Source organism: Coptis chinensis, chromosome 2 (assembly GCF_015680905.1).
Source record: "Coptis chinensis isolate HL-2020 chromosome 2, ASM1568090v1, whole genome shotgun sequence".
In the NCBI taxonomy this organism is placed as follows: domain Eukaryota; kingdom Viridiplantae; phylum Streptophyta; class Magnoliopsida; order Ranunculales; family Ranunculaceae; genus Coptis; species Coptis chinensis.
The window spans coordinates 91,988,702-92,060,790 of NC_141457.1; the positions used below are offsets into that span (position 1 = coordinate 91,988,702).

Consider the following 72,089-nt stretch of genomic DNA (forward strand, 5'->3'; position numbering starts at 1 on the left):
AATCCATCGAGTTTGTTGATTCACAAATGAATCTCACTCATTGATGATTTAAAGCAATGTACAATACACGTAAGTATCCGTTATTATATCCAGATTAAGATGACAAACATCTATAATAACAGAGGTGTTTGTTATCTTATATAGTCAGTATAAAGAAAAACAACCTCACTTGGCCCTGTTCAATACACACAAAGTGTACTAGTGTAATCTTGTAGTCAAGATAGACTATAATACCAGATTATACTACAACCGTACCAATGGTTTGTCCAAATCCATCTAGGTTGTGAACGTTTAGTTATACTTTATAAGGTACTGATTATATGATTTTCTGTGTGTCACCACACACCATATCATCTACAACATAAAATATTAGATGCATACATATAACTAATAACATATATAATATGCATAATATTTGCCCATATGATTCTCATTCAAAATATAAAGAATTGGAGTTAATACAAAAGTAATGCTTTTACTATATAACCCTATCAGTAACTTCCACAAATAATGGTCACGGGCATTGTAGGGGATTTTTTGAGTTTTCTCTGATCTTCCTCTGTGTCGTGTGATCTTGGAACCTTTAAATGAATGGAGAATGGATAAGATGATTGTGAGTTCAGGGTTGAACTGTCTGAAGGCTGCCTGCGTATCTCCTTGTTTATTATCGAGAATCAAACCCTATTTTACGTAGTTCTAAGAGCGAATCCCTTTGGTTTATATAGGAAGAGCTACGAGAGTCCTAAGGTTTAGGGTTGTATTCACCGCTTGTGAGTTCCCTTCCATCTTTGGACTCTACCTTCCTATTAGGATTCCTCTTCTTATGGAAGTCTGAATCTAGACCATATCTTACAAGAGCTAAGTTTCCTTGTTGATAATAATATCCCATCATATATGGGAAGCTTATATCTCAAAAGGAAACTCCTAAGATATGTCATATATGGGTAACTGTTAACGTGATGACATATCTTAGGAGTTACCCAATCATATATGGGAAGCTTATATCTCCTAAGGAAACTCCTAATTCCACTACTAAGGCAACGACGTTGTGTTTTAGTTTGGTCCAAGTGCAAGAATGACAACCTTGCACCTGCGGAAAATTCCAGACCTTGCCTCACGTTTGGTACATGTGTTGTTACACTTGAATAGCTAAGGTCATTAAGGACCATTGTTGCCCCTTTGCTTTAGTTTTTTCAATGACAACAATGGGGATGAGACTTACACTTTCTTACACTGATTTTAAATTGGGGGCGTCTGCATTGCCCCATTATATCGCCATCATATTTTTCTATCAATATTACTAATCAACATGCAGTGAACAACACAAGATCAAAAACAAGAAGTGATATTGCATTTCCATTAAAGGTTGGTATTATTTTTCCTATTTTTATTACACAATCAACATTCTAGTACTTTTCCTCTGGAAAAGGCACATATTTCGAACAACTTTTAACAGTATCCATATACAAACTTTCGCTAATTATTTTTGTCAATATTGTCCACCAATAATTTTCGCTAATTATTTCCACCAATTATTTCCACCAATAATTTTTGCTAATTATTTTCGCCAATAATTTTCACCAATAAACTTCCGCCAATTATTTATACCAATAATTTTCACCAATTATTTTCATCTCCTGTCGCCAATATTCCCGTCTCCTTTCGCCAATAACTTCTGCTAATTATTTCCGCCAATTATTTCTGCTAATTATTTCCACCAATATTTTTCACCAATAATTTCCACTAATTATTTTCACCAATATTTTTCACCAATAATTTTCGCTAATTATTTCCGCCAATAATTTTTGCCTCTTTTCGCCAATAACTTCCGCCAATAATTTTCGCTAATTATTTATGCCAATTATTTTCACCTCCTTATGCCAATTATTTTCACCTCCTTTTGCCAATAACTTCTGTCAATAATTTTTCGCAAATATTTTCCGCCTTCTTTCACCAATAATTTTCGCTAATTTTTTTCAATGTTCTTCCATTCTTTTTTCTATATTCATTTTTTTGCCACATGGGTTTTGCCCATCCACCAAAGAGGGGGCGATATATAGACCCCTACTTTGTGGCTCATTAAGCCCACGAATTCAGCCCAATACTAGGCCTAGTCCAGCAGTTAATCCCACGTGTTTAACCCTAGCCCATCCAATTACTGGTCTATTTATGAATATGTGATAAAAGTAAAAAGAAAACATTTTACCTAATCTTAACTAATTATGCTAGGAATAAGTAAAAGCATGAATTAATACTTATTGTTATCAAAGTTCTACTCTCAATTATCATGCAATAATAGGAGTCAAAATTCATTCAACTCCTAGTTGCTTAGACGTAATAATTTCTCTAACTTAAACAATCCTACAATATCAATGAGAGCAATAATTTAATTATACTAATATGGTGATCAATTAACTAATTTAGATATTCTAAATTATACTATGGAAATTTAATGAGAAGATGTGAATAAAAAGAAGATATTAGAGGGATTTGATTCTACCTTGATTAATTCTTAATATGCTAGCATAGATTTGTTGTAATCCTAATCTTTATGTTTTCACATAAATGTTAGGTCTTTTTAATCCCTAATTATTCATGACAATCTCTACCAACTAATAATTAGCATGTGAGGCAATTGAAACTCATTCTTATGGTGAATTAACTACCTTCTAGAGTGGAATAGATTACTACAAGTATTCTATACTAACACATCAAGTTTTCATCAAAGCTTTAATCAAACCCCTCTAATGGAAGTTTAGCTAAGATTCATTAGACTATCATAATTAAAATAATAAGAATAAGACATAATGAAGAACTACTTTATTAAAGATAACTTGAATTGAATTAATGGTGGCTAGGCTAATAAAACAATAACTAGGGTTTTAAAACTAAAGAAAACTAATGATATAAAGCTTAATTAACTAAGGGTTATATTCTAAGTAATAGGGGGGGAGTTAGAGTTTTGCCTTAGTCCTCTTTATATAAGAGAGGGCTAGGTTTACAATTTCGTGCATGGGCTTTGGAGCTATGTTTTGGGCCACTAAATCAAGCCCAAAACCTAATTACTTAAGTCCAAAAAGAGTTTCTCTACTATAAATTATTGCAATAGCCTTTTTGTCTAATTTTACTCCCCTGATTGCATCAAGGCCTAGACCATTAGAAAAAGCTTTCTGAGCCGGTCATTTTGATATATAGTAAGCCCAATTTTGAGGTCTGAGTCTAAAGATATGGCCTGTGGAAGTTTTATTGACTTTTATGCTCTATTTCTGCCCGCGTTGACTTTGAGTTTTTAGCTTTGACTGTGCTTTAAAAAGGCTTTTTCTCCTTGAAACTTGGGCTTTAATCATAGAATTTCTAAGAAACCAACCTTTGTTCCTTTCTCTTGCAAAAGTAACATATTTATTCACATATTTGACTCTAATACCTGAAAACAAATACAGTCCTATTAGGACTCAATCTCTACCAATTCATAAAAAACATTCTCTCTCACAACAAGGAACTAGGTTGAAACTTGATCCCTAGAGAGTAGATCTTGGGTACATAGGCACTCATTATCTTGGTTCAGTTTCATCTCCCCCAACATCAATTTCCTCTATTTCTTAGTGCATTATTTATCATTTGATCTCGTTGTGTTAGACCTGACCTTAGATTGTATGCACGGCCTGCTTGTAGTCTGGACTCGTGGTTTGCCACGAGTGGTTGAGAGTGGAGGGTACTAACACTAGGCAACAATCCGAGCAATATGTAGGAGTCCTGAAAACTGCATAGAAGGTTAGTTCCTCAGTGATGTCCTTTCTTCAAATGAAGCAATGTAAATAGTTTGATTCATCTTATTCCCTGGTAAATGTCTTTTAGATCCCACTTCATAAATGCCTAACTATTGTTAAGTATCATACACTAAGACCGTCTTGTCCTCATCCCTGGTAATCTCGGTTTTACATTTTCTTACACACCTATCAGATTGTGCAAATGCTACTAGGGGATCCTCTGAACAAAGTTCACCATCTCACCAAATGAAAACAACAATAGGAACAACAAAAATAAATAAAAAACAATAAAAATTAAAAATATACAAACAAACACACAACCATAAAAACAAAGCTCAATATGTCTTTTACTAAAAGGAGTAAGTCAGTAAGTTCACTATCTTAGTAAATCAAGCATTTGGGTAGGGGTGACATTTTTGTACATGACCCGCTAACCCAACATGAAATTAGCGGATTCGGGTTGGGAAAAAAAATGCTTTTGGGTCATTTAAGGGCTGACCCACCAAACTTGTCAAATAAATGGGTTAGGTTAGGCCTTAGGGTCACATATGTTAACCTGAGTAGCCCGTTCGTAACCCGATTTGTTCTCAGGTCTAATAGGTCGGGTGATCAACCCGTAACCAGTATAACATGTTTTAAGAAAAGTTTTCTTATTTTTTAAGATCTTATCATCTGAACTACTTAAAATAAACTACTAAAAGAAGAAAAATTAGCCGTCATATTGATTCATTTGATAAATATATGTTTCATTATTCAATTTTCATTGATATGTAATTGAATTATGAATGGTTTTTTAGAATTAATACATATTAATATTTTTTTTATATATAAATAAAATCATGAAATACTAAATATTTTGTATACAAATTATCTATGAATCCAATCCGAAATTGACCCGCTGGCTTAGCGGATCACCTGTTGGGTAACCTGTTATATAGGCGGGTTGGGTTTAGGTTTTACAAACTCGACACGATTAGTAATTGGGTCGAGTTTGAGTTTGCTCTCCTAACACGTGATTTGAATATGACACGATACAAACCCGACCCAACACAACCCACTGCCACCCCTGACTTTGGGGTCTTTACTTTTCATAAGTGGCTCAAATGCCTCAGAATGCTCCTACCGGCTAGAGCTGAATGATCATACAAAGAAGAAAAGGAGTTCTGATTTGGTTGCTTCAAACATGAAACAACATGTCCAACTTTCGTATAACTATCTTGAATGCTTACAGCCAAAGCTTCTATGATGTTCTACTAAAGCAATAGAACTTTGGCTATTTCTATAAGCGGAATCAAAATAAGGACAGTTGTTAATAACTATAAACTCCTCTACCTTAAGCATTTTTCATAATATGTAACTGGAAAATTTGAACATGCAACAATTTTTTGCAGAAAAAGCCCAGGAAAATATAGAAATCTCCAAGTTATGACTTGAAAGTAGATACATTTACTAGTAGAAGCTTCCATATTTCGATTTTAACATTGTTCAACCAAAAAGATGACGTTCGAGACATGACCTGGTCACCTGCATTTGAAACCGGATGATGATAAAAAGTCAAAGTTGAAGATCTATATAAAACTATGATGCCTACTCCAGTAGTAACTACTCTTTAAAACCTAACAAGCATTAGTGGGTGTTTGGGTTTCATTTTTTCAAAAAATTATTTTTTCTTGAAAAGCATTTTTATGAAAAAATATTTATTCTAAAAACAATTTTTAAATAAACATATTTGGTTGTGATTTTTCTTAAAAACTATTTAGTAAATCAGATTTCACACTATATTTCTCAATATATTTCGGCATATCACAGCATAAAGTAATAAAGTCTAAAACATCCGGACAATTCATTTGCCTTGAGCGCCTAAAGTGTTTCCCTCAAAGAAAAATAGTTTTTTAACTTGAAAAACAAGTTTTACCTAATTATCATAAAATGTTAGAATTAAACCGACTTGGAGAGAACACCACACTAACTTAACATGTATTTAATCATTGAGAGAATGAGATAGAGAGAATTCTTATTCATTGAGGTAAATCTGAATGGGAGGAGGTTACCTTTATATACAACTAGGTAACCTCATTTCTAAGATAAAAGATTAATAGGATAAACAGTAAGATAGAGGATGATCAGGACAAACACTAAGATAAAGGATTATCAGGATAAATACCAAGATAAAGGATTATCGGGATAACACATATCAATGGTGGGCATCCATATAAGCCCACGGATTTCATAACACTCCCCCTTGGATATCCACCATTCTTGTAAAAATTATGGTGGATGCATCTTTTGTAGCATTCTTCTGGATGCTCTATAACTATCCAATAGCAGTAGCCTCATTAAAACCTTGCTAAGGAAAATCCAGTGGGAAAAAACCAAAGCGAAGGAAAAAGAGTACAACATTACTCAGAATCATTGTGACTTGCTTAATACTGCCTCATTAAAACATTTACTAGGAAAACCCAGTAGGATAAAACCTATATAAGGAAAAAGAACACAGTGCATATGTCCTGGGACACATTATTTAGGATGCTACCCCTGTTCTATTACTCCCCCTGATAAAGACAAGTGAGACAAGTATTTATATGGCTTGGTGGTGAACTTTGCGCATGCCAATCCCATATACAAGCTTTTGAAATGTATGTTTCGGTAGTGATTTAGTGAAGAGATCAGCAAGGCTGTCACTAGAACGAACTTGCTCGACCTTAATCTGCTTCTTCTTCTAAAGCTGATGAGTGTAAAAGACTTTTGGCGCAATATGTTTTGTTCTATTTCCTTTTATAAATCCTTCTTGAATCTGGGCTATACAAGCTGCATTATCCTCATAAATAATGCTGGGAACACCTGTTATAGAAGGTAATTGACAAGAACTACGAATATGCACAATTAATAACCTTAGCCATATACATTCACGACTAGCTTCATGAAGAGCTAAAATTTCAGAGTGGTTAGAGCATAGTTCGGAATTTCAAAAATTTTGAAATTCCGACAAATTCAAAAATCGAAATTCATTAAATTTCGACCCTTATTATACTCGGAATTCCATTTTTTTTTTTTTGAAAAACCGAAATTCCGGGCGGAATTCCGGAGTTACGTTCGGAATCACGAACTATGGGTTAGAGGAAGTTGCCACTAAAGTTTGTTTAGTGGAACGCCAACAAATGTCAGCATTACCACTAAGAAATACATAACATGTTTGAGAGTGACCCTTCTTAGGGTCAGATGGATAACCAAAGACTGCATAGCCAACTAGATCATAGTCATTAGTGGAACCATAATAATAAAATAGTTTCATACCAGTTATTCCATAAAAATATCTCAATATGTGTTTGACATTATTCCAGTGTCTAAGTGTATGTGCACAATTATATATTGATAAGAAACTAATAGAAAATGCAATGTATGATCTTGTGCACGTATTGTGCTAGATACATAAATGGTTCAATATCACTCAAGTAGAGTATTTTCAAGACCAAGAACTTCCTCATGTTCTTCCTTTAGTCGAAATGGATCCTCATCCAAATCCAAGTTCCGCACAACCATGTGCTTTGTCCATTTCATTTCAAAAAATCTATAATCAGCAATTTTCTCTAATTCCTTAAGAGTCCCAATCAAGTTTATACCAACCAAACTTGCTACTACTATATTGAATCCAACCTCAGATTTTACTATAGGTCCACACCATGTTTTTCAAAGAGTTTAATTATGCTTGAATAGCAAATTCCAGATTGGCCAATCTTTCCTTTGTCGACAAAACACGTGGTTCATTTATTTTTCATCATTGTCCTTTGATGTTCCAATAGCTATACCATAGCTAAATATGTCATCCATGACAAGTGCTTTCCTATCCCACAATTCACCTGAACATGTATGGAATATTGAGATCGATCTCTTCATTTTCAGGTACTTGTGCCTCTCCATGGGCAGCCATATATAGGCATTTCAGTGAATTTGGATATTTGCACATTTTCATTATTTGTTTATGGAGCTCCAGCCATTACCTGGCTATTATTTGGACAAGATGGTTCCTTAGTTCTCCTCTCCTTGGAGCACTCTCTTTGGATCCTATAGGTCTACCACGCTTTTAGCGTATAGTCGATTCATTTGCCGCCATGTTTGGAACCCGTCCAAATGGAACATCATATTCTGGCTGGCACATTCATGGTTACTTTTACCATATCATTAAATGCTTAGGCATTTTCTTTGCAACCGCTTGCAAGTGTATCATTCTCCTTATCTCATATAGTCACATTCCTTGTTTGGATCCTTAACGAGACAGATAACGTGATCCAATTTGCTTCACGTCGTTCCTTAGAGCAACCATATATTGCTTTTCTCCCCTTAACGACGGGAATACTGTCTCATTAAATTGACAATTATGTAATACAAATTGTCTAAGTGAGCGTCTTGCTCCCAACGTTAGATACGATACAATGTCTTTCTCATTTATGGGTATAGTCTATCGGACATATATCCATAATACTTTTCTCCATTTATATATCCATACAATGAACGTCTTAGTTTAATTGAGTACGTACTCCTTGATTTTTCTTCAGGCAAACCAAATCCTTCAGGGATTTTCATGTAAATATCTTTGTCTATGTCCCCATACAAGTAGGCAGTCACTACATCCATGAGTCTCATATCTAAGCTTTCGAAAACTGCTAAACTTATTAGATATCTGAAAGTTGTAGTGTCCATAACAGGAGAGTATGTTTCTTCATAATCAATCCCAGGTTTCTGCAGAAAACCTTGTGCCACAAGACGTGACTTATATCGAGAAACACCTATTTGTAACCTACAGGGTTAACACCTTCTGGGGTTTGTACTATAGGTCCAAATACACCACATTTATTGAGAGACGCTAATTCTGCCTTGATGGCAACTTCCTATTTTCTGTCCCACACTTCTCCCGAATACACATGGAATATTGAGATCTCATCATTTTCTGGTACCAGTTCCTCTTCAGGGGTTTCCATAGTTAATTCGTTCATAACCTCTTATGGGTATTTCGTGCATAACCTCTTATGGAGTGTTTTGCACAACTTCTTCTAGAGTATTATTGGGGCATAATTTTTCAGTGGACCTCCTCTTCCGAGGAGCCAAGTCTTTGGAGCCTATAGGTCTGCCACGCTTCTGGCGTGCAACATATTCATTTTCAGATTCTGAAGCAATTCGATCAAGCAATACATCAGGGTGCTATTGAAACTCAAATATTTCATAATTACTAGAGTCCAAAGGGTCACGTGTCCCTTGTTTTCAGCTCTGTAATTAACTTATAGATGATGTTTCACTGAATGGCGAGTTGAGCCTACCAACTGCGCTAATGAAAAAAAACTACTTGACAGTAAACACTACCCTTTGTCTTATCATATGTTGCTTAATTTTGTAGCAGAAGATATATTCTATCACAATAGGCGACAATCAATCCAAGTCTAAAAAGTCAGAGAAAAGGGAGAGAATTCTTATTCTTCCTCCAATTGCTCATTCAAAAGTTATCAATTTCATAATTTTAGAACTGTTACGAGACGAAGAAATTGTATTTAATAAGTTCTAACTATAACCCTTTGTAAAAAAATTAACATATATGAACACAAACCACAGAAAATTACATGACCATAAAATCTATAGCGTGGAGTTGGGCCGGTAGGGAAAGTAAAGCAAATGCAATTTTCATAACTATTTATACAAATGGAGCATGAAAGCTCAACAAAAAAACACCTGTCGAAACTAAAAATGAGATATCGAAAAATTAAATACTTCTCCATTTTATTTATTTTCATTAAAGCATGGTTTTACGACTCTACCAGTTCAAGTTTTAACCAGCCAGTTTAACCCGGAGTCGGAGCTTGCCGAGTCAATTTCTTTATGTTGAACTGGTTCAGCACAGAACCAATTTTACCACCGGTATGAACCGTTAGGAACCGATGAACTCCGTGGTTCAACTGTAACTCAGTTAGAAAACGGGGTCTTTACTCAACTTGACCAAGTTGACTCAATTTAACCATTAGATATTTTATTTTATTAACCTTAAATGCATTGTAATTACAATGACTTTTCTCAACAAAGAACCAGACGAGTTTAACCGGTGATTTGACTGGAACCAGTCTGGTCCAATTTGGTTTACAAAACCAGATCATAAAACCATGCATTAAAGCCATAATATCCTAGATATATAATTTATGTACATCGCCATAGCAGACGGGATGGGCAAGCATCAATGTGCATCGTAACTACGACATCCTTCTTCCTTACTATCCAACTCATTCTGTGCATCACACCTCTTGCCCCATTAGTTCGGCACTAAAACAAGTGACACACCCAGAGAGAGCCCACATAACAAATGTTACATCACAAAGTTATAATGCAAAGTCTTCCCAATCATAGAAATTCAAACAAGTTTAGCTGTTTTGCTAAAGTTCCAACTTGTCTTAAAAACTTATGCATGGACATGCTAATATAAATTTACCAGGAAAGAAGAAAAATACTGTGAATAAAAACAAAGCAGTAAAAGCCAACTTTTCATAATATAAGAAACTATTCGATAGAATTTTGTATTAGAAAAGAAAATGAATTTTCTAATCCATACCTTTAATCCAAAGCTAGAGACTATCGTGCTGATAACGTGTTAGAATTAAACTGACTTGGAGAGAACACCACACTAACTTAATATGTATTGAATCATTAAGAGAATGAGATAGAGAGAATTCTTATTCATTGAGGTAAATCTGAATGGGAGGAGGTTACCTTTATATACAACTAGTTAACCTCTTTTCTAAGATAAAGGATTAACAGGATAAACAATAAGATAGAGGATGATCAGGATAAATACCAAGATAGAAGATTATCAGGATAAATACCAAGATAGAGGATTATCAGGATAACACATATCAATGGTGGGCATCCATATAAGCCCACGGATTTCATAACATAAAACTAGTTTTTGGGACCAAAAAGTGTTTTTTGGATGAAAAACTATTTTTTTTTAAATAGAGACCAAACACATTTATTTTTTCAAAAAATATTTTTTCACTAATAAACACTTTTTAATAATAAATAAATAGGATCCAAACACCCCCTGTATAAGCCAAAAAATCATATTATAAAACAGCTTTGGTAGTAACAGATGTTAAACAGAATGTTCTTTCGTCAAATCAAATTTAATACAGCTATGTACAAACTATTAAAAAGGAAAAAAGTAACTCTCATTGTGATCTCTGTAATAGGAATTCGGAAGAAGCATGCAAGCCCAACAACTAAAACTGACCAATTAAAGCACTACTTGTTGAAGTCTAGTGTCTCGATATCTATGTATTAGATGCCTTGACTATTTGTTGCACTTCAAACTCAAGCATTCGTCCCTTCTTTGCTACACAAATACAAAATCAGGTAAATACAAATTGATTGGTCTCCGGATATCGATTAATGCAGTGTTAACACAGACAAATTCTTTGTGCAAACACTTCTATTCTAATTTTGTATCTTTTGGTTTATAAAAGTATAAAGAACAATGGAGGTGGTTAATTAGGCAATGGTTTCAAGGAAAAAAAAAAATCGTCGCATACTTCCATCTTCCTACATTAAATTGGAAGAGACAAAAATACACGTAAAGAAAGGCATTTATATTTACAAAAAAAAAGAGCGAATTTGGTCCAAACACTTTGTGGCTAGATAAACAGTTTTTTCAAGCAGGTAAATAGTTTTTCTAGACAGCCTCTCCACCATCAGTACATGAGGTCTTGTGGACAACAAATAGTACGTTGTATGTCCACAAAATTATTCTCACAAAAAAACTGTCATATTCCTATCTTCTGGTACCCCGATTATAAATGATGACTTTAAATCCTTTTTCACCTAGTATGATGCCTATAAATTGGTTGCACTTATGCATATGCCTATGCTCTCTTCTCAGGTCTCAAGTGTTACCACAGAGACAAATTTGATTGTCGACACTTCTATTCTAATGTTGTCTGTTTTCGTCCTATAAAGAGCAAATGGATGTGGCTAACTTAGGCATCATCTTAATGCAATGGTTAAGTCGTCAATTTGTCATATTCATATCCTCTAATTAGGGCCGAAAATATTGGCTGATATATCGGCAACATATCTAAAAAATCAGGGTACTCAATATGGATATTTTTTATATTTCAGGTTCGAATATTAAACAGTATTTCTTTTTTCTTTTTTTTTTCGGTAGAAACATGTCATATTATAGCATATCAAAGGTATAGTACTACATTGCAACATATGTTCAGGCAGCATGCTCTCATCTAGATTGTTTGATGCCCACTTCACCAAGTCGTGAGCTTCAACATTGGAGCCTCTGCTAATCCAGTTAAACTTACAAAAGGTGAAAGGCTGACATAAGCCCATTATCATACATCAAATAGAGTCTAATTTCCAGTTGAGAGCGTCTATGTTACAGGAGTTCTGTAGGCTCTGTACAACTTGCCTACAGTCTCCTTAAAAAAAGAACAAGGTTTTGCCTGTGGTCCTTGCTAGTTTTGTTGCCACTTCCAAAGCCACCATCTCAGCCTCCTCAGCACTACCAGCCTCAAATCTACATGTAGCTGCCTCCACCAGCTTGCCTTCTCCATCCCAAGCCAAAGCCCCTGCAGCAGCCTTTCGCGTAGACCTGCAGTATACAACATAAAATCTAATTACCAATATGTTTTCTTTTATTTGTGGGAAATTAGCAATATATTCCTCATAATGATATAATTCATAAGAGTTAAAAGGATGTGTGTTCACTCCCTAATCATCTGTAAACGCGTTGCTGTATCTACTCCTCTTAGCATGGGCCATTCGCAGCAGACCATCTCTATTGGGTGTTTTACCTTCAAACTTTGCTTTATTTCTCATCTCCCATATTTCTTGTAGGAGAATACAAGCAAGCAGACCCTTTTCAGCCACCCCAAGGTCTTTGTTCTTAGTCCCCACTCGAGAAACTCATCTATCCAATCTCTTGTGTTTAGATCAGCCCTCTCATCCACTCTTGCTCCCAAATCAGAGGCAAACCAAACCACTTTTATCCATTCACATTGGAAAAACAGATGATTTGGGTCCTCTTGAAAGTCCAGCAGAGAGGACATACATAGTCTCCCTTTAGGTTATGCCTGGTCAATACATCCCCTGTTGGGAGAATGTCCATATACAACTTCCATAAGAACAACTGAGTACTAGCTAGCAGTTTTGTTTTCCAGAGAGTCTTGATGCTCTTAGTGTTAAAAAAGGATGTGCCTCCTTGCCATCCAGGGTTGGTTAAGAAGTAATATGCAGACTTCACTGATAGTCTACCATTTCTGGTTCCCCCCATTTGGTTGAGTCACTTGCCAAAGTAGAGGGTCTTATCACCACTTGGTTGATTAGAGTAGCTATCTCAGATGGGAACAAACTGTCAATCTTAAGGTTGTCCCACCTAGAGTTATCCCTAAGCATCAAATCCCTCACCTTTAGGCCTTCAAGGTCTGGTCTGGCAGGTAACATCTCTACCAATTTGATGGGTTTCTCATTGAGCTGGATCCAAGGTTGTTTCATGACATTGACCTTGTCCCCTTTGCCAATGCTCCAAACCACCCCTGGTAAGATATCCCTAGCAGTCCTATGGACTCCCTTCCAGAACCAAGAGGCCCAAGGTGGGCGTTCAGCTTTAACATCAAACCAAGATTTCCCATAGGCAGTTAGGAAGGTTTGTGCCCATATAGATGTGTTATCAATAAGAGCTTTCCAGGCTAGCTTTGCAAGCATAACCCTATTCATGTCCCCTACTTTTCTCAGCCCTAGGCCTCCCAAAGCCTTAGGTTTGCATATACTATCCCACCCTATGGTGTGGATACTTTTGTTGTCTTCCTACCCATGCCACCAGAAATTCCTACAAATTTTGTCAATCTTTTGACAAGTAGATCGAGGTAGTTTGTAGGTGGTCATAGCAAAAAAAGGTATAGCCTGTGTTACAACTTGTATGAGGGTTGTCCTCCCAGCTTGGGAGCGGACTTTTGCCCTTCAATCTTTAATCTTATTGTGTACTTTGTCAACCAGGAAGTCAAAGTCTTCTTTTTTCTTTTAGGAGAGGGCTATAGGAACCCCCAAATATTTGTCTTTTCTATCAAAGAACTTCATCTTCCAAAATCTTTTTAGCATCTTAGAGTGCATTCTGTGCACATTTTTACTGCAGAAGATGCTAAACTTATCAAAGTTAATTTTCTGTCTAGAAGCTTTGCAGTAGTCCTCATGGATGTTCTTAAGCTTTCCACTCTCAGCTATATTAGGTTTAGTGAAAATGATAAGATCATCAGTATACAGCAGATGAGTAATAGGAGGAGCATTCCTTCTAATTTTAATACCATGTATATCTCCATTACTCTCTGCCTTTGCTATCATTCTTGAGAGAGCTTCTGACACTAGGATAAATAGATATGGGGAGAGAGGATCTCCCTGTCTCAAACCTCTATCTGGAGTAAACTGCTCAAGGGGAGACCCATTCAATAGTACCCTATAGGAAACAGTTGTGATGTATTGGGAGATGAGGAGTCTCCACTTATCACTGAATCCCAACCTTTGAAAGATAATGTCAATGAAGGACCATTCTACTCTGTCATATGCTTTAGCCATATCTATCTTAAGGGCCAAAAACCCTTTTTTGGTTTTCATATGATTCATATTATGAAAGATCTCACTGGCTAAGCCAATATTGTCTCCAATACTTCTACCTTTAATAAAGGCTCCTTGAAAAGGTGAGATAATCTTATTGATATATGTTTTGAGCCTATTAGCCATAATCTTTGTTATAATCTTATAGCAGAAGTTACAGATGCTAATAGGTCTGAATTTTTCCATATGATCCGGATTAGATATCTTTGGAATCAGAGCAATAAAAGTCTCATTGAAGCTAGGGTTCAAGTTCCCTTGGATAAAAAAAATCTTAACACAATCAATAATAGATGGTCCAATCACATCCCAGCACTGCTGATAGAAGCACCCCTGGAACCCATCAGGTCCAGGTGCTTTAAGAGCCCCCATCTTCTTCACCACATTCCAAATGTCATCCCCAGTCGGACAGGCTATGAGAATTTCATTCTCTTTGTCCGTTATGCATGGGGAAAACAGGGTTAGAATATCTTCATTGGCATTAGACTCATCAGAGGTATAAATACCACCAAAGTATTCTTTTACTGCATATCCCACTTCCTGCCTACCTTCCCTCCACCTTCCCTCATTGCCTTTAATCTTATCAATGTGGTTTTTCCTCCTTCTATACACAATAGATAGGTGGAAGAACTTGGTGTTCCTACCACCTTCTTTGATCCAGTGCTGACTTGACTTCTGTTTCCAGAAGTCTTCCTCCCTTTCATACCACTCAAAAAGACTAGCTTTCAACTGTTTTGCTTTCTCATGGTTGGTAGGGTTGAAGGCCTTTTGAAGAACTCTATCCAAATCCTTTTGGATTCTCTTAACATTGTAAAAGATATTACCAAAGACTTTTTTATTCCACTGGGACAACCTAGTTTCAGTATTTTTTAGCCTGTGTATAACCCTCCAATCTGGCATATCATGAGTTACCTCATGCCATGCCTTGTCAATAACCGGTTTACAAGTGGCATCTTTTAACCACATATCAAAGAACCTGAAAGGCCTCTCTGCCTTCTCCACTGTTGGCTTGAGATGGATCATAAGAGCAAGGTGATCTGATATAGCACTAGCCACATTCCTGACCACCATACCAGGGAACAGATCCATCCAGTCAGCAGTGGCAAAAGCACGATCTAGCCTTTCCAGAATGTTGTCTTTCACTTTTCTATTATTATTCCAAGTAAACTTGGGGCCTTTATAGCCCAGGTCAATCAAACTCAAATCATTTATAAGATAATTAAACTCAAGCATACAATTGGTAAAAACATCTCTGCCCCCTACCTTCTCATCCAGAGATTTTATGGCATTAAAATCTCCAAAAATTATCCAAGGACCAGGTATGGTGGGGGCAATATCTCTAAGCTTAGACCAGAATCTATGTCTCAAATGAGCAATAGGTTCCCCATAAATAAAACTAAAAAACCAAGAAGCAGAACTGTAAAAATTTGAAAGTTTACCTATTATCTGATATGTCGTAGCTCCAAGGACCTCCAAATTCACACCTTCTTTCCATAACATAGCCAGACCACCTCTCATCCCTCTAGTTGGAACACAAAAGTAATTACCATACTTAATCTCTCTACTTAACTGACTGATCATATTCTCTCCTACTTTGGTTTCAGACAAGCAAATAATCTCAGGTTGGTGCTGCCTCACAAGATCCTTTAGATTTTGAATTGCCGTGGAGGAACCCATTCCCCGGCAATTCCAGGCTTGTATCATTTTTTGCGAGGCAGCTGTTTGGGGACACTTGCCGCGAACCCTGAGGGAGGACCACACAGACCCCCACTGTTGCTGGACTCACTACTATTTCCTCTTACTCTTGCAATCCCACCATAGCCGCTACATCCACCCCTTTACTTCTTTATTCTTTTGCTCTTCCATCTCTCTCTGAACTTGGCGTTGAGACGTTTCCCCACCGTTGAATCATCAAAAGCAAGAGGCTGAGGTTGTGTGATACTTTCCTCAGACTCATACACCAAATCACGAGGAGCGTTTCCAGTTGATAACTCCTCTTGATAATTCTCATTATATACCACCATACCTCGCTCCTCTTCATCTTCACTTGTTGAGTAATTTTCTTCCTCCTCTGTAAAAGCATTTGAAGGAATGTCTTCCTCTGGAATGTCCCCTCCTTCATCCACTGAGGGCTCACTAGAGTCCAGTGTCCCTTCTGATGGTACACTAGACTCCATCGACCCACTCGAAACTGGGTAGACTGGGGCATTCTCTGGTATCAGCAAGTTCCCCATACCCCTAGACCTCAGGTCATCAGCTTCAAGTTTTGCCCTCTTTGACTTCTGTACTGCCAACCTCCAACTGATCCTACGCCACCCATTATCACACATCTCTTCTGATTCTAAACCTTTCTCTGATAGGTTAAACACTTTCCTTTTTTTTCCCACACCAGACTCTGAAGAGTCCTTTCTAACACATCTGAAATAGTCTATTTTCTATTTTCCCTTACGAGCCACCACCGCTTTCCCCACTTTGCCTCATGTTGGTTGCCCAATGAAACAAAATCTTGGTGTATCAGCACCAAGCTGGATGAAGGCACGCTTAGTCCCATCTGAGTCATGATAATCAAGGTGGGGAATAATTGCCTTGGTAAGGTGAGAAACACTGTTTTCGGCGAGGTATAATCACTCCCTATTGCTTTTCCAGTTCCCAAACTAGAACCCTCCAAGCCTAGGTATCATATTCCCACCGTGACACATACCAAATCTTGGTTAGTTCTGTACTTCCAGAAGCTGGGTCATACCCTGGATCCTTCTCCAAGTCCATCGCTCCATTTTCCTTACCCTTTTCCTCATCCAGGTCCATATCCAATCCTATACTGACTGGGCTCCATACCACCAAAGCCCCTTGATAACTACCCGACAGATCTGGCAGGCCCATGTGTCCTACCCGTACCTCTTGGGCCAGTCTTTGTGTTCCTAACCCACTTTCAGTTTCATCAAGATTTGGGCCCACTATCCCAGATCCAGCAACGGCTACTGACAAGGCCCTATCAAAAAGAGTCATTCTGCTATCTGCCAAACCTCATACTCTCTCATAAAATGTCACTGGTCTGTTGTCAGAGGGATGTTCGACGTGCGTTCTTCTTCTTGGTGGTGTCGCCAGAATCCCTGATCCAGACCAGTTCCGTTTCACCGATGAGCCTCTGTTCCTTCCTAGAATCTGGTCATACCTCAGTTTTTGTGGAGTTCCAGAGAACATGACTGACATTGGGCTTGATCTTGCTGCCCCATTATAGAACACATTTGCGCGTAGCATGAATGAGAAATTGTTCTTGATATCCCTAGGTGATCCCCCATATTTCCTCATCTCCATACTATATTTTTTACGCTGGTAACAATACTGTAGATCATGCCCAATACAACCACAAAAGTAACAGAAAATATCCAACTTTTCATACTTGAAAGAGACTGGGAAGACTTCTCCCAATTTTGTTCGGAGATCTATGCCTTTTAATAGCCTTTCCTTGATATTCATCCTCACTCTGACTCTAGCTACCGGTTTATTGAACTCCGGTGAGCACAGCAGGTCCACCGCCTTGACTTTGCCCAAGCTTTGCCCCACCTTGTTTACATTTTCCTCGCTCATTGATCCGGTTACTTGGTAGCCCATATATCTTAACCCAGAAATCCACCAAATCAAACTTCCAGTTCTCGTCTACAAGTTCAGATGCCTTCCATTTTTGAAACGAGAGGACGAACCCTTGAACCATCCAAGGCCCATTCTTTCTTACATGTTCATATTCCCCAGGGTTCTCGAACTCCAATTTAAACAAGCCTTTTGCCACCAATTGTATCTTCGTGTTACCCCTCGTCCTCCAACATCTATGAAGTTCTTCCGCCAGATCTTGAAGGGGTATATTCTTACCTCCAAACAGCTTCCCCAACAGGGTGTACTGCCCCCCTTCACTGGGCTCCACATTCTTGCAACCAATATCAATAACTCGTTTTTCCTTGTTGCAAAACAGATTTTGCATCTCAGCTTGTAGTATTTCCACTTTATCTTTAGATGATTCACCTGGCTCCATTCTTGTTGGTGGCTCCCCTGTAGGGGAGTCCATGATATTTGCAGATCTAGCCAAGGCGATATAACAGTAACCAACCCAGTAAAGAAAAGTTTAAAGGAACCCAAGAATAAACTAAAAAACGAAAAGAAGATGAGAAAAACGAGAAGGATAAAAGAAACCCAAGACAATCTATGATAAAGAAAGAGCAAAAAAGATGTTATTTAGGAAAGGAATAGAGCCTATGGCCAACAGAAAAAGAAAAGGAATTTGAATTTGACTTAGTAGATTAGAGTTCAAGAAGAGATAGAGGGAAGCTGCTTTCAGCCGCAGTAGAGCTCTAGGGTAAAGTTGAACAACCAGGGCACTGTCCTTGAATCATGTTAGAGTCGTGCATTTCACTCTTACGAAAACAAATATCCAATATTAAACAGTATTTAAACTAATATATATCACAATTTTCGATATATATCTTAATATTGACGATATTTTTTGATATATTCAACATATCCGATATAAATTTGTTGACTTTTAACTGTTTGACCAATTTGTTTGACTGATATATATCGTATGGGCGATATTTCCAACATTTTCCAATATAAACTGATATTTTGACTGATTTACCAATAAAAGAAATATCTCCTATATATCGGTGTGTACCGACATATATATCGGTTTGTAGGGGTCCAAGATTTCGCCGGACATGGAAATATTGGGCCTTGCCTCTAACATCAAATCCAGGAAACGTAAGGCATTTCTATTCGCTTAAAAGCTGACATATTCTGATACTGCCAATTATAAAAGATGCCTAAAAATGGCTGGTATAATGCCTATAAGTTAATTGAACTGATACCAATGCCTATGGCTGTATGGCGTACGCCTTTACTAAAAGAAGAGTACATCATGTGGAGGCTATGAGAAAAAAAGGAATGTTAGTTGAGGTTCGAAACTTGGAAAAGAAAGCCCAAGTTTGAGGAGATAGGATAAATGCCCAAATGAACGCCAAAAAGTGTTGAAAAAAAAAACATTCTCATCACTGGATCTTCAGATAAACAACTACGACATCCTTGCTTCAATGTCATTTCAGTTAAGAGATGCAGACTTCTTATTTAATATCCTAATCTTCCTTGTGCAACCAAAGAGGTCAAATGACCACATAATGAGTGATCATTATGTAAGAGTTTATGACTATTTAGTACTACGAATTTTCATTTTTTTTTTCTAAATAGTACTTGAATTTTATTTACCGTATTAGATGCTACGAAGTTTCAATTTGTTTGATTTAAGACATCGCTTAGTTTTCTCGATCCATCCATTTTATCCATTTCACGTTACTATTTACATTAATACTATTTACATTAATACTATTCACACATCACTATTCATATAAACAGTATTTTTCACTATTCATATAAACTATAAACAGTATTTTTTAAAAATCAAATTTTGAAAAGACAAATGATAAGGAGAGATAGATCTTTTCTCCAATTAGAACGCACTTCTCAAGAGCCGTAAGATAGAGTGCACGAATCTCAATGCCAAATGAGTCAAATAAAATTTCACTAGTCTTCTTTCCTTTAGTCACGTTGTTTTTCCTCTATGTATAAAACTCAAATCATCAATCAATGACTACAATGTTTCGTTAATTTACGTGATCCTAGCTTTAATAATCTTTATTGCTATACTAAAAGCTTTTGGAAGTGCAAGATAAAATTCATGTGTGGTAGAAAATATGAACTTGTGCAAGTCTCCCACTTCGTTCATCTTGAAATGGGATAGTAGCAAAAATACATATAGAAATATAGAAATGGGGTGTTTACTAATAAAAGTTTAGCAGAGATGAGATTGTAATAACAAGAATAAAAGTTGAGGCGAAAAAGAAGAGGGCAAAAGTGTTATTTTGTTTTTATTTTTGTCCTTAAATTGTTTTGCTAGCCACGTCACAGCAGCAAACAAAATGCAAGTTTTGTTTTCGTTTTGGGATAAGATTCGCCTATGATCTAACGGTTGACAATTTTGTGCGCTCCTTGCGAGGAGATCTCTCCTCATCAGGACTCAACTTTCAGTATAAATTATCAGTATTCCACACTCAGGCTTTATTCGCAGAGCAAAAGATCATAAGAAATGTGAGTGATGAAAAATATTTTGCAAGACTTCAGGCCTTCAAGGTACATGCCCATAATGAAAGAGACAATTTAATCCTTTAAATTAATCTTCTCTTTGTTTTGAGAAAAACAGCTTAATAAAGAGCAGGGCGTGTGAGAATCAAACACATATACAAATCCTCCCATTCTCTTCACATTTTAGCTAAACCATCCATTACAGGATGCACTCCTCTTTTATCCAAAAAATGACTTATATACATCTCATCTTCTCCCTGAGCTAAACCATGGAGATACAGGAAAGAGTTACACATGTATGCTACATTTATAAAGGAATTTCACCTTCCTCGACATCCTCATTGAAGGTGCCCAGTTCTTCCTCTACATCACCATTGCTGGTGTCCAGTTCTTCCACTACAACACCATTGCAGGTGTCCAGTTCTTCCTCGTCTTCCAAATATTCAACTTTCATAAACAGCCCTAGTCTTGCCAATGGATTGCCATTGTGATCAAGACAATCAACAGGGGAATATCCACCCAGTAACTCAAGATCTTTCAGGATCTCCAAATTCTCATCAATTTGCACCGTCCTCTCCATCTGGGAGGATTAGAGGAATTAAAACAAAAGTGAGTATTCTTTTACAAAAACATTCAGAGTTTAAATTGAAAACATCAAATAAATACACCAGAAAAAACCTTCTGTAGTGCAATTCGAGCTGCTTCTCTTTCCTTCTCACGCTGAATCTTCAAATCCATTTCCTCTTTCATTCGCGAGGCAGCTTCAGCAGCTCTCATCTGGGCTTCAATTCTTGCCTTTTCTGTAAGCAGTAAAATAAATTAAATGATAAATAAACAGTATAAAAACACCAGACTACTATTAATAAATAAATGATTTTATCCCTAAGCTCCTTTAATCCTTAGCACAAAAGTGGGATAGAGCTGATTTTCTGACCCCTATTTGTTTCCTAGAGAGAGAGAGAGAGAGTTGTAAGGACTACCATCACGTTGTTGCTTTTCTAATCGTTCTTTCTCTTGCTTCATCTTCACAGGATCACTTTTCTCCCCCTGAAGGAATACATGAGAAAGTGAGTATTTAAAAATCTGACTAAATTCACAGACATTTAGATACTCCTCAGTACTTCTTTGTATGTTACAAAGAAGTACTGAGGAGTATCTAAATGTCTGTGAAAAGAAAAAAGGGAGGAATACTTACATTATTCAAGAGAGTTTTTTGTCGCGCTTTTACGATGGTATCAGCAAATCGGCTCCTCAGCATTGCAGCACGAAGAGCCTTGCTTGGTGATAATTGTCCATCATAATTATTGGTGTCCCACCCTAAACCATGTAACAAAATAAGACAAAAAGACCATGGAACTTCTTAGACAAGAACACTTTGTAAACAGTGCTGCAGCAGGCAAATATCACACACACAACCTTCTTCAGAAGTAGCAGCAGTGCCAGGAACTGCAAGATGAGAACTAGGTTGAGCAGTTTCTTCATCAACAGCACTAACACCCTCTGTAAATCACAGTACAAGTCCAATGTAACAATATACTAGTCAGAATGTTGAGAAACAAATAGAATCAACCTATGTTACATGGACACACCCATGTTATGTATCCAAGTGTCCATGTCGGACACATATCATAATGTGATATACCTCAATTTTTGTTATTTCACCATGTCAGACACTATGGGTGTCGGATACGGACACACGTGTCTATGTCAATGTAACTTAGGAATCAACCATTCAAAATAAAGAGCAATCTCTGAACAAGAACATATATTTCTTATAATATACCGACAGATGTTGGTCATTAAACATTACAGATTTACAGCCAAAGAATGGGAGAGCCAAACAACAATACCCTCCCAATCCATCCCACCCTCTCCCTACACACACCACACTCTTTTCGAAACCACCACAATATTAAGTGGGAGTCTAGAGAAGTAAAGGAGAATCATTTCTCACCATTGAATTCGAGATCTGACTTGCTCACTAGCTTCTCAGCAGTACCATTCACCGGAAGGTCCTGGATTTAATCTCAAACTTCAGCCAAAGTTCAAAAAATTACATCTATAGCTCATTCAGAGCAGGAATATTATGACGAGTCAAATTACCAGCTTCTGCACACCACCATGAGATGCATCACTCTCATCCCTACCACAAGGTCGGTCTAAATCAACATCTGAAACAAGAATATATGGTGAATGTAATACCTTTTATAGATACACTAGCATACAAGTATACATACATGTGTGTCTGCACTTGAGTAACAAAGAGATTCATGGATTATGCATCGTCCACATGGACTGAAACCACGGGAATACATGGTGAATGCACATCTTTTATGTACCAAAGAGATTCATAGATGCATTGTCCACATGGACCGAAACCACAGGAACATGGTTAAATGAAGCTAATGCATACACCAAATAAAGTCTCATCATCAATCTATGTACAAGTTGCTGTGTATCCATAAGATAAAAGGGTAATAAACCACTTGGGAAGTCCTATAACTACCTCTGTATTTCACGCTTTCATATGAGCCATTTGAGCATGCAGAAATTGTCCGCGACTTGTCACTGACAACGCCAACTACATGTCTGGTACTATTGTCAATTCCTGTAAGGCATTTCAATAATTAGCTCCAAGAAGAGCCATAAAAGGTGGAAAAAACAACTAGTGAAATAACTCTGCCCTTTCATACCTTTGTGGAGGTCCTTCTGTACAGAGTCCCGTCCACAACTATTTTCAGTATAAGAAGACTACGAACCAATTACCAAAACCAAGAGTTAACAACAAAATAAAAAATGTGGTCCTCAAGAAGGAAAGAAAGATGGAATACACAAATAACTTCCATTATACAAAAAGAAAGAAAAATGCATCTACAAATGATAGTTCAGACTAAAAGGCTACATACTTCAGCGGATTTTAGCCGATGGTAACTCCTAACGGCGTTTTGCCACTTGCACACTGTAATTTCATCAAATCTATCAATATCCACTTCAATTCTGTCATCTTGTTGACCAATCAACCCCATTTTCCGGAAATGTTCAAGAAAGGGCGGTGAACTCTTTTCCTTTGATATTTCCACTAGATCTTTTCTTAGTTTCAGTTTCTGTATGGATATTATTGACACCTTATTGGGTATTTTAGGACTGGGATCTTGTTGTTGTCTACGATCATCTCGTCTCAAATCAACGTTCATAGTTGGTCTTTCATTTGAATTTGGGTGCTGTTCCACCTTGAAAGTTTCTGCACTCCACTTTGCTTCATTAGCCTTCCATGCCACCTCAAAGATGTAATTCAGTTCCTTGGCCATAATATGAAAGTTATTTGACGGGGGATTATATAACATGGCATTGGAAAAAGTTAACCTCACATCCGCTGCGAATTCATCAGTGTTTGAATATAAACTGTTTTCCAATTTGGACTTGATCGTCCCCAAGTCCATGGGTTTCGTGATAATAGTGAAATAATCGGGAATACCATATGCCACCGGATCGACTGGAGTATTAAAAGCCCAACCCTTCTTATGACTCATCAACTTCTTCAGAATTAAAGCACACTGATGCATCAACCTACTGTCAAGTCTCAGTTTCTTAGCCTTCTGATTCTCCAATTTCCTTGCAGCCTGACGCTTGCTAGAATGAGTGACAGATATTTGCACATCATATCTATCAGATACCCCCATTTCCTTTTCAACAGGAGTATTCCCTTTTCTCTTCTCCTTATCACAATTCAACGAAAATTGACCTTTTATACCATGTCCATAATCAGCTGATATAATCTCAGACTCAGAATTAATTTTAGATAGTTTAATCTTGAGCTTCCTCGGGGCAAGCTTTTCACAGGTAGTAGACATAGCTGATGATGGTTGTATTAACTGTAGTGACGAGCTGTGTAGACTTATAGAGTGACTTGCAGAGACCATAACTGTTTATTAATACTAGATAACAATGGGTAGAGTTGTAATAATAACTCCCCAAATCCTGCAAAATTTTATACTAATTAACTTGAAAACCTTGAAGCAATTTAGATCTAAAAATTAGAATTAAATTGAATTAAAAAGAAATACTTACAACAAGCGTCCATAAATCGTGGATCGAGAGAAGACGAAGAGAGGGGAAGGACCCCCCTTTCGTTTCTCAGCTAAGGTTTAAGGAGAGGGTTTGAGGGATGAGAGAGATGAGACAGAGATTTTGTTTTAGGGTTTTAAGATAGATTTACTTTTTTGGTGTGAATGGAAAAAGATTATAAGATTTGAGGGATGAGAGATGAGAGAGAGAGAGGATTTTGACTGTTTTTGTTTTTTTTGTTTTTGTTTCCAACCAATTGCCAGCATAAAGTGCAGCGTAAAACTATTATTCCGGTAAATTTTCTTTTACTTTTATTATTATTATTATTATTATTGGATTTGGATTCACGTCACCACCCAAACCGTGTTTCGTGGTCAATTTCCAAATTCAACCCTATTTTGGCAAATGACGTGTTAAACTTTTGGGCTGTAATCGAAGCCAATAACCAAAGTTTATTGTGTGTGGTTACTACAATCGGATTAACCGGTCTCTTTGCCGGGTTGGTTCTATGATTAGATCGTTCATACAATTGAACCGGAGCTAACCGAGTTAACTCGGGCAGTTCTCTTTTAAACCTAGCAAACCTGGACGGTTTAAACAGCTGGACCGATCTCAGTAATCCAGTTGCTAATCTTATACTTGCGGAAATAACTACGGCAGGTACCACTAGGGAAGGACCGCCACTTGTGTACACATAGAAAGGTCTATTATTATATTCTTCTACTTTCTGCGGTTCAATCCAGTGAACCAGTCTAACCCACTGGTTGGACTGTTAACCCATAGTGACCCGGTCTGATAACATTGGATTAAACACGTGAAATATATATCGGGTAAGTTAATGACTTCATGTTTTGGTTTAACATTTAAATGGTCATTGGATCTAATGAAAATAATAATTTTATGCAATATATGTATATATTAGAAGTCGTTCTTCAAGTCATAGTGGAGAGTGCGACCTGTGCTCTGCAAAAGCACAAAGGGTCCTATTACTGCCGGACCCTAATTTGTTTTGGGCACTCTAAAAAAAATTATTATTATTATAAGTGTTGAAAATCGTTGGTTTTAAAAATTGCTCCAAAAAAAATTATTACAAATATGTCGTTTGAACGAAAAAAAAAGTTTTGGGACTTAGTCCAAGCGATGTGATTCGAAAAAAGCCCAAACTTATAACAACCGAAGTCGAATCCCAAACAACATTTTGACACGTTTGGATTTGAAGTCAAAACGATGTGGCCATACCGTTTGGGATTTTTTCTAAGTTCAAATCCCAAATCCAAAATCATTTTGGACTCTCACCCAAACAAACCATGTTTGGGATTTGGATTTTGAAAAATATAAAGTTCGTTTTTTGGCTCTTAACCGGTGTGGGCATATCGTTTGGACTAAGTCTCAAACGGTGTGGCCAAGTCGTTTGGGACTTAGTCCAAACGACCTAGCCGGGTCGTTTAAGTTTGGGGTTTTCGAATCCAATTTTTTGTGACCAATGGCATACTTGTAATAATTGTTTTTTTAAAGATTTTTTTAGAGTAATGGCACACTTGTAATAATCATTTTTTTTTGGAGTCTGCCCAACATAAATTGAGATCCGTCAGTAACAAATACCAAGCACAAATAGAACGCGACCCGCGCCAGCAAACAGTAGATACAACACGACATGCGCTCTATCAAAGCTTAACCCGAGCGCGACCCGCGCCTCGCGTATTGTTTAGAAACCCACACCACCGAATGTTTTAGTTTAGTTCCTATTTTAGATTCTTGTAATCTCTATATAAACATCTTGTAATATTCTTATAAATTAATCAAGTAAATATTCTCTCCAATCAATCTCTCTCTCTCTCTCTCATTTATCATGGTATCAGCCTAATATTGATTCAAACCCTAATCCTAAACTCTATCAGCTTCCGCCTCCTCTCAATTCTCAATAGCCAACGCCTCCACTCCCAATAATGACTCTACTCCAGATTCTGATGATCCTTTCTATGTCCATCACTCAGATAGTCCCACGACTATCCTCGTATCTCCTCTGTTATCAGGGGATAATTATCTAACTTGGTTACGGTCTATCTCTAGAGCCTTTCAAGCAAAGAATAAGTTTGGTTTTTTCGATGGCTCTATAACCCCTCACAGCACTCCCAAAGAAAAATCCAAGTGGTCGCGATGTGATGACCTTGTTGCTTCATGGATTCTCAATTCTGTTACTCCAGATATCCGTGGCAGCATCCTCTATGCCGACTCTGCATCTGAAATCTGGAAAGATCTAGGTGATCGTTTTTCACAAACTAATGCACCCGAGGTTTTTCAACTGAAGGATTCTGTCACTCTTCTCAAGCAAGACAATCGTCCGGTATCTGTTTATTTCACTTTACTTAAATCTTTCTGGGATGAATTAAGTTTTTATCTACTATGTCTGCTTGTATTTGTGGTCATGCATCTATTTTTGCCAAAAGGTTGAAGACGGTCGTTCTATGAAATTCATGCAAGGCCTAGATGCCCATTTTCAATCCATCCGCAGTCAAATTCTCTTGATGGATCATTTTCCTCGTATGTCCAAGATTTATTCTTTAATCCGACAAAAGGAAAAGCAACAAGAAATTCATGCACTCTCTTTTCCTTCTGCTCCAGACGCTGCTGCCCTGAGTAGTCATTTTCATAAGACCAACTGGGCTTCTTCTTCGAAATCAAGTCTGTCTAAACCTCAACAGCAGCCTGGTGGTTCGCCACAGCCTCGAGCGCGCGCGCCCTCAGATATAGGGCCACCAAAGCAAGCATGCGCACTCGTCCATTCTGCAACCATTGTAACCGAGTTGGACATCATATTGGTACATGCTACAAATTACACGGTTATCCACACAAGCCTGCTCAGGCTAATTCGGTTGCTACAGACTCCAATTCTCCTATTTTCTCCATAGAACAATACAACCAACTTCTCAGTTTGCTTGATTCAGGTAGTACCTCTTCACAAGCAAACCTGACAGGTATATCTCTCTCGTGTTTTTCTAAATTCATATGGATCATTGACTCTGGTGCTACCAATCATGTCTATTCTTCATTATATCTGTTTTCTCACTATTTTACTTGTTTAACATATTCTACTCTTAAACTTCCAGATGGAACAGACCATTTAATTACTCATGTTGGTAGTGTCATTCTCTCTCCCCTTTTGCGTCTTGACAACATTCTGTTTGTTCCCACCTTTCATTTTAATTTGCTGGATTGGGATGGCTTAATGAGGGACTCTACTATCTCCAACTAGCTTCCGTTTGCTCATCCCACAACTCCACCATAAATAATTTATGGCATTATCGCCTAGGACATCTATCTTCCACGCCTTTGCAGATTTTAGCTAAGTAGTTTACTTTCATTTCTAGTTCAAATAATGCTATTTGCACTGTATGTCCACAAGCTAAGCAAACTCATTTATCTTTTTCTCATAGTTCAATAAAAACTATTATACCTTTTCAAATGATTAATTGTGACATTTTGGGTCCTTTTCATTTACCATCATATTCCAATGCTCATTTTTTCTTAACTATTGTCGATGATTTTAGTCGTGATACATGGATTTATCTTATGACTGTCAAATCTGAAACTGCCATACATTTACAATCTTTTTTTGCCATGGTTCATACTCAATTTCATTCTACAATACATTAACTCATTTCTAGCCATAGCAACATTGATGACCATTTTCATGAAATCCAAATCCTTCAATCCGACAATGGCTCGGAATTTATATCCCATAACATGCAACAATTCTTTTCAAAATATAGGGTAATCCACAAACGTAGTTGTGTTGCTACTCCCCAACAAAACGCTGTTGTTGAAAGAAAACATCATCACTTACTCAACGTTGCACAAACATTACGTTTTCAAGCTCACCTCCCATTATCCTTCTGGGGTGAATGCATTCTCACCGCAGGCTATCTCATTAACAAAATTCCTAGCACATTGTTAAATGACAAATCACCTCATGAGCTTCTATTTACAACACCTCCCACTCTTGCCCATCTTCGTGTTTTTGGTTGTTTATGTTTTGCTCACAACACTTCCATTAAAAATAAGTTTGATCACCGTGGGAAACTTGACATCTTCATTGGTTATCCTTATGCTCAAAAAGGTTATCGCATTTATGATTTATCTTCCAAGAAAATTTATACTTCCCGTGACGTGATTTTCCATGAGATTGTATTTCCCTATCAACATTTATCTCCCCCCCCCCGATCACATCTGCATGTTTCTCCCTTACCCATCCCAGACAATGAAACCTTCGACATTCAATCATCTCATGTAATTCCAATGGATGGAGCGACCCGCTCCGGCCAAATCGAAGAAACCCACTCTCTTATTCCTGACAATATTCCCACTCTTCCAGGCTTCGGTCACCCTCCCCTTTTGTGGAAGATCCTCAGCCATCCCACCTCAATCGTCCTGCCTCAACTCGATATGATCTACTAGAATGCGACAACCCCCACCACTCCTCATCCAAGATTATCACTGTCCTACTCTCACCAAGGCACATACAGTCCCTCGTTCGGCCAACCTCCTCCAATTGGACTCTAAGGTAATACAGTCTTCCACTCCATACCCTATGGCTTTTTATGTTTCTGACACTAACTTTTCTCCTTGTCATAAAGTGTTTTTGTCTAAAGTGTCTTCTTCAGTTGTTCCTACATCCTTTTCTCAAGCTGTCAAAATTCCGGAATTAAGAGTTGTTATGGCTGCTGAAATTGCAGCTTTGGAACAAAATAACACATAGACTCTTGTTCCGTCATCTTTTCATCATAAACCTATTGGTTGTAAATGGGTTTTCAAGATTAAATATCATTCAGATGGTTCTATTGAACATTACAAAGCTCGTTTTGTTGCCAAGGGTTACAACCAGATTGAAGGCCAAGACTATCATGACACTTTTGCACCCGTTGCAAAACAAGACACTATTCGATTACTTCTCTCCATTGCTACTATCAGACATTGGACTCTCCATCAACTGGATGTCCACAATGCCTTTCTCCAAGGCGATTTGGTTGAAACTGTTTATATGACATTACCTCCTGGATTCGCCAAACAGGGGGAGAACATGATATGTCACCTCAATAAGTCCTTATATGGACTCAAGCAGGCTTTTCGGCAATAGTTTGCCAAACTATCTACCACTCTTATCACTACCGGTTTCACTCAGTCTAAGTCTGACTATTCTCTATTCACTAATATTTGTGGTTCTGATTCTACATTTGTCCTTGTATATGTGGATGACATTCTGATCACAGGCAACAATCATTTTCTCATTCAAAACTTGAAGAAATTTTTAGAAGCAAAGTTCTATATCAAGGACTTGGGATGTCTAAAATATTTCTTGGGTATCGAGGTTGCTCGTTCCAAAGAAGGATTATTTCTTACACAATGCAAATGTCTTTTGGACATTCTGTCTGATTGTGGTACCACTGGTGGTCGTATTTCTGAGTTCCCTATAGAACAAAACATCAACCTCCATACTGATAATGACACATTACTTTAGGATCCTATTGTCTATCGCCGCTTGATTGGGTGTCTCTTATATCTCACAATTACACGTCCAAATATTACTTATTATGTTAATTATCTCAGCCGTTTCATGTAGTCCCCACGGACTCCACATCTAGATGCTGCTCATCGTATACTCCGCTATCTTAAATGTTCGATTAACAAAGGGATTCTCTTATCAGCTAATAGTTCTTTACACATCTCTGCTTACTGTGACTCTGATTTGGCTGGTTGCCCTGTCACTCATCGTTCTACTAGTGGTTATTGCATTTTTCTTGGTTCTAACCCTATATCTTGGAAAACAAAGAAATAGATCGAGCACTGTATCATGTTCTTCTGCTGAAGCCGAATATCGTTCCATGGCTACTCTGGCATGTGCACTTCAATATTTGAAGTATCTTCTCTCTGACTTAGGCGTCTCTCATCCTTCTCCAATGACCATGTTCTGTGACAATCAAGCAGCCATTCATCTCTCTCAAAATCCAATTTTTTATGAATGAACGAAGCACATCGAATTGGACTGTCATTTCTTATGCGACAAGATACAGGCCAAGTTACTATCTCCTACGTTCATTCCATCCTTAGATCAGGTGGCTGACGCCTTCACTAAACCTCTCGGCAAGGACACTTTTATGAGATTAATTCGCAAGTTAGGAGTTCTTGATATTCACTCTCCAACTTGAGGGGGAGTATTAGAAGTCGTTCTTCAAGTCATAGTGGAGAGTGCGACCTGCGCTCTGTCAAAGCTTAACCCGAGTGCGACCCGCGCCTCGCGTATTATTTAGAAACCCACACCACAGACTGTTTTAGTTTAGTTCCTATTTTAGATTTTTGTAATCTCTATATAAACATTTTGTAATATTCTTATAAATTAATCAAGTAAATATTCTCTCCAATCAATCTCTCTCTCTAATTTATCAGTATATGTGTCCATTAATCCATTATAGCAATCCTACTCATCTAGTGTAACTGTAAAACCCGAACCCCGACTCATCAAACCCCCCTCAACAATTTATCAGTAGAATTTATCGAGACATCAAACTTGGAATATATAGGCTATGAACATTGAGAATATTTTAGAGTTATTAGTCTCCTACAATGGTTCAACTACTGCTATGGGGAGCAATGCCACGTCGTTTGTATGTCCAGATGCAACTCACATCTACTACCTAACGGTTGTACAGGAAAATCTTAACTTATCGAGGTTATTTCAAGAGAAAGTAGTTCTGGTCCTGAAATTTTACAACTAATGCAAGAAAACATGTGGTGGTGGAAGAAATCAAACTTAACACAAAAGAGCACAGTATACACTGTTCCGAAGGCGCAGAGCTATGTAGATGAGTTACATTGCACAAAGACCTAAAAAGCATAATTTACATAAAACACAAGTTTCACTACGTAGAATACAAGCCCGGAACTGTAAGAGCATTTTGCAATGCTGAAGTCAAATATATCATATCAAACAGTTGATCCAGTTTTTGAAACTTGAGATAGAGCACAGTATACACTGTTCCGAAGGCGCAGAGCTATGTAGATGAGTTACATTGCACAAAGACCTAAAAAGCATAATTTACATAAAACACAAGTTTCACTACGTAGAATACAAGCCCGGAACTGTAAGAGCATTTTGCAATGCTGAAGTCAAATATATCATATCAAACAGTTGATCCAGTTTTTGAAACTTGAGATAGAGCACCTCCAAGGGATAGCGTTAACCCAAAAGAGCACAGTATACACTGTTCCGAAGGCGCAGAGCTATGTAGATGAGTTACATTGCACAAAGACCTAAAAAGCATAATTTACATAAAACACAAGTTTCACTACGAGAATACATCCAACTGTAAGAGCATTTTGCAATGCTGAAGTCAAATATATCATATCAAACAGTTGATCCAGTTTTTGAAACTTGAGATAGAGCACCTCCAAGGGATAGCGCACCTCCAAGGTGAGCATCATCCAACTTATCTGAGCTAAAGCAAGGTGTGATGTAAGCCTTGTAGACATGTTCCATGTCTGGAATTTCCTTCAATGCGCCGCATGCAACTTCGAGAGGAGTATATCGGAAGGACTTGTAGAATCTCTTTTTACACATCCAGGCAAAAGCTATGGACAGGATGGGAAGGGGTACGACCAAGGGAGCATAGTAGAATTTCTTCACCCCAAAGTAGCCAACCATAGTAATTTGGTAGATGACCAAAGCCGCAAGAATACGAGTATGCATGTGGGGCCACATCCGACCATTGCTTTCATATGACGGAACGTAAACTTTGAGAGCCTGCATAAGAAAATATAACCAATTACAATAACAATTGAGAGCTGGCAAAAGGAAAAGAACCAATACAATAAAAACGAGAAAACACAACGAGGTTATATTTTGCAATCGTTACTGGTTTAAACAAGCCAAAAAATTATCAAAGAGCTTAAACATAGATACCTCAATACTAATATCCCAACAAACTGTTGGAAATCTATATTGAATATAAAGTCGAACATGATATTTCATTCGACCAAACAAGTCCTAAGGTCCTGTTCGAATAAAATCAAGAGAAACGGTGTTGATATTCTTAAGACTACAGACATGTATTAATATCCCGATTCACCTGTGAATTTCATGGGGGTTTATACAAAAGCAGTTCGACATGTAGCAATAATCGGACTTACAGGTGAATCCCAACAAACTGTTGGAAATCTATATTGAATATAAAGTCGAACATGATATTTCATTCGACCAAACAAGTCTTAAGGTCCAGTTAGAATCAAATCAAGAGAAAGGGTGTTGTGTGATATTCTTAAGGCTGCACACAGGCACGTATTAATATCCCGATTCCTGTGAATTTCATGGGGGTTTATACAAAGGCAGTTCGCCATGTAGCAATAATCGGACTTACAGGTGAAATTGATGGGGATTGGTGACACGCAAAAGGAACCTACTCATATGTTGTTCCTTACACAATCCAGTATTTTAGATGTATCCAGTCTAGCTACCCCATCCACTGCCTCATAAAATGGGGTTGCTATAGACAATGGTTTACACTGCTACACACGCAAACGGAACCTACTCAGATGTTCCACAATCCAGTATTTTAGAAGTATTCGACCTACTCAGATGTTCCACAATCCAGTATTTTAGAAGTATTCGATCCACCTACCCCATTCCACTGCCGCATAAATCTGAAGTGTAAAAAGATTGCCTTAACTTGGACTTAACATACTGACACCCTCCTCATATTACGTGAAAAGAATGACATTGTGCTTTAAACTCAGAGCTTTAAAAAACAAGATTGTTTACTTGGTCCTTGCTTGCAGACCTAAGTGCATAAAGAGATGTTTATACCGTTAAAACTCGGAGCACAGAATCCTAAGAGGGAGAAAGTAGACACATACCTGATTCCTAAGAATAAGCCAGCCAAGGCCAAAGTAAACAACGCCAAAGGGAATAATAACTGGAGCTATTACAGAATAGCATAAACAAATAGTGATTATCAGCATGTCATTTGGAACCCTAGTCGCGTAATTGATGTCTCCAGGAGCCCAAGCTTGTTTCAACTCGGCTTCAGTTTTGCAGATATACTTCTTCTTCAGATGGTAAATTATTAGAGGGATCAAACGGGACAACTCTAATCCATAGCCAACAAAAAACCTGAAACCCAATAAGTTGCAAAAATATTAATCTGTAACAACATCAATTAAGTGAGTTGATCATAGAATCGACTTAATAGCACAAGAAACACGACTGCACATGTATACCAGAAACCAAAGGTTTTGCCTTAAAAATGAAACAAGGAGAACGGATACTAGACTTCTACAGAGCTTTACGGAAACAGTATTTTAGATGACCAAGATATCCACATCATGGAGAGACAAGATTATTGACTTTTCGAAAACCAATTACTAACTCAATGCAAACAGGAACAGTATAATATCGGAAACCAATTACCACAAGCTGCAGTTTACAAAAGTTAATGCCCATAGACTTGGTCCTTTTCTTGAGTCACTCTTCACATGGTTCATGACACTTTTGCATGTGAAAGACCAGTGAGGCGTGCCTAGGCATGGCGTCAAGCGGGCATACGATGTGATCTGCTTTTGATGGATTGTATCTATTGTTGTGTGAGAACTCAAAGGAACTTCTTTCACAATTATTAACTAAATTATATTCGGGAGAAGGAAAAGAACAGGAGGACTAATTTTTCTTTATAGAGTATAATTGTGTATCCTAAAGTAAATAACAGATCACTTGCAACTAAAACAAAATCGTACAGAAACAGAAGATAAAGATGAAGGGAAGAATCACACTTACTTTAATGCCACAAAAGTCAGAAAGAAAGTAGCATTTTGTGGGAGGCCGGTCCCCAACATCGGTACAATTTGGTTTGGATCCTTCTCAATAGTCTTGAATGAACTGAACAGGGTCCCACCAACTGTAACTCCTATGAAAACATTCAGAATTATAAAATAAAATATTTTCCTGAGGTCGCCCTTATGGCATGGCTCTTTGAAGGGATCCCCTCAGCCTTAGAGAGGAACATAAGGAACTTTGGAAGCAATGCCAAGAATACAATAAGTGCAATTTGAGGCAGGTAAGCTTCCAATACTGTCTTAATCGCTGGTATATCAACAACTGGCTTTATAAATGGAAGCAGCTTTTTCAGATTCAACAGAGTTGTGAAGGCAGAGATTAACCCAATTGGAATCATGTAAAAGAATATGGTCAAAACCACTATGACATAGATAATATCTGCTCTAATCTGCCTTTGATAGAATTTCATTGGAAGATTACTCCATATTATTTGCCTTGGTTCAGGAGCTTCATCCACTGTCCATGTGTCCACCATCTTGGCATGGATGGTTTGAGCTGCAGACACCGCAGCCACCCTGCTATTGAAGAAGACCAAAGCTGAAGCTTGTTGTTTCTCTTTGACGGTATTTTTCTGTTCAGATTCTAATTTCGGAACCAGTTCAGTGATCTTGTCATTGCAGTAATTGATAGTGTCTACTTTTTTGCCCATGAGACCAAGGAAACCAATTTTGTTCATAGGCCTCCCTCCCTCTGGTTTGCCTGTTGATTTCGAGGCTGCAAATATGGCTTCAGCGTGAGCAAGCTTTGTTTTGTACCCTTCCAATTCTTCCCAAATTTTGTTAACCTGTGAAAGTTTAACCAATGAAGATGTTGGAAAACTAAGATATGATGCCCAAAAGACCTTCAATATCATACACCCATTGCACTAGGCAGAACCAGAAAAGAGTGCAAAACAACCAACTAATATATCTTTTCAGAAATTTTTAAATACTATTTGTAAAATTCATTCACTGTTATATAGAAAACACTTGGAAAAGAAGTGGAGTGTTGCACTAGAGAAAATAGCTTCATGGGGTTTAAATGTTAGAATGAAACAACAACGTCTCATGAGAATGTTATCCATGTTAACAATGACTCATTGTAGCTGGATCACTCAACAGGATATCTCAATAAGAGCTGCACCGGTGGGACTAGAAGAATTACTGACAATAAGTTAATTTCATCTACAGAACCACATTTAGATTGAAGCAGATGATCAGAACACCTACTATCTAAATTTGAAGCAGATGCAGCAAGTCATGGGGGGTACAAGAGTTTTCCTATCTCTAACGTAGTTAGATGGGAAGAAAGAAAATAATATCAAGACAAGTTGTGAAATTTGAAGACAATGATATTCACAATAAGTGTATAAAGTTAGACTCATAATAATGAATTCTTCACAAACCTCTTTGTTGTCTGTTGCCACGATTGATCTGTAAAATGTCTCTGGATAGATTGTTCTGAAATACGAATCAATTTGTTCTTTGCGGGTCTGACCCTGTGGTACAGCAGGTATGTCTCTGACTAGAATGGCAAATTGCTCAGGTTTTACTTCGGGAGTACTTAAAGCCGTGGCTCTCAGCTCAGTAACATGCTTATATGCTTTCCATAACATGTAAAAGGTAAAAAAGGAAACTAGGTAGGTGCTTATCAGGAAAGCCCACAACCTCGGACTTTTTTCCTGCAATGCATGCAAGGGGAGGTATAAGAAAAACAACATAACAAAATAACAAACGAATAAAATGAAAAACATAGGGAGACCATAACAACTCTCAACTTCATAAGAGATATACAACTGGCCAATTGAGGGTTCAGCCACCGTGAATATGTACAAAGTCAACAACCCATGGATTTGCACACATTCTTTTTCATTATAGCTTGTCAACATTCCCCCAAGGAAAAATGATGATCCTTATTTCTCTCTGAAAAAGAGAACCAAATAGACTAAATTTTTGGAGGTAGGACTATAGAAACTGTGTAACAAGTCTTGATGGAGTACATATGTATCAAATAATAAGAGCTACAACAGTTGCGAAGCAAGGAGCAGAACTTCAGCCAACAAAAGCCATCTCTATCAACCTACACCCTCATTGGTTTTCATATGTGCTTTTGTTCATAATATCAATTATCTTATTTAGTTAATCTCTGCGGAACGAAGAAAGATGAAAGACAGATTAAGAGAGAAAACAAATCTTACCTCCACATTTGCCATGGATAACTTGTCAAGGTCATTAAAGGCCCCTTTGCTGATTGTTTGAGCAATTTTAGTCCCAGCTTTATCAGTTGAAGAGACGGGTAGAAGAACCGGTAACAGAACCAGACCGGATAAAGTCAATATCCCTAGAACTGAAATGTAAAGTTGAGAGAATCAGAAAAAGATATGCATTTCATATCACAAAGATCAAATTCAACGGTACACCTCAAAACTTGTACTACCTAATTATAGGAGCAAACATTTTACATAACGAAACAACAGATTCCATGGACCATTGAACAGGACACTAGCTACTGGTACTTAAAGAGATCAGATGGTCTACTGAATTACTTCCGAAACGGTCACAACTTGGATTTCAAAACTCTCTATCCTAAGTTACTTCAAGAGACCAATTATGTTATTTAGTGGATAAAAAACTTTGTCATAATTATAATTGCTGCACAAATTTCCAACACAATTAACTTCTATAAAGCTACTTCAAATTTCAAAAGTATCATCTGTTTGCTTAATATGATTGAACTTCAATAGACCAGTCAATCTTCAACTCTAATAGAGCTAAAAATTAGTAACAACTGATAGCTTTTTTTAGATTCTCGGTCTGTTCATAAAACCCATAAAACAGACAAGTATTTTAAGTGAGCATCAACATCTTGAACAACCAACAAAAAACAAAACAAAAGAGTTTACATCATCAATATCAGACGTTCATGGTACATGTTAAACTTTAATCCACCATCCACCCTTTTTTTCCAGGTCCCCAATTCCCTTTAGCCAAATATCTGCTTTAGGAAAATTTCTAAAGAGTAGAGAATTAGAGATGCCATTAGGTCACTCACTCACTCCACACTAACAATCTACAATAAAAAAACCAAAATCATTAAATCTGCCTTCTCTACCTCTATGCCTCTTAAAAAAGACTGAACTCCTACACAGGCACTAATGACAAAAATAAACTAGCTTACTAAATAAAATCATGATAAAAAAATATAAATATATATAATTTCCCCATCACAAGTTCACAATAAGAATAAAAAATATACCAAACAAGAACAACTACTTACCAGTGCTTAAGAAGACAAAGTAGACAGCAGTATCAACACCAGAAATGGAGATGATATCAGCTTCAGTAGAAGTACAAGCTTCTTTCACCCAAGCAAAAGTACTTCTACGTGGACTATCATAAGGTTCTAAACCTTTAAGAATCCTATTGGGGTAGTAAACAACATGGTTTGAAGGTTTTTTTGAAAGCCAAGAAAAAACCAACATCAATATCACAAATATTATACATGATGTAGCAAGAGAAGTTAAAAACGAGCTGAAATCCATCTTCCCTCCCACACACTTGTTCTCCTTCTTGTGTTTTTTTTTGAGTCCCCTTAAAACTAGCCGTTGATAACGTTAATATAAGGCTGAAAAGAAAAAGTAACCGTTAAAGAGAGTAGCTAAAGGGTCATAGAGATGTGCTTTTAAAGCTGATCAGAAATATCTGAAATCTGATGACCTGTTTGTGGGGTTTGCTGCATTAATACATTAAAGTTAGTTGGACTGGTTGGATTGGTAGTTTGAAATCTCAAGGGACCGGAGTGGGATTTTAGATTACACTTTACATAACCAGAGTGTCCTCTATCACTCGTTCTTTTCATGACAGAGTGTACAAATGATAAATGCCATTTATACACTTTATCTACTTTTATATGAAATAGAAACTTGGAATGCGGTGAGTTTTTACATTTTAGTAATCGGGTGATCCCAGGTCTTAGTTTACATGGTAATCATTATTGTACTAATAATAATAATAAATTAATATATATAGTAGGAAGTTCAGATAATTGGAGGCACAACAAAATGGATGGGTCCAAGAAATGTTGATAATTTGATATGATTTCTTGTTTCTGTCACTTCAATATCGTTTTTCATGTACGATTGCAAGAGTACAGTTATCGTGTCGATGCACAAGCAGTCCAGGAATAGTGTGTAGCCCGTTTGTGACTTATAAAGGTCACGATGGTCAGATGATATGATCCCATCCTGAAGACATGAATACCATCATACCCATTATCCACTTTCCAAGGAAAGAATAAGTGACAAGATGTATCATAAAACTAAGAATATATGTGTTAAATGTGTCTACAGTTTACTCTTAGAATAAGTGTTATATCTTGTGATTGTTGGTAACGTTTAGCTGATACATTCTGCACTAGTTTGATACAAGAAACAGCAAAAAACAGACTCAAGAGTTAAGACCAGTTGATCACTGTTCTTATTTCTTAACAACTGGTTTTAGACAGTTAAATGGTAGACATTTCCTTCTTAATCAAGTCTCTTTTGAAATTGGAATAACCTGTAAAAATGGATTTCACTTTTCCTAGTATGGCCAATGTTTCAAAAGCTCCTGTATCAACGAATCATCTTATCCCAAATCATGCTTTATCGTTGCTGCTTTTATTATTCTTTCGCACTTGTATATGTAACAGCCACAACTTCCACTAACGTGGCATTCATAGGGTGCCCTGCCGACAAATTATAGAATCCAGTTTGACCGTGTGGGCTCGGGAGCACTCAATCCTTATTGTATTCACATGTGCGCCTATCTGTCTTGTGAACTCTTTCCTCTTCTGGCCGTTTTCGTCATTTTGTTTTTTTGCAATGTCTATTTCAATATCTTTGTGATACAATTAGTCAAGGGATGGTTATATGAACTCCACTAAAACGAATTCTAAATGAACTCCACCACTTAACTCAATGAATTAGAAGCTGATTTTTGGTGGAGATGTTTTCCACATAATAGAGATCATCCTCACAAAAAATCAGCTCATTTGAAGATGTACAACCTCATCAAAAATCATTTAGAAAGTTATGAAACTATCCAACGATCCAGATTTTTTTAATTTCGATACAATTTTTGACAATGTTAGACATATTCAATTGAGCTGATTTTTGATGGGGGTGTTCTCCATCATGAGATGTACACATCCACAAAAAATTAGTCCTTAGTTCATTTTGTAAGTTCATTTTTATGAGTGGAGTAACTTTAGAGTCGATATAAGATGGAGTTCATATAACCATCCCCATTAGTCAATTAGTCTAGATTGCATTATTGTAACTTGTATCTTAAAAAATAAATCACCACAAGTTGGTATTTCACCATCAACTGTTGCCTTCACCAAAAAAAAACCCCCATCAACTGTTGCAATTTTTAAAGATTATGTTGTTGATATGGGTCCGCGTTTTAGGCTGACGTGAAATAGATTCATACTAATTTTCTGATAGGAGACTTAAACCAATTAAGGCACCCACGTATAGCACACTCCTTATACACTGCTTTCTTTTCCATCACGAGCCCACCACCACATACACTGATGCAAAAGTCTACCCCAATTTCCCTTCTAATATATTTTATTTCACCACCATATAGAATGACAAGTTGGTTTGTCTTCTTTATCCAAGAAAAGTGAACAAAACTATGAAAATGAACACTTGTTTGTGTTCATGGACCCAACTCGCCTCTCCTGTTTTCGTTCTATACCATCTGAGCAGCCGACATTGTGAGCAAAAATACATTAATATTGACTACATTGTCAAAAATTTCATATGTAAAAACACCATTGGCATTGAAGAGGACCTGATTGTAGAGGTGACAATTTTTAAGGGCCCAGACTTAGGCCGAACTACCGCCGAAGTGCTGGACAATCCAACTACAAGGAAATCTTGACAAGAATAATTTAAGCTCACATTGCAACCAGGGTTCACGAACGAAATCTCAGAATTCTGCCCGATATTTCAATTTTTGGAAAAAAAAAAAACAACAACAACAAACAGTGTCAAAATATCAATATAGGATCAAAATAATTAGATTTCAAAATCTTGTTGGAATATACTGGATTTCGCGAAGAATTTTGGTTTTTTCCAAAAACCAAATTTGGATGAATTCGAAATCTTCAACTATGATTGTAACACGAAAATAAGTTGAAGTACTCTGAACTCCAGGAGGGTGGATGGAAAACAAGTTATGAACTTACGATTGAGAAGTTTTCAAACAGATATATTCCTAAACCATTGTACACTTAAACTTTTAGACGGGCCTAATCAACGCCAAACATGTGTCAATGTGTGAACTTACGTTGAGCTTGGGCTAAAGGATTTCCACTCGGCAAAAGAGAGGTTCAAGGGAGCTTGCCAAATTCTGGGGGCCTCAAGTTCGGTAGTTAAGCCCAAATTGCACCCTCTGAGCTTGCCAGATACTTGTTAGTTCCCTCAATTCGACTAAGATTCAGGATTAGGTAGTCCTAGGTCTTGCATTTCAACACCACACCCTACCTGTTGGAAGGTGGGAAAGGACAAGAGCATATAAGACTTCTACAGAACCAAGACCAGCTAATCCCTCTCAAAAACAGCTTGAGGTCAGTCTGGGTCGTAGGATTAGGATTATAGTGCATGAACCTTCAGTAAATGACTCGTGTCAAATTCATCCGTGTTGCTGAATGATGTTGCACAACAGAACAGTGCAGCTAATACCAAATGCCGACTGTTGTATGAATATCAAAAAAATAACGCTAACAAACAACTCAACTCAGCTTGTGAGTTGCATGTATACCACCTCATTATAAACGTTTTTCGGAATGCAACAGAACGTTAGATTCCCATGACTGAAAGCGTATTTTAGTGACGTGGAGAGCATGCAACTCAGAGGTGGGATGCTTATTAGCATTTGCTAGTTCCAGCAACCAACTGTATCCCATCCAAAACAATCGTTTTATTAAGAACGTGGCACAGAAACTGGTAGTATGCTGAGATGTTTTCAACCTGAAGAAGTCATTTATACTCGTAATCTGTATCAAACGTACTATATACCAAAAAACCCTGGGAATTTCCCCTATACATTTGAAAACAGATGAATTCAACTATCAGAAAATTGCACTAATTTCTAACATGAACCCAATTAAAAGCCAAGGAAAATTCTGACTCTGACGTCGATACCTGCCAAAAGGAATGAATCATGAGATACCACCAGTAAGCAAGCAATGCAGTCTAGGAAGAGTTGCTGTTCCTTTCCAAAGATTTGTACCTTTTGCTTTACCAGTAAGCATGCAAAGCAGTCTTTCTTGAACTAAACTGACTTCGCTCATATGCTATAGCGATTCTTGGCATATCTGTCATGCTTCTTTGCATCCTCCTGAAATTGAAGATCACAATATCATTCCACAACCATAAGTGAATGAAATGGCACGAGAAAACACACATAGACATGGAGAGAACATTAGATGAAATATGAATCCTACCTGTCATTGTAATCAAGGAACTCCTTCCACTGTTTCCCAATGCTTACCTGTACAGAGAAATTAATTGTGTTGCATGGGTACGGGATGGAGTGTCTGGTTTGGACACGACGATTTGGACACGGCAAGATCTGAGAATTAGGGTCTGTTTTGCTTGTGTCCGAGTGTCCGTACCAGTGTCCGCAGGACACGGGTACGAGATACAGAGGAAATTAGGGCGTACCCATGCAAGAGAGGAAATTATGAATAAGAAGAGTGGATCCTAACATGAGTATTAGCAGAATCGCCATTAAAACGTACAAGCATCTTTAGGCAAGATTCAAGAAATAAATGCAAACGATGATTTTTTTCCCATTGTCCAATACATCATCATCGGTTTCATCCTTGCCTTGATCAAGATATGAAAAAATCGGCATTGTTCAATACTCAATTTTTCATTATTATGTGATGATAAAGCAATCTGGAAAACCAACATATTGTATGAACAAATATATGCACAACAAGTCAACAAGTCGTAACTGACGATGTAGAATATCACACAAATGACTGTTCCAATTCCAATACTAATGCATGGAACAAATATTATGACCAGGACGCATACTAGAGATTTTAGAGCATATCCATGAAAAGTCAACAGCATCGAGAAAAACATTTGCAGATAACCTTTATTTGTTAGAAAAAAGATATGTGAACGTACTAATATTAGAACGGCTATTACCTGAGCAGTTTCATTTGAAGCATTTTTGGTCCATAGAGATAATTTTTCCTGCTTAGCCCGGACATTGACAAATGACAACTGCTCCACAGATATCATCACCATAGTCGAACTGTTCCCCTATCATTGCCAACAGCTAGTATAAAATGCTAAAGAAAATTAGATGCCACATCATATGCATAATGCAATAAGACATTCATTCTGATTGAATTACTCCAAGATTTTCTCAAGCATACCGTGTAAAGACAACATGTGTCAGCCTTCCCTCTAGGAAAACTTATGGTTCATTTCCCGCCATTAGCACAAACAGGATCTTCCCATTTTGGCTGAATTTGCTGCTTGAAGCAGTAGAAGTCTGCTCCCACGGCTAGCTTGCTTGGATGATGTATATTGTTGTAAAGGCTGATATAGGACATCCAAATAAAAAGAAGGTAAACAACTAAAAAGACAGAGCACATACAAATTCCAAATCCAAAAGGACTTCCTTATGGATCACCTGTTAACATTAATGTATATGTATGACAAGAAACTTGCACTTGAGATAAAACAAATTAAGCACTCACATCCTAACCTGACATGCTAAAAGCTTCATCAGTAGTAGGAATAGCATAATATAAGGGACTAGACTACAATGATCCAGCCTTATGCAAACATACAGATAGAATGATGAGTAATGAGCAGGAAATGCAGATCTACAAATATTCCCAAAAGTACAGTAGCTTAGACCGAGAATCGAAACTGCTATTAGTAACTCCACGGACGTCTCTCCGCTTAAGCAGTACGTAAGCTACAGAGAAGGTGCAAACAACAGGAATTATTTCTATTTCAAGTATTCTAAAGTATTGGTCTCAAATAACAAGAAAACAGAAAAAAGGTCATCATGGTTGAGGTAACTCCTCTGATCATCCTCAAACAGCATATTTGTTCGACACATAATTTGATTAAGAAATTTCAAGAAAAACTTCACAGGATTCATATTACCACATCGAACACCAGTACATCATAGCAGTAATCAACTAACTGAACAAATTATGCATACAGTAGACTATATTTCCATTAAACCTTTTGATTAATGTCAGATTAGAATATCAATTTATGTAATGTAATCACTGCATGTATTTTGATGCATTCAACTATTCAAGACATGTATTATATGCAGATTAGTCATAATAGAATTTAAATGGACCTGATATTGCTACATACCAGGAATAAAAAAGTCCAAACAAGGTTACAAGGATGAGGAATTAAATAAGAGTAAGATGCTGTTCTGATTTATGAATGCGCCTATCACAAGTATTTGACTTCAACAGTCACCTCATACAGCATTACATACCCAGTCGATTGTAAGAACGCGACACAACCTTTTAAATCAACTCTGGGCTTAACTGAAGATTCCCAACAACATTTTTCTATATGATAACCTACTAGATCAAGCGATGATCACAGATTCACAGACCATGAAGAAGTTTGCCCTGTTGTGTCATTATATATTCATCTAAATTAACAAGAGCAAACTTCCACAATGCGATTTTCATTTCCAACAAAAAAAATATGTGGATAAATATAAGATGCACATTTTACCTATAGATATTATTGACAGCCATCAGTCTTGGACAATTAAATATAATGGTTGAGAAAGAATCATACCACCAGAACAGTTCAGCAGTGGAGAAAGTGTAAATAGGACGAATGGAACTACCCCAAGTTGCTTGCCTAGATTTAGCTGATGGATTATCGAACCAGAATGTCCATGCATGTTCCAATGGATGATGATTACAAGTTTGATCTGATGAAACTGCACCACATGAAGAAGAAATAGAATCCACCATTTTCTGTCCTTCTTCTTCTACTTGTTCTTCCTTCTTTGTTGCATGGATCATCACCATTTCATTTGCTTCTCAGTTGGTTTTTATGAGGTGGATTTATATGGTGTGATATATCGTACTGAACTTAAAGTAAGGTGGGTACTTGTTATGCAATCATTGGTTTTATGAAGTTTTACTCAGTCCTTGTTTTTGCTGCATAGATTTGTATTCCGAGTATAGATATGGATACGTTATACGTGGATTGCATAGTCATTGGGCATTGGTATTGGATAGGTTATACGTGGATTCACTGCATTGAGTCATTGGATACTCTGCTAGCCTTGGGTTGAGCACTTGAGCCCATTGTTGCGTTGGGTTTGGGTTGGAATGAACTGTTGTTGAGTATCACAGTCGTTACTCGTTACCGTGTGGCAATGGTTATTTAAGTTGGTCTCATTCTCCAAAAACGACTAAAAAGGTATCAAATTTTACACTTTTTGATAATATGGGGACCAAATTTTTTTTCCTAATAGTTTGGGGACCAAATTGTTTGATTTTTGCAATATAGAAATTTCCGTTAAATTTCTCTAACATCATTTCTAATTTGTATTAATTTTTATTTTATTTTTTAACATTGTAAATTAAAATTTTAATTTTAATTTTTTTCAACATTACAAATTAATTTATATTAATTTTTTTTCAACATTACAAATTAATTTTCATTTGTATTAATTTATAAAATGAAAATTAATACAAATTATAAACATTGTTAGAGAAATTTGACGAAATCAAACAGTTTAGAAAATAAATTTGGTCCTCAACATGTAAAGTTTGATACTCTTTTTAGTCGTTTTTTCCTAATTCTCATATAGCTTGTGTAGTTTTTTAAGTTAAGCCCCAGGAGATTCTCAAGTCTCAAGCAATGGACCAGAAGAATTTTTCATCCAAAAGTGCATGAGAATTCTGTATATTCTCTTCTGGTGCTGTCCTTGAATTGCAATTTCTGCAAAGACCTTTCAAGACAATTTATCCACCGGATTTGCTAATTTGCTCACCATTGGTGATGACACATTCGACTTATTATTCGTAGGAACTACACCTACCGTAGGAAGGTTGCATGCTGAACAACCTGCTATGTAGTCCAGTAAAATATGGGGAGAAAACAAATTTTCCATCCCTTTCCTGACTGACAGAATCATATAAAACAAAGGAAAGAAGCAACATTTCAACACAGATCAAGCATGTGAATCACATAACCCTAATTAGAAACACAAGAACCAAAGAGAAACGTACATATCATTAAGTTCTTGCTGTAAAGCATCTTTCTGATTCTTCCATTAACTCAGGACTTAATATAAACATCAAAACACAAAATTCCATCTGATTAAGAGCACCGTCACCATCCATATCACCTTCGTTTAACATACTTAGCAACTCATCATTAGTAAAAGTATGAACAGCTGCTTTGTAGTACACCTCTTGTTATTAACATATGGTATAACAAGTCCCACGTCATTTCCAACATGAAATCCAGAAATCCAGAAGGGGAAATTCTTAATGGAAAAACCTTTGACTTGTAATAACATCCTAACCTATTTTGTTACTGACAGTTTGATAAATTGTACTGAGCTGAGTGTTCCATTTATCTATGGCAGCGAACTTCTTCACCCCCTTTGACCTGTATGATAATTTCCAAGAGTAAATATTGTGGAACAGTGTATGTTTGGACAATGTAGAGAATAGTAGGCAAAGAAAATCTATTATGGTTTACCTGTCACCACGCTCGAGCAGCTGGTTCACTTGATCAATGTGCCCATGGATGCGATTATCTAAAATTAATGAGACAAGTAGCTGTTCCACATCATTTGCTGGCACATTTAGCTCCTGCATATAAAAGAAATTTAGTACCGTTAAGACAAGGAAGATGCACATGACTCCGCAAGTTCACATGGAACAAAGAGAATCTATAAGCAACTCCACCGATTGTTCAGAAACTGAACAGGGTAGCAGCAAGTTTTACGCAAGGCAGAGAATATGAATATGATGTCTGAAAGGATTCAATCAGTAATTTTCAGCTAGTTTAAACAGTGGTAGGTCAAGCAGAACCAGAAAAAAATATGCATGAATGCATAGAAGTAATCACTAGTCTCCTAAGAGATTAAGCATCATTTTGAGAAGATATCCAAAAATTGAATTGTATAGTCCAGCAAGTGTTCTAAAATTATCACAACAACAATAACAAGAAAATAAAAAGAAGTAAAGAAAAATGATGGCAATGCACTCCCTCCCCTCCCCAATTTTCCATATTCTTTTTTCTTTTGGTTGATCTATGCATTTGAGGGTCAGTAAAAGCAGCGAATCTGCCAAGCTAATATTTAACTTCTCAGAATATTGACTACTTGGGAACAATTGCAAGCATGAAGCATAGTTTTATAATAAATTACACATTTCCTTCTCTTTAATTGCAATCATTTGACAAAATCATAGAATGGGAGAAAAAAATCCCAGTAAAATCAGATCAGTTGACCTTCTCGGCCAATCCAAAAACATCCGAGTGGCCAAAAAAAAAGTAGAAAGCATGGATCAGGAAGAAATTGGCCCTCACACATAAAGAGATGTATTTGAGAAAATTGTCAACTTCACCTTTGATATGAAGGGGATCCGGATTCTAGTATAAGGTCTGATGAGCTTGAGCAATACTTGGGTTCTGATCTTCTTCAGCAAATCCTCAATATACATTCGGATAAAGGGATCATCCATAATTGTACTTCTATTAGTCTGGCAGTTTAAGTAGTTGCAGAAGACAACCAGTCAGATTGAGCACAGACAATAAATAAGAGAAAACGGCTAATATAGCAACGATATCACGTGCAGAAACCCCTGACCTTAAGAGTCTTCTCAAATGCCAATATCTCATTCCGTTGATATGCTCCAATCAGATTTGTCATGGCCAATATCTCAGGGTCATTTTTATATCTGCAAGATGGAAAAAAACTAGTATCACAAAGAAACAAGACAACATGCAAACAATGTCACACGGACAAATAATATAGTTCGTAAAGAACTTACGGCTTTGCCTCCTGCCCATCAAATGGATTTACTTCAGATTCCATCAGCATGTTGGCAAGAACCAAATACCTGTTAAAACACAAAAAAGACATTGAGGGGAAGTTCAATGCTAACTACAACCATTTGATTATTTCCTAAAAAGGGGAGAATATACTCTAAGGAGACTGTAGCAATAAAGGTAAACTTAATACCAAAAAAAAAAAAAAAAAAAAAAATAAAAATGTTATGAGGCAATTCAAAGGTGCATCTGACCAGTCGATCCATCTTAAGTCCGAAAAATATAGATTCAGTGATTGCTCATATGCACCCAAACACTTGAAAAATAAAATGAAACAGACAAGTCATACTCATGGCCTCATGGGAATCAATCATCAGTCAATTTTCTGTTTTAGAATGATGTGGCAAAGATGAAACTGTGCATCTGCATTCATTCTTAAGTTCTTACGCTCATCACTTCATCAAGCTCTTTTACGCATATAATCTCATTCATAGTAGTTTCATACTTTCATACCAAGATAGACTCCAAATAAATGTGTACAAAATGAAAAAGGAGATAAATACAAGGGTGCGGGAAATGTTCAGGAAGGTTTTTAAACCGTACTTCAGGGTCTGAATACGCCTCTGGTTCCCAGCTTCATCATAGTTCTTAAAAGCTTCGAAGAAATCTGTGGCAGCTTCTGCCCACTGCCGTTCTGCCATATGCATCTTTCCACCACACTCGCGAATAATCCCCATGATCCGTGGATGTGGAATTGCTGACTTAATCGAGAGTGCTTTCTGGTATAATTGCTGAAATTTATTTACATGTCAGACGATTTGATGGCACATACATAGGGAAAAGGGGAAAGAGAAAAGAAAAGAAGCAAGTACAGCAACTCAAGCACATAGACTTAAAATTTATCCTAATGGTATGAGATAACCTAAAAGCATAATCACAAACAGCAGCATGATAGACTTAAAATATTTAATTCCTCTAATATCCCCAACGTAAAAGGGATTTCTTGAGTGGCTACTGGCTCTCCAACCTATTTTGGTCGACTTCATCGAAATTGAAGTCTTTGTTTCACCAATGTCCTTGTAGACTTGGTCAAAACTGCTTATATCAACTCTTGACATTACAATATTGGTCCCATTCCTAATCGTTTCAGTACACAGTGTGAAGTAGCTATTTTACTCCCAATCAGTTCAGTATGCAATGTATAATTGCTAGTTTCATACACATTTCAAAGTGATTGACTGAAGCAAGAGAAATAAGAGATCTACCTTAAGTTTTTTGTTATTTTTGGTCTCAGTGTACATTTGAATTTCGATTGCATAGACCTCCAGAAGCTGTGTGCCTTTCTTTTGATCATCTGTACCATCTTCTTTCCGACAAGATTTGTGAACCTCCTTCAAGATCTAAATGTACAAAGGAACTGGTAAGCTGACAGTACCACATAACTCTTAAATGCTATAGGCTGACAGTACCACATAACTCTTAAATGCTATAGCTGATATTATAATATATACCTTGTTCATACGCCCATATTCACCTATGTCAAACCATATCTTGCAAAGCTTCAAATTTGTTTTAAACCACAACCTCTGCAAAAAAAGAAAACAACATATCAAGCATAGGTAAAAGGAATGTCCTTAAAGCAGAGTATGAAAAAAAGCTTGACCTCATTCTTTGCTTCTTCAAGGGCTTTCAGTGTAGTCTGATAGAATTCCTGAAGAAAACCAGAGTTTTGGCTAGCAGCCCCAGAAACAAAATCCATGATGTTACTCATGCATTTTTCACTATAATTCCGTGTTACAGCTGACTTAATGTATGTTAACATCTCCCTGTAAGCGTCCATCATATCCTTATACTTCCCTAAGCGATAGTAGAGCTTGACAGTTTGCTTTAGAGCTTTGAATCCCCTAACAAAACAAAGCAAAGCAAAGAAAGAATGGTCATCTATCAGCCAATAAAAAAATCACTTTCACAATTGATAGGAAACTACCTGACAAAATGGATAATATGTTAACATGCCTATAAAAGTTGAGGCAAACAAATACACAGATGAGGTTCAACAGAGTCATGAAAAAAGTGCTGCCAGAAAATTTTATAACCAAAAGACAACAAGGACTTGAATGTAGTTATAAAATCAACAACATGTACTAAAAAGAGATGCACGGGCTCAACTATCACAGAAACCATGCTTAAACCTTTTTGTCTGCAAGCTAATTTTACATACAGAGTTGAAAAACCACATCGCACCTTACAACATAAAAATTGGCTTGGCAGCTAGAGTCCTATTTCACATTCCAACCTATTTATAGAACTGTCATATCTTTAGAGGTCATAATGCCATAGTCCACATGGTTTCCAGCTGTCTAATTATCGAATAACATATTTTTATCTTGATAATTTCCTAAATTTTGCAGAGCATGGATGGTATAATTGTAAGATATGCTGAATGTATGGAAGCTAGAGAGCATTGGATGTTAAGTACCAAACGATTATGACACGGAATATCAAGAAGATGCAAACGGTATTGTTAATATTGTTCATTCATCAAACCTGAACGAAACTAATAGTGTGCAAACAGTTACTTGTTCTAGCTTTCTCAAAAACTTACCATTCTCCCTTCTCAGGTTCCATTCGAACAACTTCCGAAAAGCCAGCAAGTGCTCCTTCTGGATCAGTTTCAACCAAACCTAAAACAAGGGTGAACAGGAGAAGATTGATGCAGCTTATGTAATGAATAAGAAACCAGAATACCAAAATTTTAAATAAACAAAAGGTGCAAATCAAAAGAATATAGGTAAGTAAAAGATAGACGCATTCACTAAGACAAATAATGTGAACCGCCAAGCAACTCAAACCAAAAACTTGGAGATCACCTTTGGAATTGTAATACTGGTTCTCAACGTCGACATCCTGCTCCTCAGCTTCTTCGTCGGAGTACTCAAAACCATAATCTTCCATATCTGCATCTATGTGCAACAAATGCAACAACTTAGTTGATGTTATATAAAATCAAAATAAATGAACTAATTTGAGGATTTCTAAAAGAAATAATATTCAAGGAAGTATTGGAGCAATCTAATCATACTGCTACTAATGCAGGGGTGTTCAAACGAATACTGAACAAAGAGCGGTTGTAATAAAAATATTGTGCTCAAGGACAAACATCTCCATTAAGTAGTAAGGCTTAAGTAGCTGATGCAATGTGATAGGAAGAAACAATGTGAACGTGTTTAAGGAATTTAAGGGCCGTGTTTAGGATTACATTGTTTTATTTTTTTCATCATACCCATTAGGCTATTTTATCGTCAAAGAACAAAGACATCAGTGACATTTAACCCATTTCATTTTTTAACTGTGTACACCAAACAAAACATTGTAAAACAAATTCAAAATACAATAATATACCTCTACAAGTACACAAACTAAACTCTACTCAAATATAATAGTTTTCACAACCCCCCAAACAAAAAAGAAAACACAGTAAACCTAACATACGAGTATTCATATATTCATATAAATAAATAAATAAAAAGGTTTACCATCCATTCTGTCTAGTTGTGTTAGTGACGCTGATTTTTCAGACGAACTCAACTTTCTCGCTTCTTCTTCTTCTTCTTCTTCTTTTTAAAGAGGGAGAAAGAAAGAGTGAGTTTTTCTGATTTTCTTCTTCTTCCTCTTCTTATATGGACGTCTAACGAACCGGGTGGGCGGTCTGACCCGAAAGCCCAATCACAAAAGCCTGTTTAGGACTACACACTTTATACTTTATACTATTTATCTTGCAACTACAACTAATAAAGGCCCCAAAATATTAGAAACACCTTCTTCATTATTTTTCTCCAAACTAATAAATCCTAATTAACAAATCTAAACACCTTATTTCTTAGACGGCAGCAAAATGATTTGCTAAATTTCACTTTCACTATTTTTATTCATTAGGTTTATGAGCATTGATTGATTTTGATAGATGAGATCTAGTCATCTAGAACTTAGGTTTTTGAGCATTGTTATTGCATACTACAATTAGGAAGCTAAGCATTGCTACCATCTAAAATCCAAACAACTAGACTACCACATTTTTTCTATATATATATAGTAAAAGATTAGAGATGTTCCAGCAACAGGTTTGAAGACTTCAAACAAACCTTCGCCCATATATACTTGTTTCAAATAAGTTGTAGGACAAAGTCAAGGTGTTAAACTTATAATAATAAGAATTATGGTGGAATGAGAATTTCAAGATTAATTTAGAGCGATATTGGTAAGTGGTAACACAATTGCATACTCCCATAACCACCCATAACTAAAATATTTGCCATAACTAAAATATTTATAAACAACCACCAAAATATATATATATATATATATATATATATATATATATATATATATATATATATATATATATATATATATATATTTTTTTTGGCAGTTTGTCTAATATAAAAAACAAACAAAATTTAAAACTCCTAATTTAAAATGCGGAGGCCGGAACTTATCAAATCTTTAATTTTTAAAAAGTAGATAACTAATTAAGTAAGACAAACATTTGAGTGCATTATTTCAGGGACGATAACACATTTAAATCTGATTAAGCACAAATGTCATTAAAGTTAAATTAAATGGAGATCTATCAATACGATAACATAGTTGAAATCATAAAAAAAAAATACAAACATAAAATTGAACCAATTAATTTATACTAGCTTTCGAACCTATCCTACGAACGAGTGCCGATATATTAAACTATTCTCATAAATATTAACAACTATGCTGAACTATGAGATATGAATATTATATTGATCACCCATCCAAATTTCTTACAACGTGCAAATTCTACACTCCTTAAAAAGAACGAACCCACTTCGATTTTTTTTTTTTGTCAATTAATATAGATGTTTGATAAAACTTTTGTGAGAATGTCCAATAAGGCGAGGATTATATTGAAACAACTTGAATAACAAGACATTTCCAATCATATGAGAAATGATATGATAAACATCATTTTAACTGCAAAACAGTACTTGTCGAGACATTCTCACTCCTATAATATATAACTATGTTTTGAGGTTAGTTCAATACATTTGCATCCACTTTTCAATTTTCCATTAATTATTCTCTGAGGTTAATTCAATACAGTTCCATCTAATTTTCGATTTCCCGTTAAATATTCTTTGAGGTTATTTCGATGCATTTGCAACCACTTCTCTATTTTCGGTTAATTTTTCTTTTGTGTTAGTTCCACACAGTTGCACCCAGTTTTTGACTTCCCGTTAATTATTATTTGAGGTTAGTTATTGATGCACTTGCATATAGTTTTTGATTTTCTGTTATTTATTATTGGAGGTTAGTTGAATGCATTTACATTCATTTTCCGATTTCCCGTTAATTATTCTTTGAGGTTAAATCTATACAGTTACATCCAATTTTTAATTTCACATTAATTATTCTTTGAGGTTATTTCGATACATTTGCATCCATTCCCAATTTTTCGTTAATTATTATTTGAGGTTAGTTCCATGTAGTTGCATCCAATTTCCTATTTCATGTTAATTATTATTTGGGATTAGTTCCTTGCAATTGCATCCAATTTCTAATTTTATGTTAATAATTTTTTGAGGTTAGTTAAATATTATTGTATCCATTTTCGATTTCTTGTTAATTATATTATGAGGTTAGTATGATATGATGCAGTTGTATCCAATTATTAATTTCACGTTAATTATTCTTTAAGGGAGCTAGTTCCATGCATTTGCATGTAATTTCTAATTTTTCATTATTTATTCTTTGAGGTATGGTTAGTTCAATAGTTTTCGAGTTATTGTTTATTCTATGAGGTCAGCTTAACACAGTTGCATCCAATTGTTTATTTCCCGTTAAATATTCTATAAGGTTAGTTCCATGCAATTGCATTATGTTTCTTATTTTTTGTTAATTATTCTTTGAGGTTATTAGTTCGATCAATGTATTTGCGTCCAGTTTAAGATTTCACTTTAATTATTCTTTGATGCTAGTTATATGCATTTGCATCTTGTTTTTATGATTTCCCATTAATTAATTATTTTTCTAAGGCTAGTTCAATGCATTTGCATCTAATTTATGATTTTCCCATTAATTAATTATTCTTTGAGGTTAGTTACATGTAGTTGCATCCAGTTTCCGAGTTTTTTTTTTTTTTTTAGTTAATTCAATACATTTGCATCAAGTTCCCAATTTTCCATTAATTATTTTTTGGATGATACTTTCACGTAATTGCATCTAGTTTATGATTTCCTATTAATTATTTTTTGAGGTTAGTTCAATGTCGTTGCGTCCAGTTTCCGATATCTCGTTAATTATACTATGAGGTTAGTTCGATACAGTTGCATCCAGTTATTGATTTTGGGTTAATTATTATTTGAGACTTGTTATTTGCATTTGCATCCAGTTTTCGATTTTACGTTAATTATTTTTTTAGGTTAGTTCAATGCAATTGTATCCATTTTTTGATTTTCCATTCTTATTCTTTGAGATTGATTCATACATTTGCTTATAGATTCGATTATTTTGTTTTGTGATTTCCCGTTAATTATTTTTTGAGGTAAGTTTAATGCATTTGCATCTAATTTTTTATTTCCAGTTAATTTTCCTTTTAGGTTAATTAGTTTCATGGAGTTGCATCCATTTCTGATTTCATGTAAACTATTCGATCTCTTATGTTAGTTTCATGTAGTTGCATCTTGATTCCGATTTCCAGTTAATTATTCTTTGAGGTTAGCTCGATTTAGTTGCATTCAGTTTCCGATTTTCCATTAATTATTCTTTGAGGTTAGTTCAATGCATTTTCTCTTAGTTTTCGATTTTCACTTAATTAATTTATGACGTTAGTTAAATGCAATTACATCCAATTTTTATTTTTTCCGTTAATTATTTTTAAGGTTAGTTGAATGCAATTACATCCATTTTTCAATTTCCCATTAATTTTTTTTAGGTTAGTTCAATGCATTTGCATCGAAGTTTTTGATTTCCTATTAATTACTTTTTTAGGCCAGTTCAATGCATTTGCATCCTGTTGCCAATTTTCCGCAATTTATTATTTTTTTAGGTTAGTTCAGTGTAGTTGCATCATGTTTTTGATTTCTCATTAATTATTATTTGAGATTAGTTCAATGCATTTATATCAAGTTGTTGATTTCACATTAATTATTCTTTAAGGTTAGTTTGTTTCGATGTATTTGTATTGAGTTTTCGATTTCTCGTTAATTATTCGTTGAGATTAGTTCAATGCACTTGCATCTAGTTTTCAATTTCTCATTAATTATTCTTTGTGGTTTGATAAATACATTTGCATCCAAGCTAGGGATAGTTTCCAATTATGCGTTAATAATTGTTTGAGGTTAGTTCAACATTTGTATCAAGTTTCCGATTTCCCCTTAATTATCTATAGTTGTGTATAATACCAATTTCTATTGATTCTTATATAGTGTCCTTGCAAACATGACATTAAAAAAATAATAAAAAAAATTAAATTAAATTAAACATGATTCGCTATATGGTATATATCATCAAAGAGACAAAATTATCTATGTTACAATGAAAACATATATCCAAATTAAAAGGTTTTCCGTTGGGCTTTTTTATGGTTTACAATATTTAATCACATTGAAAATGGAAACACACTAATCTTTAGGCTTTTAGACATCTCAAATGCTATTTAGGCTTAGGCTTTTAGAGAGATGAGAGATCTAAAGTGCTACACCGTGGGATTTGAAAAAATAGTGTTTTCATTAATGTGCCTTGACCATATCGTGGTAGCAACATTAAACAGTTGGTAAGAATTACATCTCATAAACAGTTAGAGAATCAAGTTGTTGAGCATATATATTTTATAGAATATGCAAGTATAATTTTATTTTATTAATTACATTTGAGTGTTTAGAATGAAGGAAGAAAAAAAACATGAGAAAAACACATGTGATAGAGTTTTTCCAATATTTATCTCATTTTTTTATGTAATAATGTTTGGTTTTTTTGATAACATATGTAAACTTCCAATTTCCTCACCTATTTTCCCGTAATTAGGCAACAAAAGTCAGAGTCTCTATGAAAGCTTCAAAAAATAGAGCCAAGAGGGTATAACTATAATATATATCTCATTTTTTTTCGGTAATAATGTTTGTTTTTTTTTTTAGTATACATAAACTTATAATTTTCTCTCCTATTTTCCCATAATTAGGCAAACTATTTTACAAAAGTTGGAGTCTCTATGAAAGCTCCAAAAAATAGAGCCAAGAGGGTAAGCTATAATATATATCTCATTTTTTTTCGGTAATAATGTTTGGCTTTTTTTTTAGTATATGTAAACTTTCAATTTTCTCTCCTATTTTTCTGTAATTAGGCAAAGTGTTTTACAAAAGTTGGAGTCTCTATGAAAGCTCCAAAAAATAGAGCTAAGAGGGTATATCAATAATATATATATCCTTTTTTTTTTCCGATAATAATGTTTGGTTTTTTTGGAGTATACGTAAGCTTCCAATTTTCTCTCATATTTTCCCATAATCAAGCAAAATGTTTTACAAAAGTTGGAGTCTCTATGAACATTCCAAAAAATAAAGCCAATAGGGTATAGCTATAATATATATCTCATTTTTTTTTTTCCAATAATAATGTTTGGTTTTTTTGGGAGTATAATAAATTTCCAATTTTCTCTACTCCAAAAAATAGAGCCAAGAGATATAGCTATAATATATATCTCATTTTTTTTTTTCGGTAACAATGTTTGTTTTTTGGGAGTATACGTAAACTTCCAATTTTCTCTCCTATTTTCCCATAACCAGGCAAAGTGTTTTACAAAAGTTGGAGTCTCTATGAAGGCTCGAAAAAATATAGCCAAGAGGGTATAGCTATAATATATATCTCTGTTTTTTTTTATAATAATATTTGGTTTTTTTGGGAGTATATATAAACTTCCAATTTTCTCTCATATTTTCCCGTAATCAGGCAAGTATTTTACAAAAGTTAGAGTCTCTATGAGGCTCCAAAAAATAGAGCCAAGAGTATATATATATAATAAAAAATAAAAAATAAAAAATAGAGCCAAGAGTATATATATATTATTTTTTATTTTTTATTTTATTTTTTGGTAATAATGTTTGGTTTTTTTTTTAGTATACGTAAACTTCAAATTTTCTCTCCTATTTCCCCGTAAGTAGGCAAAGTGTTTTACAAAAATTGAAGTCTTTATAAAGGCTCCAAAAAATAGAGCCAAGAGGTTATATCTATAATAAGAATGAATGAAGCATGTTAATGGGTTTAGAACTTTAAACCTAAAATTCAAGTGTCCAACAAAATTAGAAATCGCATGCTAAGTATGAGTTCTTTGAGGGTCGTCTAAAGGTTTTTAATCTAAAAAGTTTATTTTCATTAAAATTCAAAATCATTAATTTGCGATACTTTATATAGGGCCATTATATTTTGCTATACTTTCCTTTCATGTAATTTTAAAGCTTTAATTTCTTAGTGGGAATCGGATAAAATAAAAATCTAATTTTGGTTATTCTCATTAATTATAATTAAGATTTTTTATCTTTTTAAAAAAAACTAAATAGAGAAGATAAATTTTCACGATGTGTACATACACAAACGTCTATGCAATGTCAATTGGAGCAAGTTTGTTGTGGTTTTTGTTGTTGCCACGCAGCATGTGACCTAAGATTGTAAATTTTTTGTAAAATGATGGAAATGCTAGCATGTATGTTTAATAGCAGTCCTTTACTCAAGGAAGTATGATGTTACCAAGTGGCGACCGATTGTTGGTCAGCCCAAAGTAACTTTTATTTGCCACTACATAAAAATTGTTTTTGACTGACGTTAGGAAGTATATTTCAATTGTGAGGGTGAAAAACTATACGGTTGTTTGTTTTATGTTTGTTTGTGTGTTTTTATTTTTTTTCCCGTGCCAAAATACAGATTGTTCCATTATTTGAGTTTTTCTCTTATCATTGTCTTATTCACTCACACAATTTCACTGCTATCTTATGAAAAAAAAATGCAAAATGGCTACAAAATGACTGGAAAAAAAAAGTACAAACATCTAGTTTATATGCCTTAGTTGCTCAGGTACATGTTACAAACAAATTGAAGTCTCAATTGCTTAGGTACAGACTACGTATCTCCTAATGATTTATCCAATCATCAAACTTTTTATTAATTCCTTAATGATTGTTGCAAATATTAATTAAAATTGAGAGTGTGTTGCTCGAGAAAATTTAAAGATGTTCATAAGTAATTTAACATATTCTAAAAATGAAAACATGAATGCCTACGCCTTTTTACCCAAATACTCCACTTTCTTTTGAGTAGTGTTACACGGACCTACTTTTTAGACCTACTATCTCGACTTACTATTTGGATAAAGTTGGTTTGCATTGGCAATACAAATGAACATGTATCTCTATGTAAATCAATGATTAAGACTTTTGACACATTAGTAGGTCCAAAGAGTATGTCAAATAAGTGGGTCGGTCTAGCATTAGTGCTTCCTTTCTCTCGCCCACAAAAACTATGGGTACAATCCTTCCCTTGTTGGTTTTTCATATTCTCTTGTTTGTCTTTGATATAATGTTTCTTCTTTTTAAAATTGCTTCTTTATGAAATTGTGATTTAACATTTGGCAACATTGTGGTATGATTAGTAAAAATGAGCCATGTTCGGCCCATTCGTGGGCCCAAAATCGGCTTGTTGCTTCGAGGAGTGGTTGTGTATAAATCCAGGCAATAGTGTATAAGATCAATCTGAAGATTCTGAACATGTTGAAAAATTACAATTAGAAAAGTGAGTTTACTTTTATAACCCTTTAGAAAAGACATAACAAAAATAAGTCAAGGGTATAACAGTCTTATGCTAAAAGTATATAAATAAAACTTGTCATGTTACGTTAAGTAGACTGAATTTGCCTTGGGGATTGCAGTTTAATGGCTGAGACCCAGTTCCGTTATGGGCCCATAGTCCATGCAAAGTAAAGTCGATTACGGGAGGAATCCTGCAATGAGTAAATGAGTATTTACTGTAACGCCCGTATTTTTAAAATACATATTTAATTATTAATTAATTAATTTAATTATTTATTTTTAAAAATTCGTCGGATTGGACTCGGGATACGTGGGCCTGGTTTTGGGCCCGAGTCGGTGTTGGGCTTGGGTTTCGGACCCAAGTATATAAGCACATTTTTATAGAGAATAGGGTTTTAAAGATAATAAAATAATGAAAATGGAGGCAGAGCATGAAAGCTGGATTTCTGGAGGGTGGAGCGCGACGAATCGGGCTAGGAGGATTCGCCGAGCTGTTCATACAGGTGAGTAGCTATTTTGCTATTTCACCGGATTATAGTTTTCCGTGTACCGGCGTATATACTGTTAAAAGTTTCTGGTTATGTTTTCGGTTCATTTTTTATGTTATTGTCGTTCCTACTGTGGTTGTTAAAAATATATTGGTTAAACTGTATTTTTGAAACACTGTTGAACTCTGAACTTAAACTGTCGAAAGCTCGACAGAGCACTAATGGCTGGCGGTGAACTCGCCAAGAAACCTCTATGTGTGGATCAGTAATTGTTGTTTGTTGTATTGTTTGAAGATCGTTTTGCTTTTGGTTTTGATGGTGAGTTGGTGTTGTCGGGTTGGGAGATCGGTGGTTAAACCGCCGGTTTTGAAATCGAGGGTTTACTACGAAGTTATAGGAGAAGATTGTAGTGTTGGATGGACTGTGGGGGTGAAGGTAAATGTGGTATTGACGCTGGTTTGGGGTGAGTTCGAAGCTGGAAGGTGCGTCAATGGCGGCACGCCCAGACGTCCTCCAGTAATTTGATTTTTATTGTTTTTTTTGTTGTTTGGTTGTTGATTGAAGATGGATGAATGACTGTTGTGTTGATTGTCGATTTAAGGTGTGTGAGGGCGGTTGAGTGGGCTGTAGGAAGCCATTAATGGCGGCAGTAAGAAAAATCTTGTAGATCTAGTTTTGAAGATGGGCTATCGATTTAGTGGATGGTGTTTTTGGTTTTGTTAATGTTGTTTGGGTTGTTATGGGGATTAAAACCGCTTGTATAAATTGGGTGGTCGTGTGGAGGCTTGTGGTGGCCGGATTTGGTGGTGGAAGAAGATTGAAGAAGATGAACAGTAATTTTCGGGTTGGGCTTGGGCTTGGGTCAAGACCAAGTGGGTCGGTTTTGCTTAGGCCCGATTCTAATTTCATTTGTTGGTTGGGCCCGATTTTGGTTGTTTTGTTTGGGCCCGATTTTTATTAAGTTTGGGACCCGCCTAATATTAGCCTATGGTCCGTTACATTTGTATTTGTGGACCAGGTTTAACTTAACGGTGTTTGGGCCCGCTTCTAATATTGCTTGGACCAGGTCCATCGACTTAAAATAGATCTTTCGGGTCTTTACATGTTTAAACTTTCGGTTCTAAGGTTTGGGCTTGGCATTAGGTCCGAACCATGACCTTGGTCACGAGCCCACGAAATACGCACTTTGTCCTTAGCCATGAACCATGGCTATGACTCTGGACCTGTCGAACACGAAAACGACAGTTTGACTTTGACCAGGACAGTTTGACTTTGACCAGGATAGTTTGACTTTGACTAGGACAGTTTGACTTTGACCATCGACCGTTGACTTTGACGGTTGACTTTGACCTTTGACCATGGACGATTGACTTTCACCTTTGACCATGGACGGTTGACTTTCACCTTTGACTTTGGCGATGACAGTTTGACTTTGACCGTGACGATATTGAGATGTTAGGAGATATTATATTCCTAATACGTTATAATGTATGTGATACGTTGAAGCATTGTGACATGATATAATATGCTGGGATAGTTATATTAATGCAATACCTTGGAGAAATGTATATACACTCCATTATTTTATATGTGAGATGCTAATATAGTATTGGTGAATATTTGCCCACCTGGAGTGTGGTGTAAAGTCAATAAGATATTGGCACGCGAAAGTATGAAAATGGTTATGAGGTAACCGAGATATTTCTATGTATTGTGGCTTAGTGCAATAAGGTAATTGACCGCGCGTGGTATAGTAGAAATGCTTATGAGTCATAAACGCATGACAATCGAATAAATTACGAATCGAAAATCCTAGAACCCGACTACCACAACTCATGAGATTTGCCTTGTGTGGGCTTATGTGATATGATTGACCCATGTGTTGGGTGTATATATAAGATGTGATTGACCCACGTGTTGGGCAATCGTGAGTTAATAGTGGGCTTGATATATTCCGCTCGCAAAATAGAACGATGATGCGCAATATTTTATTAGAATAGTGGCGCGCTTTACATAGATTTGGCTTCCGTGGTGAGGATTTACCGTGTCGCGGCATCATCCCGCCGTGGTGGTTACGCACGAATTGGCTCATTATGTAAGGGAGGCATGTGGATGTACATGTTCGGGCGTTGGGTTCGCGATTGTGGTAGCCGGGAAACTAGGTAAGACATAGATACGACGCGATTTTAGGGACACACAAAGAAAGCCCGAAATAATCTAATTATGGTAATATGTTTGGTTGGTTATTTGTTTAGTTAGAACCTAAAGCTCTCGATGGAGGAACTACATGCCTTATTTATGATGTGTATAGTTTGTTGTGTGGTTAGTGAGAAGTTAAAGGCTTTCGATTGGAGGAACTACCGCCTTTAATTATTGTACTTGAGTATGTTATATTAGTCGCCGAAAGTTAAAAGTTTCTCGGAACTAACTAAGCCTTTGGGATTGTGTATATATATGTATAAGTATATTTGTATTTTAGGGCTACTCACACCAAAGATTGTTTATAATGTCAATCCGATTTGCATGTTTGTTTATCGGTGTGTTCATTCAATGAACATAGTTGATAAGTTTTGACAGGGTTTAGTGTTGAAGAAGGTTATCCGCCAGGGTTTGCATTAAGCGTTACATCTCCTGATACATTTTGTTTTTCCCTTTAAGGTGATATAACTTTTCAGTCTAGACAATGTTTTTGTATTCTCATTTGTATATTTTAATTAAAGAGTTATTGAAAAGAGATTTGTAACCTAATCTTAATTGGGAATTTTTGTAATGAAGAGGACTTTTGTATAATTGAAATTTTTATTGGTTTTAATTATCCGCATATTTTAAAACCTTTATGGGTTTTGGGAGTGGAGAGTCGTCCACACATCGAAATCGAAGAGTCGGGGGACAAATAATGTTTTTCCGAATTCTGTCGAAATTCGGGGTGTGACATTTACTGAAGAACAAACGGATGGACCCCATTGCACAGTGAGCAAGTAGTAATGGAAGTTTTGAGCTTGACATGTTTTGATGAAGGAGGAAGAATAGGCAAGTAGTATTGTCAAGAAAGATGAAACAGAGTACCGGATTGATACAAGGTTTTACATTCAAGCCAATATGGAACAAGTACTGGACTCGATCGAGAACAAAGTTTTGCTTGATAGATTGAGGTTACATGCTAACTTCAAGGACATGTCCCCAATTCAGTGCATCTAGCACAAGCCAATAGATGGGAAAATTAAACTCAATACTGATGGATCTGTTGGAAAGGGTCAAGCTGGTATTAGTGGTGCTATACGGAATGAGCTTGGTGAAGTTGTTATGGCTTTTGTTGGGTTTAACTTGAATACTTCAGTTATATACCAAGAATTATTGGCCATTAAAAAAGGACTGAATGCTTGCATCTTGTTGCAGTACTCAAGAGTAGATGTGGAGTCAGATTCAATGAGAGCAATACAAGCTATAAAAGGTTCGGAACAACCACCTTGGTATTGCTTGAATATTCTTATAGCAATCTTGAGTCTTATTCCATTGTTTGAGGTGATAGAGTTTAAGCACATATACAAAGAATCAAATATAGTTGCAGACCACTTGGCTTCTCTGTATCAGGGCCGGCCCTGAGCAGGTGCAATGTGGGCGACCACACAAGGCCCCCAATATACAAGGCCCTAAAAATAGTATTTGTAGAAAAGGCCTATTTGGCAAATCACAAGCCCAAACCAATCAAAAGCCCAAAAAATTGGAAATTTCACAAATCACAATAAACAACGGAAATATCCCCTCATATTCTCTTTCTTCATTAATTATTTTCGTAAAAATAGGAAATAAGATATATAATAAATGATCAGTATCGAAAAAAAGAAAAACATATCTCTTCTTAACGACTAGATATCTCTCTCAACGACTAGATACCTTATTAATTATTTGCCTAAATTAGTCGATTACTCAAATACAAAAGAAATAGTAAAAAAAAAAAAAAAAAAAAAAAAAAAAAAAAAACCCTCATTCACCATTTCACCTTCTGATCATCTAGTATCCTCTCATTTTCAAAATTCTTTCTTTACAATTGTGGATTTGTATTAGTTTTCACTTTGATTATTCACCTAACTTTTGATTGTTCTTCAAGTAAGTTAGAGATTAAAATCAATTTTCCCTTTCTTAAATATTATTTTAATAACTCAATTTAATTCCAAAGTAATATAGTCTAATTTAGTGTTGTATATATATTTTAATTGCAGGCATTACAAATTGTCATGTGAATTGTGAAGTGTGCAGTGAGTCAGTGACTTCATCAAGGCAGACGCATACCACTATCTTTCAATCTTTCATCTTCATTTAAGCATTAAACATATCAGGTTCTATTGTTCTAACTCAATTTCTTGTTATTATTATTTTTTTTAAATGCTTTCTAGAAAGTGTCAATCTGGACATGAAAAACGTAAAAAGAGACAAAGACTTTTAGAACTAACTCAATCTCAGAAAGGAGCTCTTGATAAATTTATTCTTAAAGAACCACAAGGTTTAGGAACAAATTCAGATGAAAATGAAAATCTTGATGATCTAGATAACAATGGAAACGAAAATGTTAGTGATCCTGACCCTATTGAAAATGATAACAATGAGGATGCTGGTGTTATGGGCCATACTGAAAATGAACAAGTCAAGAAATTTGGCAACGAACAACCAAGTCAATCCATTCCCTTAGACATTTATGACCTAAGAACTTGGGACAATCTTGACACATTATCTAGAGATTTATTAGTAAAAAGGGATCCTATAAGGGACCTATTAGTCGAAAAAAGACCTAAAGATAGTTGTTATAGACGTTTCTCTTCAACATTTTATACTCGACATTTACCGAATGGATTTACAGAGGATAGAAAATGGTTAGTATATTACAAGGCAATGGATAAAGTGTTTTGTTTTTGTTGCAAGTTCTTTAAAAAAGGTTTTCAAAAAGGTTTGTTGGTAAATGAAGGGTATAATGATTGGGGCTTCATCAACATGAAACAAGTACAGACCACATCATGTACTTGGAATGACTTATGTAAGAGATTGGAAAAAGAATAAACTATTGATAAATATGTTCAACACCAAATTAACAAAGAGAAAGAACATTGGAAGGCAGTATTACGTAGAATAATATCTGGTGTGAAATATCTTGGTAAATATAACTTGGCATTACGAGGAACAAATGAGAAATTATATGAAAAAAACAATGGAAATTTTTTAGGCATAATTGAAATGATTGCAGAATGGGATCTAATAATGCAAGAACATGTTCGACGCATAGATAATAATGAAATTCATTATCATTATCTTGGTCATAAAATACAAAATGAATTGATAAGTATGTTAGCTTTTGAAATTAAAAATGCAATTATTCAAAAAGTTAAAGAAGCAAAAAATATTTTTCTCGTGATACTTGATTGCACTCCAGATTTTAGTCACCAAGAACAAATGACTTTGATATTGAGATGTGTGGATGTTTCGACTTTGTCCAAGAAGAGTAGATGAGTACTTTGTAGAATTTATGGTAGTGAATGATACATCCAAGCAGGGACTTTTCTAGAATTGCAAAATGTGCTTAAAATTCTTAATCTTAATATTGATGTTGTACGAGGTCAAAGATATGATAATGGGTCTAATATGAAAGGAAAACACCAAGGTGTACAAAAAAAACTATTAGATATTAACCCTAGAGCATTTTATACTCCTTGTGGTTGTCATAGTCTTAATTTAACACTTTGTGATATGGCTAATTGTTGTGGTAAAGCAAAAGATTTTTTTGGGGTTGTACAACGAATTTATACATTGTTTTCACAATCTACAAAGTGGTGGCAGATTTTGGAAGAGAATCTGAAAGAGTTTACTCTTAAGTCAGCATCGGCTACCCGTTGGGAAAGTCGTGTTGATAGTGTTAAAGCAATTATATATCAAGCTCCTGAAATAAGAGAGGCTTTACTTCAGCTAGCTGAAACTGATAATGATTCTAAAATAAAGAGTGAAGCTGATTCTTTAGCTAGACATGGAATTGGAAATTTTGAGTTCTTGTTAGGCATGATTATTTGGTATGAGATATTGTCTACCGTTAATACAATTAGTAAAACCTTACAATCTGAATACATGCAAATAGATATGGCTATTGATAAAATAAAATGGTTGATTACATATTTTAAAAAGTATAGAGAAACTGGTCTCACACAAGCCATGATAACTGCTAAAGATATTGCTACTGAAATGGAAATTGATCCTGTGTTTCAAGTGAAACGTCAAATTCATAGAAAGAGACATTTTGATGAGAATGCCAATGAGGAGTCAATGCAATCAGCGGAAGACTCATTTAGAAATCAATATTTCTATTTTATTGTAGATCAAGCTATTAGTTCATTAGATAAAAGGTTTGAGCAACTAAAAGCATATGAGGATATTTTTGGTTTTTTGTTTAGATCAGAGAAGTTAAATTCACTAGATGATAATCAGTTGGAAGCATGTTGTGATCGTCTTGAAACTGTTCTAAAACATGAAAACTCTTCTGATCTTGATGGGAAAGACTTATATGGAGAACTAAGAGTCTTAAAATAGGTGTTACCAAAAGATAAAAATAAAGCTATTGATATACTTGATTTCTTGAAACGACACGATTGTTTTCCTAATGCATGCATAACTTATAGAATTTTGTTGATCGTTCCCAAGTCATCGCCGCTGTCTGCAGAAAGAAGTTTTTCAAAATTAAAATTATTGAAATCATATCTTAGATCGACTATGTCACAAGAAAGACTAAATGGGCTAGCGTTAATATCTATTGAAAATGAATTTTTAAAGAAAATTAACTTTGAAAGCTTCATTGATGATTTTGCAGCCAAAAATGCGAGCAGGGAAATATTTCGATGATCCTTTGTGTTGATGGAAGAGTATTGAAGAGGGCCACATTTAAGCTGTTTGCACAGGCCATTGAAAACTTCGAACGGCCCCGCTTTATGTATAGTAATCGGTATGGATACAGGTCCTTGTGTAATGTTGTTTTCTCCCCCTCTTACTGAAACTCTTTCTAAACTTGTAAGGGAAGATAGGGAAGGGAAAGTGTACTATAAATCTTTATATTAATGGAAGCAGGGGTGGCTATAATCCCAACTACTTAATTTTCAAAAAAAAGAAAGAAAGATGAAAAGATAGAAAATGAAGTCATTTCTTGGTAACAAGGTAATAAGTATAAGTTTCTTGTTCTTATATAAATTTCTGTTTCGACTCATTTGAATACATTTCATTCTCTTTGTCAAATAACTAAAAAAAACTTACATTTTCTTGGCGAAATCATTTGAATACATTTCATTCTCTTGGTGTAGATATTAAAAATTGTTTCATTCTCTTTGTGCGAAATTAGTTTTGGAAGGGAAATATTCTTAAAACTCACAAATTTAATTTTCTTAAGTTGAATGGCATCCTTTTTTCTGCTTCGCTTCATGATTTTTTTTTCTATTCATCCAAAGTTTATTCTCTTATGCATCCTTGATACTCTCAAGCACTTGCAAATTTTCTTATTTATTTTATGGTTAACCAATATTATATTAATATTAATAGCAACTGCCAGAAAAACGTAGAAGAAAAATTAGGGGGAGGCCCATACAAAGAATGATGCAGAGCGTGTTCGAGCTTCTACTTACATATCAAACAAGTATGCAAACCGTGCTACGCATCGGTTTTCTGTCTCACCCGCCCCTCTAGATCGATAGTTAGCATGGTTTATTTGGATTATAATTGTAAATGACAATTGTAATTATATAGGAGAGACTCATCTATTTATTTTTTTTTAAATAAAATGAGAGATAATTATGTTATTTAAGTGATATTAGGGAGGTTATTTTAAATTATCAATAATAAAATAGGGTTTGTTTTAATTTCAATGTGGGATATGGGGGTAATTATTTAATTTAAGTGACATTAGATAGGTGTTTCTAAATTAGTAATACAAAAAGAACTTGTTCAAATTATATTAATAAAAGTGGTGCTTATTCTTTTCTAAATTAAATAAATAAGGAGATCTTAAATGAGTTCGTCTACCCCGAGGATATCCTCATAAATCCAACGGTCCTAAAAATAAAAACAAACCCATATAAATTGCCTCTCGATCCAACGGTCTCGGAACACTCATCCCTATAGGGATATCCTCGTGGTAGCCTAGATCATCTTAAATTGCCTACTCGATATTGGGAAAGATAGTGGAGATATATGTAACCAAATCGAATAGAAAAGCCCAATCCAACCATCACCAAAGCCCAAACCAGTATCTCATCCATATGTGGTCAGTTGAGAAAATTGCATTTCCCACCAAAAATGTCTCTTATCTTCTCCACACAACCTTCCACCACCACTTTCTCCAACTTCCACCCCAACTCCTCAATTCCCAAAACTACCCTCACTAATCCCAAAAAATTCCCATTCCCATTCCTACCCCTACAAATGACCAAATTTCCAAAACTCCTAAATTTCAAATGCAACGTAAACCCTAATAACCCCAACACTTCAGAACCACCCAAAATTGCATTCAATTACGACTTTGAAGAAGAAACAAATGATAATTCACCATGGGAAGGAGCAATTGTTTATAAAAGAAATGCTACAGTAACGCATTTAGAGTATTGTACTACTTTAGAGAGATTAGGATTAGGCAAATTGTCGACACAAGTGTCGAAATCTCGGGCTTCGACAATGGGTTTGAGGGTGACGAAGGGGGTTAAGGAATTTAAGATGGGTACGCCTGTTTTGGTGTCTGTGGATGTTTGTAGGAAGAAGGGGAAGTTGAGACTTGATGGGATTGTTAAAACTGTTCTCTCTCTTGGTTGTAATCGGTATGTTTTTTTCTTCGCCCTCTTTTTTTTTTTTTTTTTTTGTACATATTAGTTAGGATAATTAGTTGTGGGATAAAATTATTTTGTCCAAGTAGCAAAAAAGTTTCAATGTCTGCACACTATGTTGCCAAGTTGTTTCTATAGGATAAAATTGTGGGGTGAAAAAATAATGAGCTAGAGTTGGGTTATTATCTAGTGCACTAGGCATTTGTTAGATTCACATAGGTGCTGGTGATCCTAGAAGGCTAGAACTGCTAAGTGGTGCCTACTGTGAGGATCTTTAGTTGCACATGGTGCGTAGGCTTCTGCAAGTATACCTACTTCTTAGGCGATGAATAAGTTGTTTTCGTGTTTAATGTGACTGGGATTGCGGAGACTTTATTGTGATATAAATTGGTATGACCTATCACAATTAAGAATCGATAGATTTAGGATATTATCAGGCCTGATTCTAAGTGCTAGCACACCTGGAGAGACTTGGTGCTAGGCACTGGTCAGTTGTATGCTCGCCTGCGCTGATATCTAGCAAGGGTTAGGCTTTGTTTGATAGGAGCTAAATTTTGTCACCATTTTGCCAATGGCAAAATTGCCATGTGACAATTGCAAATAATTTGTGGCAAAATTAAATTCACCACTGTTTGATGATACTGTGGCAAATATCATTTGCAACCATTTGTTGCTGTTTGATTGTCAAAATTTGCGGCAAATTTTTCATTTTTTGTGCTTTTAAAATATTTAAGATTCAAGTCTCAACTGTCTCAGTTTTCTTAGGCTACCACAAAATACAATGTATTTAATCAATTGCGTACATCCCCCACCCCCCGCAATGGTGGTAAACAAAAGCGTACATAGCAGTTCCAATGCTACCCTTGAATCACTCCTCGTCCATCTCTACAGAAAGTTATCCATACGGGGAGGGGGATAGGGGACACGCTTTGTTCAACGAGGGTGTTTCAGCTAGTTGATGTAGTGCCACTTTAGCATCAGTGTAGTTGAGATTTCCACTCCAGAGTTCAATAATGAAAGCACAAAGAGAAAAGAAAGAGAGTCCTAGAATTTTTAAAGCGATCAAACCACATGTAAGTATGTAACACACTTGATACAAACACAAATTTCAGAACAACTTTTTTTTTCCCACTAAATCTCCACACACACACACATATATATTAAACACAATCAACCAGTTCATTACAATCACTAAAATGATCTGGTAATGGTCCTCCAATACTGTGAAAATCCCCATAGTGCCAGATCACGAGCTACAACATTTAAGGACCTGTTTACCCATACAAAATTACAAATACTTCATGAACATTTTTCTAAAATGAAATCTCTAATTAGCAGAAGGCTCCAACTAAAAGTGCTACTTGAATCCGTCAGAGCTTCAATAGCCTGTTTGTTATCTCCTCTAAATTCCACTTGCTCCATATCCAGCCTTGTTACCAAAATAGCCACAACTTATGCATCTTTTGCCTGATATCTTCTATACGCTGCTCCCAAAAGATGTCCTTGTTTGTATCTTAGGACTGCTCCTCCAGCTGCATCTCCGCTATCCCTATTAAAAGCAGCATCAAAGCATACACAAGGCATATTATCTATATGCAAGAATATAAACCAAGAAGACAATTTTTTCTTGGCAAAGTAACACTTTAAAATGGACTTATGAGATTGAGTACCTGATTAGCCATAGTAGCAAAAATCCAAAAGAAACGTCTTAAACCAGACAAGGTCTAAAATGTGGGAGGATTGCATATATATTAAAATCAACTAAACCTTAGTAAGCAAAGAGAAATTAAATACACAAGACCTGGGTAAGGTGAATTCAACCATGTGCATCTAATATAAAACCTCATCTATCAATACCAATCATGAACAATAATCCTTTCAATAATTCTCACAAGTTCCTGACAACTGTAGAGTCCAAGAAATGATTCTTAAAGAAAGTATGCAAAACATTGTTGCTTAAGCTGTTGCTTAAGATGATCCAATTAAAAATTCAAGAACACATGTTAAACCCGAATTTCAACAATCAAATAAAGCTAACCTTAACAATATGAAATCTGTAATCAGTCAATGTTGAACCTCCTCCTCCATTTGAGTTGTTAATAAAAGGAATTTGACAAACAAAACATAAAAAAATAATGTCCCACTCTCACTCAGCTTGCTTCTTAGCACTTGTGGAAAGAAGGCCCCAACTGGATTTCAATGTGCTTAAACCTGTTTATTCATCTCTTTGATTCGTCTACCAATTGTTTTTGTATTTCTTTTTTTTTATCTTGTACCGGTATTCAATTGAATTTCATTTATTGTGTCAATTATTTTGTTAAATCAATGAAAGGTGTTGTTATATGAATGGAATAATGGTCTTACCTTTTCTGACTTCGATTTGTAACTATTTGTTCTTGAAGGTTTCAAACTTAATCACCAAATTGGAGATATCTCCCCCAACAAAAATGTAAATGCAAATACAATTCGTTTTGACACCTAACCCTAGCCTAAACCTAATAGAGAAAAATAGAAGGGGAGATGAAAGAGAGAAGGAGATAGAGAAATGAACCTGTTAAGGAGATGAAATGGTTTCCTCTTCTTAGAAAAATTGCAGTTCTCTGGTTCTCTTTCGAAGGAGAGACGAAGGTAGGTTGGAGAGATGTTATCGGGCTTTTTTGTTGTTGTTGTGGCAAATTCATGTGTTTTTTTGGTGTGGCAAAATTTGCTTAGCTCCCCCCAATGTAAATTTTGCTAGCATTTTGGTGGCAAATAAAAGAATGTGGCAAATCATAAGAAAATTTGCCACCGGGTTGAAAATGTATCAACTATCAAACAACAACAAATTGATGATTTTTTGCATTCGCCACGATTTGCCATGGCAAATAGGGCTATCAAACACAACCTTAGTTCATACAATTGATTCAGGTGGAGTAAAAGAACCTTTCAATAGGTTCAGTGAGTACTCAGGTTAAGGAGCAGAGTGAAGGTAATTTCACTTCACTGATTTAGGAAGGAAAATGGGTGGATTGGAATTCCTTCAGGGAGAAACAATATAATATTATGGACGAGAATTTGCAGGAGAAATGTTTGTTGGTTTGGAGTTCAAATGGTGAGCGCAAATGTTGCAAAAAACTGATATGGGAGATATGTAGGGCTAAATTTAGGCACCCTACTTTCATCAGACTCAGCTCTTTTAGAGGTGGTGGTGGTGGACCGCCAAGAGTGCAGTGGCAACATTTCAGAATAATTTTGTGTTTTTTTGTGCTAGTGTGATGCATCATTGACAATCTTCTGTAGGTTGGGATGAAGTGATATTGGAGATAACTAATGGTGATTCTTCATCTCTCCTTAGAATTGTGGAAGTTTGTTTTGTCGGAAAATTAAGAATTACCTCCGTTACAATAGGGAGACCAACTTTGTGGCAGATGAGTTTGCCAAAATGGCCTCTGAGCAAGCTGCTGATCATGTGGTGGAACTCAACAAGGGTCACACGTCAGAATGTGTTCGAGCCTTTGTCTCAAATGGCTCGTGGTGATACATCTGAATTGTGTCTTATACAGTTATACCCCCTAATACTGTGTCTTGTCTTTTATTTAGCGATCATTCTGCTGTATGTATTTTTCGCACAATAAGATAAATAAGTTGCAGTTACCAAAATGAAAAGCACACCCATGAAAGGATCTTTTATGGAGTCGTATACAGTTTATATGATAGCAAATGCATCTGTATGGTTATTGTTGCACTTACGCACTAATATTTGCAAGTAAGAGACTTGTGTGATCATATTCATATGTTGGGACTAATTTTTCCCTTCATCTATATGTTGTGTGGAAGGTGTGGTGAACCTGCCGCTGAGTGTGTTTTTTCGAACTTCACACTCTTACTCACTGAAGAAGCTATAGAAGAAGGAGATGTGATTAATATGGGGGTCATCTTTGGAGAAAGCAAAAAGAATACCTATAATGGTACTGGGGAGGATGAAGATGAAGATGATGATGTTCTGATTGATTTGGATGATAGGCTGTACTTTCCAGCTGAAGTAAATGAGATAGATATCTCAAAGAACATTCGTGACATGGTTCATGTGGAAATCACCATCAATGCGGTATGCAACTCGAAATGTAAAGGTCTTTGTCTCAGATGTGGTGTAAATTTGAATACTAGCAAATGTAGATGTCGAAAACAGGAGGATGACAAAAACGTTGGGCCTCTTGGAAATTTGAGAAAAGAAATGCAGAAAAAGTAATCTTTGGCTGTACGTTAGCTGTATATCTTAACAAAAGTTGTGTATGGTGGTTTGCAGGGAAGTGTCAAGAAACAAATTGCTTTGAGGAAAAAAAGCAACTGGGGGTAGAAAAAAAAGTTTATAGCAAGACTGGACAAAATTAATTAAAAAGTGAACGATGCTAGTATGATGGAT

At 35.9% G+C, this 72,089-nt stretch overlaps 4 protein-coding genes, 1 long non-coding RNA gene and 1 pseudogene across 8 annotated transcripts in view; 1 reads left to right on the forward strand and 5 right to left on the reverse strand.

The window, feature by feature from the left end:
- Positions 1–20,596: 20,596 nt before the first annotated feature.
- Positions 20,597–24,853, reverse strand: LOC147518951 (transcription factor GTE12-like). The gene is made up of 11 exons (XM_086590631.1): positions 24,603–24,853; positions 23,441–24,512; positions 23,228–23,285; positions 23,041–23,142; positions 22,638–22,705; positions 22,489–22,549; positions 21,951–22,034; positions 21,730–21,851; positions 21,515–21,581; positions 21,213–21,334; positions 20,597–21,114 (listed from the first exon to the last, which is right to left on the reverse strand). The coding sequence occupies exons 2-11, from the start codon at positions 24,452–24,454 to the stop codon at positions 20,842–20,844; spliced, it is 1,971 nt and encodes a 656-aa protein (XP_086446757.1). The 5' UTR covers positions 24,455–24,512; positions 24,603–24,853; the 3' UTR covers positions 20,597–20,841.
- A 6,533-nt stretch (positions 24,854–31,386) lies between these two features.
- On the reverse strand, positions 31,387–38,148 carry ERD4 (Early-responsive to dehydration stress protein (ERD4)). Its single transcript, XM_086590632.1, is given in 7 exon segments — positions 31,387–32,394; positions 33,504–33,759; positions 34,420–34,579; positions 34,582–35,263; positions 35,864–36,139; positions 36,656–36,804; positions 37,735–38,148. Coding segments are annotated over 7 exon segments (2,184 nt in total). The 5' UTR covers positions 38,000–38,148; the 3' UTR covers positions 31,387–31,998.
- Positions 38,149–41,871: 3,723 nt separating this feature from the next.
- Positions 41,872–44,608, reverse strand: LOC147518953 (eukaryotic translation initiation factor 4E-2-like; annotated as a pseudogene). Its single transcript, XR_015214166.1, has 4 exons — positions 44,312–44,608; positions 42,901–43,066; positions 42,668–42,800; positions 41,872–41,999 (listed from the first exon to the last, which is right to left on the reverse strand). The product of XR_015214166.1 is annotated as a eukaryotic translation initiation factor 4E-2-like (transcript).
- Positions 44,609–45,748: 1,140 nt separating this feature from the next.
- On the reverse strand, positions 45,749–51,209 carry LOC147518954 (COP9 signalosome complex subunit 2-like). 2 transcript variants are annotated; one of them, XM_086590635.1, is made up of 12 exons: positions 51,073–51,209; positions 50,407–50,493; positions 50,142–50,220; positions 49,200–49,440; positions 49,048–49,122; positions 48,802–48,936; positions 48,140–48,327; positions 47,539–47,607; positions 47,355–47,445; positions 47,113–47,247; positions 46,241–46,353; positions 45,749–46,147 (listed from the first exon to the last, which is right to left on the reverse strand). In XM_086590635.1, the coding sequence occupies exons 1-12, from the start codon at positions 51,077–51,079 to the stop codon at positions 46,057–46,059; spliced, it is 1,311 nt and encodes a 436-aa protein (XP_086446761.1). In that variant the 5' UTR covers positions 51,080–51,209; the 3' UTR covers positions 45,749–46,056. The 2 variants fall into 2 exon arrangements, with proteins under 2 accessions (XP_086446761.1, XP_086446760.1); XM_086590634.1 differs by having other exon boundaries at positions 50,407–50,499; positions 51,073–51,206.
- Positions 51,210–67,125: 15,916 nt separating this feature from the next.
- LOC147518955 (BTB/POZ domain protein, putative (DUF177)) overlaps positions 67,126–72,089 on the forward strand; it is a 5,116-nt gene continuing 152 nt past the window's right edge. Inside the window, exons 1-3 of one of the 2 annotated variants that reach the window (XM_086590638.1) lie at positions 67,129–67,681; positions 71,504–71,774; positions 71,973–72,089. The exon at positions 71,973–72,089 is cut by the window's right edge and continues 152 nt beyond it. In XM_086590638.1, the coding sequence (XP_086446764.1) occupies positions 67,167–67,681; positions 71,504–71,774; positions 71,973–72,023 (837 nt within the window). In that variant the 5' untranslated portion in view covers positions 67,129–67,166 and the 3' untranslated portion in view covers positions 72,024–72,089. Of the gene's footprint in view, positions 67,682–71,503 lie in introns of both variants that reach the window. The other variant, XM_086590637.1, reaches the window with a different exon arrangement.
- Positions 68,146–71,504, reverse strand: LOC147518956 (uncharacterized). The gene is made up of 2 exons (XR_015211936.1): positions 69,358–71,504; positions 68,146–69,236 (listed from the first exon to the last, which is right to left on the reverse strand). It is a non-coding gene; the product is annotated as an uncharacterized LOC147518956 (long non-coding RNA).

Excerpts from the sequence above, each read along its gene's own strand:
- LOC147518951 (XM_086590631.1), bottom strand. The coding sequence starts at position 24,454 with ATGGTCTCTGCAAGTCACTCTATAAGTCTACACAGCTCGTCACTACAG. Across the intron at positions 23,286-23,440 it reads ATCGGCTAAAATCCGCTGAA|TCTTCTTATACTGAAAATAG; the intron begins GTATGTAGCCTT and ends ATTGGTTCGTAG. Across the intron at positions 22,706-23,040 it reads TGAAAGCGTGAAATACAGAG|ATGTTGATTTAGACCGACCT; the intron begins GTAGTTATAGGA and ends TTCTTGTTTCAG.
- LOC147518954 (XM_086590634.1), bottom strand. Across the intron at positions 48,328-48,801 it reads AAAATAACAAAAAACTTAAG|CAATTATACCAGAAAGCACT; the intron begins GTAGATCTCTTA and ends AATAAATTTCAG. Across the intron at positions 46,148-46,240 it reads CTGCTCGAGCGTGGTGACAG|GTCAAAGGGGGTGAAGAAGT; the intron begins GTAAACCATAAT and ends ATTATCATACAG.